This window comes from Miscanthus floridulus, chromosome 11 (assembly GCF_019320115.1).
Source record: "Miscanthus floridulus cultivar M001 chromosome 11, ASM1932011v1, whole genome shotgun sequence".
Lineage (NCBI taxonomy): Eukaryota > Viridiplantae > Streptophyta > Magnoliopsida > Poales > Poaceae > Miscanthus > Miscanthus floridulus.
Window position 1 is genome coordinate 79282095 of NC_089590.1, and position 70634 is coordinate 79352728.

The 70634-nt window shown below is 49.2% G+C and overlaps 5 protein-coding genes and 2 pseudogenes across 5 annotated transcripts in view; 2 read left to right on the top strand and 5 right to left on the bottom strand.

Annotated features, from left to right (window-relative positions):
- Window positions 1-17495: 17495 nt before the first annotated feature.
- Window positions 17496-19832, bottom strand: LOC136491323 (scarecrow-like protein 8). The gene has a single exon (XM_066487591.1). It carries the CDS (start codon window positions 19581-19583, stop codon window positions 17712-17714), a length of 1872 nt encoding a protein of 623 aa, XP_066343688.1. The 5' UTR covers window positions 19584-19832; the 3' UTR covers window positions 17496-17711.
- Window positions 19833-29482: 9650 nt separating this feature from the next.
- Window positions 29483-31892, top strand: LOC136492263 (probable methyltransferase PMT9; annotated as a pseudogene).
- A 4803-nt stretch (window positions 31893-36695) lies between these two features.
- Window positions 36696-44275, bottom strand: LOC136491324 (SUMO-conjugating enzyme SCE1-like). The gene is made up of 5 exons (XM_066487592.1): window positions 44130-44275; window positions 43947-44030; window positions 37639-37785; window positions 37271-37384; window positions 36696-37166 (listed from the first exon to the last, which is right to left on the bottom strand). The coding sequence occupies exons 1-5, from the start codon at window positions 44199-44201 to the stop codon at window positions 37104-37106; spliced, it is 480 nt and encodes a 159-aa protein (XP_066343689.1). The 5' UTR covers window positions 44202-44275; the 3' UTR covers window positions 36696-37103.
- Window positions 44276-44789: 514 nt separating this feature from the next.
- Window positions 44790-46729, top strand: LOC136493789 (uncharacterized). Its single transcript, XM_066489939.1, has one exon. The coding sequence runs from the start codon at window positions 44855-44857 to the stop codon at window positions 46310-46312; it is 1458 nt and encodes a 485-aa protein (XP_066346036.1). The 5' UTR covers window positions 44790-44854; the 3' UTR covers window positions 46313-46729.
- Window positions 46730-55899: 9170 nt separating this feature from the next.
- LOC136493521 (SUMO-conjugating enzyme SCE1-like) lies at window positions 55900-58599 on the bottom strand (annotated as a pseudogene).
- A 1273-nt stretch (window positions 58600-59872) lies between these two features.
- On the bottom strand, window positions 59873-62250 carry LOC136493520 (SUMO-conjugating enzyme SCE1-like). The gene is made up of 6 exons (XM_066489622.1): window positions 62175-62250; window positions 61965-62078; window positions 61782-61865; window positions 60497-60643; window positions 60272-60385; window positions 59873-60143 (listed from the first exon to the last, which is right to left on the bottom strand). The coding sequence occupies exons 2-6, from the start codon at window positions 62034-62036 to the stop codon at window positions 60081-60083; spliced, it is 480 nt and encodes a 159-aa protein (XP_066345719.1). The 5' UTR covers window positions 62037-62078; window positions 62175-62250; the 3' UTR covers window positions 59873-60080.
- Window positions 62251-70485: 8235 nt separating this feature from the next.
- Window positions 70486-70634, bottom strand: part of LOC136492920 (uncharacterized) — a 1032-nt gene continuing 883 nt past the window's right edge. Inside the window, exon 1 of the mRNA XM_066488954.1 lies at window positions 70486-70634. This exon is cut by the window's right edge and continues 883 nt beyond it. Within this exon, the coding sequence (XP_066345051.1) occupies window positions 70510-70634 (125 nt within the window). The 3' untranslated portion in view covers window positions 70486-70509.

A 70634-nucleotide genomic window follows, 5' to 3' on the forward strand; every position in this document is an offset into this window, starting at 1 on the left:
TGAAGGAGATGGAATGGAATGCGCAAGGCAAAGGTATAACCTAGGGCATTTCATTTCACCGGTCATAGGTGTGTAGAGAAGTTTATGACCGGGTTTAGGATAGATGGCCGTACTATCAAGAGGGGCAAACTTGTTTGCATATCGGTCATCTAGTGCCACTCGAGTGATCTAACTTTACATTGTCGCTAGGATCGAGTGGCGTGGCAAGTTGAGTGGCTAACATCCTTTGGGAAATGATTGTGAAATGCTAACACACATACACATGGTGATGTACACTTGGTGGTGTTGGCACATTTACAAAGGAGGTGGTGTTTGCAGGGTTGAGATGGGTTTAGGTCCCTCTCTCCCTCCCGCCGAGCTTGCGAGGCGGGATTCGGCGCTTTCGGGAAAATGGAATGTCTATTTTCTATTGCGCTGGATGCAAACTCTTGGTGGTTAGCACTGGATCAAGGGTGAAGAAGATAGAGGAGAAAAAGATTTCGGTCTCACTGTTTAACAGTGACCGGACGCTGAGTCCGAGACGACCGGACGCTGAAGTGGTGCGTCCGGTCAGGCTGTCGGTCAGACACAGTGCTTAGGGTTAAGCACCGGACGCTGGGCTGTGTCCGGTCGAGTTGACCGGACGCGTCCGGTCATGCTCGGGAGCTTACTGGAAACGACCGGACGCTGAGGGTCCAGCGTCCGGTCAGTTGAAGTGCTGCGTCCGGTCGGCAGATGACCGTTGGGATCAGAAGATGACCGTTGAACGCAGGGGACACGTGGCGAGTATCGCGTGACCGGACGCTGAGGTCCAGCGTCCGGTCGATCGGACCGGAGCGTCCGGTCGGCCCGACCGTTGCCCAGTGAAGGGGTAACGGCTAGTTTAGCCCTTGGGGCTATAAATAGAAGTGGCCCTCGGCCATGGCTGGTGCTGAGCACCTCAAGGGACTTAGTGTCCATGCTTGTGAGTGCTTGGGAGCCCTCCATCACACATATACTTGATAGTGATCATTCGATTGTGTGAGTGAGCGATTCTAGTGCGATTGCATCGTGAGGTTGCATCGAGTGGCACTAGGTGATCGAGTTGCAAGCCGGTGGTGCTTGTTACTCTTGGAGGTTGCCACCTCCTAGACGGCTTGGTGGTGGTCTCCGTCGAAGCCCGCAAGAAGTTTGTGCGGTGCTCCGGAGAAGAGCTTTGTGAGGGGCATTGTGCTCGCCCCGCGGGAGCCGCGAAGAGCAACTTTAGTAAAGCGAGACGCGAAGGGCGACAAGTGGTCCGGCCGGGTCAAGTGCTAGAGCTTGTGGTAAGCACTCCACGTGGGAGAGTGTGACTTGCGAGTCACCACTAGCAAGAGGACCGGCGGCAACCTTGAAGCTTGTCTCAACGGGGACTAGCGTGTTGGCAAACACGTGAACCTCGGGAGAAAAATCATCGTGTCAACTTTGTTCTCCCCGTTGGTTTGCAACCCCCTTACACAAGCTTGTAATTACTTTCACATACATTGTGCTTGTGTAGTTGCTCTTGTAATTAGTTAGCTTGTGTAGCTCACTAGTTACCTTCTAGCTTGTGTAGCATAGAAGTAGCTCCCTTGAGTGGCTAATTTGGTTTTAGTAACCTTGTTAGTCACATTGCTTAGTTTGTGTAGCTAAGTATTTGTGCTCTCTAATTAGGCATTGGTTGCCTTGTTATTGAGCTTTGCTAGTGAGCTTAGTTGGCTTTGTGCTTTTGCTTACTAGTATGTGTAGGAGCTCCCTTGTTGCTTAAAGTACTAGTGGCATAGGTTTGTGTGACCTTGCTCCTAGAATTGGTTAGGAGAGCTCTAGCTAGCCCGGCACCTTAGTTGCATAATTAGTATCTTTACAAGGTGCTAGTGAACATATATAGAGGGGTGTAGTCTTGGCTAGACCGATTGTTTTTATTCCGCACTTATATCGGATAGCCGACGCGATTAATTTTAGAAAAGACTATTCACCCCCCCTCTAGTCTGCCATCTCGACCCTTCATCGTCCCGAGCCTGACCGAGCGCCGATAGCCCACAGGGTCCCCGTGCTTCTGGACCGCCTCGGCAATCGACACGAGGTGCAGGGAGACCATGAGGTGGTCGGCCGACGACGACGCCACGATGGTGAGGGGCCCGCCCGAGGCTACCATCCACATCGGGGTGGCCGTTATGACAGCGAGGAAGACCGCAGTCCCTCTCCTGAACCACCTGGCCCTCGGGTCTTTAGTAGAGCTATCCGCAACGCTTAGTTCCCAGCCCGGTTTCGCCAGCCAACCAACCTCACAAAATATAGCGGCGAGACCAACCCCGAGCTTTGGCTCGCCGATTACCGCCTGGCTTGTCAGCTAGGTGGCGCGGACGACGATCTGCTCATCATCCGCAACCTCCCCCTGCTCTTGTCAGACTCGGTGCGAGCCTGGCTTGAGCACCTTCCTCCCTCTCAGATCCACGACTGGTGCGACTTGGTTCAGATCTTCGTTGGGAATTTCTAGGGCACATACGTATGTCCCAGAAACTCCTAGGACCTTAAGAGTTGCCGCCAGAAACCAGACGAGTCTCTCCGAGACTTCATCCGGCGCTTCTCCAAACAGTGCACCGAGTTGCCCAGCGTCGGCGACTCGGAGATCGTCCAGGCTTTCCTCTCCGGCACCACCTGCCGAGACCTGGTTCGAGAGTTAGGTCGGAACGTGCCACGCACCGCTGCTGCGCTCCTCGACATCACCACCAACTTCACCTCGGGCGAGGAGGCTGTCGGAGCCATCTTCCCCGACAGCGACACCAAGGGAAAACAGAGGGACGAGGCCCCCGATGCCTCGGCCTCCCACCTCCCTAAGAGAAAGAAAAAGGGGCACCTAGGGAAGTAGGAGGACATGGAGGCTGATCTAGTCGGGGTCGTAGAACGCAAGAATCCCTGAGGCCCCAAAGGCCCTAGGCCTTTCGACGACATGCTCAAGAAACCATGCCCTTATCACCAAGGCCCGGTCAAGCACGCCCTCGAGGATTGCACCATGCTGTGGTGTTACTACGCCAGGCTCGGGCTCCCCGACGACGACGCCAAGCAGAAGGGCACCGGCGACCGGGACGAGGACAAGGACGGCGGGTTCCCCGAGGTACGCAACGCCTTCATGATCTTCGGTGGGCCCTCGGCATGCCTTACGGCGCGGCAGCGCAAGAGGGAACGCCGAGAAGTCTTCTCGGTCAAGGTGGCCACCCCCCAGTACCTAGACTGGTCTCGAGAGGCAATCACCTTCGATCAAGATGACCACCCTGACCATGTTCCGAATCCCGGGCAGTACCCACTGGTTGTCGACCCGATCATCGGCAACACCCGACTCTCCAAGGTGTTGATGGACGGAGGCAGCGGCCTCAACATCCTCTATGCCAACACCCTGGAGCTCTTGGAGATCGACCGGTCGAGGCTCCGAGGCGACGTCGCACCCTTCCATGGCATCGTGCTAGGGAAGCGCACGCGACCCCTTGGGCGCATCGACCTTCCTGTCTGCTTCAGCACCCCCTCCAACTACCGCAAGGAAGTCCTCACCTTCGAGGTAGTCGGGTTCGGGGGAGCCTACCACGCCATCCTAGGGCGGCCGTGCTACGCCAAGTTCATGGTAGTGCCCAACTATACCTACCTCAAGCTCAAGATGCCAGGCCCTAGCGGTGTCATCACGATTGAGTCCACGTACGAACATGCATACGACTGCGACGTTGAATGCATCGAGTACGCCGAGGCTCTTGCGGAGGCCAAGACCCTAATCGCCCACCTCGACCAACTCAGCGGCGAGGTGCCTGACTCCAAGCGTCGCGCGGGGGCGTTCGAGCCCGCGGAAACCATCAAACTCGTCCTGGTCGACCCCGCCTGCCCCGACGACCGAGCGCTGAGGATCAGCGCCACCCTCGACATCAAATAGGAAGCCGTGCTCGTCGACTTTCTCCGTGCGAACGCCGACATATTCGCATGGAGTCCCTCGGACATGCCGGGCATACCAAGGGAGGTCGCCGAGCACGCCCTGGACATCCGGGCTAGATCTAGACCTGTGAGACAACGCCTGCGCCGCTTCGATGAGGAAAAGCGTAGGGCCATTGGTGAGGAGATACGGAAACTCTTGGCGGTCGGGTTCATCAAGGAAGTGTCCCACCTAGAGTGGTTGGCTAACCCCGTGTTAGTCAAGAAGAAGAATGGGAAATGGAGGATGTGTGTAGACTACACCGGTTTGAACAAAGCTTGTCCAAAGGTCCCCTTCCCATTACCTCGAATCGATCAAATCGTTGATTCCACTGCAGGGTGCGAGACCCTGTCTTTCCTTGATACATATTCTGGTTACCATCAAATTAAGATGAAAGAGTCCGACCAGCTCACGACTTCTTTCATCACACCATTCGGCATGTACTGCTACATGACTATGCCTTTCGGTCTCAGAAACGCAGGTTCCACGTACCAGCGGTGCATGACCCAGGTCTTTGGTGACAACATCGGGCAGACCGTCGAGGCCTACATAGATGACATCGTGGTCAAGACCAGAAAGGCCGAGGATCTCGTCAACGACTTGAGGATAACCTTCAAATGCCTTAGAGAGAAGGGCATCAAGCTCAATCCCAAGAAGTGTGTGTTCGGGGTCCCCCGAGGCATGCTCTTGGGATTCATAGTCTCGGAACACGGCATTGAAGCCAACCCAGAGAAGGTCTCGGCCATAACCGGCATGAGACCAATCAGGGACCTCAAGGGAGTACAGAGGGTCATGGGATGCCTTACGGCCCTGAGCCGCTTCATCTCGCGCCTTGACGAAAAAGGTTTGCCTCTGTACCGACTCTTGAGAAAATCCGAGCGTTTTTCTTGGACTCCCGAGGCCAAAGAAGCCCTCGACAGACTCAAAGCACTGCTCACAAATCCTCCCGTCCTGATACCCCCGGCCATGGACGAGGCCCTCTTACTCTACGTCGCCGCAACGACCCAAGTGGTCAGCGCTGCCGTAGTGGTAGAGAGGCAGGAAGAGGGGCATACTCTGCCCACCCAACGACCTATTTATTTCATCAGCGAGGTGCTCTCCGAGACCAAAGCACGCTACCCCCACATCCAGAAGCTGGTCTATGCCGTGGTCCTGGTCCGGCGCAAACTGCGTCACTACTTCGAGTCGCACCCAGTGACTGTGGTATCATCTTTCCCCCTGGGCGAGATAGTTCATAACCGGGAGGCCTCGGGCAGGATAGCCAAATGGGCTGTCGAGCTTATGGGGGAAACATTGACCTTTGCGCCTCGAAAAGCGATCAAATCTCAGGTCTTGGCCGATTTCGTGGCTGAATGGACAGATACCCAACTGCCACCTGCTCAAATTCGGACGGAGTGCTGGACCATGTACTTTGACGGATCCCTGATGAAGACCGGGGCAGGCACGGGTTTGCTCTTCATCTCGCCCCTCGGAGTACACATGCGCTACATGGTGCGGCTCCATTTCGCCGCCTCCAACAACGTGGCAGAGTACGAGGCCCTCATCAACGGCTTGCAAGTCGCCATCAAACTTGGGGCACGGCGCCTCGACGTCCGAGGCGATTCGAGGCTCATCATAGATCAGGTGATGAAGGAGTCAAATTGTCTCGACCCCAAAATGGAGGCTTACTACAAATTGGTACGTCGCCTAGAAGACAAGTTTGACGGCCTCGAACTAAATCACATCGCGCGGAAGTACAACGAGGCCGCCGACGAGCTGGCAAAAATGGCCTCGGCACGGGCCCCGGTCCCCCCGAACGTCTTCGCCAGAGACCTCCACAAACCTTCCATTGGCTACACCTCGGCAACAGAGAAGGGCCCACCTGTGGAACCCACGGCAAAGCTCGACGCCCCCTCTGCTGCCGAGGCCCCCTCGATCGAGCCCGAGGTCATGGAAGTCAACACCGAGCCTCCACAGACTGATCAGGACGCAGATTGGCGAGTCCCGTTCCTCGATTGGCTTGATCGGGGGGAGCTTCCTGACGACAAAACCGAAGCGCGACGGCTTGCGCGCCGAGCCAAGACCTACGCCCTCTACAATGACGAATTGTACAGGCGAAGCCCCTCAGGTGTCCTCCAACGGTGTATCAGTGCCGAGGCGGGCCAAGCCCTGCTTTGGGACTTACACGTAGGCGCCTGCGGGCACCATGCGGCGCCTCGGATGCTCGTAGGGAACACTTTCCGTCAAGGGTTCTACTGGCCGACGGCGGTCGCCGACGCTACCAAGCTAGTACGCTCCTGCGAAGGATGCCAGTACTATGCTCGGCAGACACATCTCCCGGCCCTGGCCCTGCAAACCATCCCCATCACATGGCCATTCGCCGTGTGGGGGCTCGACATGGTCGGGCCTCTGCAAAAGGCCCCTGGGGGCTATACCCATCTACTAGTATCAATCGACAAGTTCTCCAAATGGATCGAGGCTCGTCCAATCAATCGAATCAAATCCGAGCAGGTGGTGCTATTCTTCACTGACATTATCCACAGATTTGGGGTCCCCAACACCATCATCACCGACAACGGGACACAGTTCACCAGCAAAAAGTTCCTGACGTTTTGCGACGACCACCACATCCGTGTGGCCTGGTCGGCCGTAGGACACCCAAGGACCAACGGCCAAGTAGAGCGTGCCAACAGCATGATCCTACAAGGCCTCAAACCAAGAATTCATAACCGGTTGAAAAAGTTTGGCAAGAAATGGCTCGCCGAACTCCCGTCGGTCATCTGGAGCCTGAGGAACACTCCAAGCCAAGCCACGGGGTTCACACCTTTCTTCCTAGTCTATGGGGCCGAGGCCATCCTCCCCACCGACTTGGAATATGGTTCCCCGAGGCTACAAGCCTATAACGAACAAAGTAACCGCACCACCCGAGAGGACGCCCTCGATCAACTGGAGGAAGCTCGAGACGTCACGCTACTACACTCGGCCAAATATCAGTAGAGCCTACAGCGCTATCAGGCTCGGCGCGTCCGAGGCCGGGACTTGAAGGTAGGCGACCTGGTATTGAGGCTAGCACAGAGCAACAAGGGCCGCCACAAGCTGACCCCGCCATGGGAAGGACCGTACATCATCGCCCAAGTACTAAAGCCCGGGACCTACAAGCTGGCCAACGAGAAGGGCGAAGTCTTCACCAATGCTTGGAACATAGAACAGCTACGTCGCTTTTATCCCTAAATTTCCAAGCCTTGTATATGACGTTTCTCGAAATACAATTAAAAAGCGTTCTTTAGTTGGTCTAATTTTTCGAGAAACCCCCCGAGCCCATCGTAGGTCTCGGCAACTCGATAACACGGCAAGGGAGACTTGGCTCTGCCTCGGCAGAACCAAGCCTCCCTCAGGGGCTAAATGGGGGACTCCCCCTAGGTCCCACGCACCATTCTTCAGTTGTTTTCACAAAAATTCCTACGCCAAGACTCTAGCAGGCTCTGACGAATCAGTTGTAAAAACTCCTTGGACCAAGGTCTGTTTCCTAAGCAAGAGGCCGGTAGAGTCGCGAGACGGCCTACGCCTCCGGGCTACGGCACTCCCTCACTACCTCTCGCTCAAGGGATGGCTTAGGCCCCAAGGGGGTGTTTTGCAAACAAGATCCGATCAGGAGCAACAGAGGGCAGAGGCTCGGAAACATAAGAAAAACAACTAAGAAACACAAATACTTCAAAAATAGAGGCCTCGACGGCCACAAGCGTTACGATACAAAAAAATAACCCCTATTCCATTTTTTACATAGCCCCCGGGGCCCAGATCAAGGCTCAGGGCCTTCAGCACTGGCAGATGGCAGGGGAGGAACCACCTCCTCTTCGAAGAGCGTCGCCAGCGCCGTACCAGGGCCTTCCGCCGCCTCCATCAGCTTCGTGACCGCCGCGTCAGCTTCCTCATCATCATCAGGCAGAACATAGCCATCACTGATGGTCGGGAGGTCGACACCAAGGTAGTGAGAGGAGATGATGGCCAACGCCCGCTTAACACCCGTGTGCAACGCCCCTCGGAGCCGCTCACGCATCTGGCTGCTCAGCGCAATCAAGCGGCTCCCAAGGGAGCTGCCCGACTAAACCCCCTCGACCTCCAAGGCCTCGTAGGCGGAAATGGCAGCACGTTTCAGTGCCTCGTGCTCCCTGATCTCGGTCTCGAGCACCGTCTGCACCGCGCTGGAAGCCTCGGCGGCCCGAATGACCTCCGCCTCTGACTCTGCACCGCGGAAAATGGAATGAGGTCGAGCGAGAGAAAGAACCACCTAAGTTAGGGACGGAAGCCCATGGAACTCACCATTGGCCTTCTGCTCCCAGCGTCGGGTCTCGACCTGACAGGCCTCAGTCTTCTCCTTCCAACGCAGGGCCTCAGCACGGGAAGCCTCGGCCTCCTCCTTCAAGCGTTGGGCCTCGACCTGAGAAGCCTCGGCCGCCCTGGAAGCCTAGCTCCCCAGCTCTGCGTCACACAAGGGAGTTAGGGGGTGAACACAAGAAAAGGAAAACAAAATGAGGGACTAGAACTCACCCTCGACCGTCCCCCTCCAAATTACAGCCTCGGTCCACGAGGCCTCAGCTGCAGCAAGGGCCTCATCCAAGGCACCTTTCGTCAGCTGGTGTGCCCTCTGTTCCGCCCCCAGCTGCCCCGCGTGAGCCGCGGCCGAGGCCGTAGCTTCAACGGCTCGGCCCCTGAAGGCATCCCGGTCGCTGACCACGCGGGTGAGCTCCTCCTCCAACTCCTTAACCCGCGCCGCCAGAGGGGCGAGTTGCACCTGGGCCGTGGCCGCCTCGACCTTTGCGTCGGCACAACGAAGGCGGAGGTCCTCTACCTCCGCGCTCCGCGCCGACAGGAGCTCGTTGGCGCCGGCAAGAAGACCCTTCTGCCGCTGAAGCTGGTCCCAGACGCCCCTCTCCCGCCAGAGAAAGACTGACTTCCCAAGGGACCGGGTCTCGAGCTCCTGGGGAAGCAGAACGGGGGTCATTTATTGTAAGAAAGCCAGAAAAGGACAACGTCGCGCGAGAAACGAAAACGCGAACCTGGGTGACTCCGGGCAGGTCGTCGGCCACCACGGACAGGGCCGTCCGTAGCGACCGCTCCGCCAGCTGGCGTTATTGCTCGAAGGTGCCCCAGCGCTCGCCCTTGGCCGTGTCCTTGAGGGCGAATAGGGGCTCCCCCTCAGGGTCGTCCTGGCTCCGCCACAGTACCCGCGGGTGATCCCACCCGCAAGGCTCGGGTCGCACCCGCACGAGGGCCGAGCCCACCTCGCCCAAGACTGGCGCAGGCTATTCCACGGCACCGGCATCCTCGGCGTCGACCACCTCCCGCACCCGGGAAGTATCGTCGGAGGAGATCGGATAGACTTCCGTCTCACGGGCGCTCTCTCGCAACAACGGCGGCCCCTGAACCAAGGGCGCCACCAAGGCCTCTGCCGCCTTCATCTCCGCCTCCTAGACGGACGGCACCGCCGCCATCGCGATGGCCTCAACGGTCTCGGGGGCTTCAGCCTCCGCCATCGTGGCCTCGGCAGACGCAGAGACACCAACCGCGGCCACTGCGGTCTCGGCGGTCGTGGGCGCCGTGGCCTCCGTCGCCTCAGCCTCGGAGACCCTGGGGGCCTCGACAACCAAGGGCACACCGGCCCCATCCGACTCGTGAGCCCCACCTCCACGAGGCGGAAGTGCTCCCTCCCTTGACTGTGTAGGGGCCGCCTCGGCAACCCCTCCTTGGGCGGCCGGCCCCCTTGGGTCGACCCTCGCCGATGCCACGGCGCGTTGGATAGCGGCTTGTGCCTCCGCCACCCAGTGGGCGGAGGAGCCGGGGCTCGCCTTTAGCACCTTAAGGGGCGCCAAGAGGAGCTCGTCCGCAGGCCGCTTTCGACTAAGGAAAATTAACCTACAGGGTCAGCGCGAGACCAAGAAAGTGAACGGAAGGCACTATGACCCTGCCAAAAATGCACTTACTTTGAACGGGGTAGCAACCACTTCGCCACGGCAAACCTCATCCGCAACGGCGGAGGCGACGGCAGAGGCGTCGCCTCCGTATCCATCGGCGTCGGTCGGTCCTCAGCGGACCCCGGCGCCCCTTCGGTCCTCTGCAGGGGTGGTGGCGTCGCCTCCACCGCCACCTGCTCCACCACGGCCACCGAGCCTATCGGGCTGACGGCGCGTTTGCCTAACGCCCGCGCCTCGGGCGTGTCGGCCTCGGCCCCGGAGCGTGCCAACCGCCGGCCCCGGGTCCGCTTCTCCTCCCCCTCTCGGGGGTGCCGGGCTGCTTACCGACACCCCGAGCGCCACCTCCACGACGTCAGGAAGGTGGTCCAGGGGACCTCGCCCTCCCTCGCCCTTGTCGTTCCCGTCCGAGGCCTCCGTCGACAACGACGTCGACGGGGATTCCTCCAACGGGAGACCATCCTTCCGTTGTTGACGGTGGCGCTTATCCAGCTCCTCGCGCGCGAGGATGTGCTTCGTGCGCTTCGCCGCCTTGGCGTCCTTTCGCCTCTTCTGCGCATCGGCGTGAGCACGGTTAATCACCCGCCGCCCCGCGTCCTCGGGAACGGGCGGCGGAGAGGAGCGCACGTCCCTCATCCCCTGAAGGAACGACAAACGCGCAGGAGGGAACAAGGGGTAAGGGGAGACTGAGGAGGTTTAGAGGCTACAGCAGCACACGACTTACCAGCGATAGGAACCCCCGCGACGGCCGCATCGTGATAGGGGTCAAGTTGCCACCCCTCAGCTTCGCCTCTACCGTCTCCCCCACCCGACGAAGAATTTCCTCGTCGGAAAGGGCGGAGGAGGACATCCGGGTGCCCTCAATGGGCTCACCCGGCTTCATCTCGAACAGCCGCCGCCGCCGAGCCATCAGCGGCAGCACCCTCCGACGGTGGAAGGCGGCCACGACCACAGCCACGGTGAGGCCATGGCCCCGCAGCCTCGCCAGCCCCTCCAGGAGCGGCTCCAGCTTGGGCTGGTCGACCTTCAGGACACCCCACTTCCATTTCTTCGGGCAACTCCCCACAATCTGCCCAGTGTAGGGGGAAGCCCTCCGTCATCGTTGCGGAGGTAAAACCAACTCGTGTATCACCGGCGGTTGGAGGACGCGAGTTGGGCCGGGATGTAGAGGTGCAGGCGGTCCTGACGCACTTGGAGAGTGCAGCCTCCGGCCCTCGCCGCCTTCCTCTTCCCTGACGTACCCGTCGGCTTGGTAGTATGTCCCGCCCGGAACAGATGGAGCCACAACTCCCAATGGGGAGCGATCCCTAAATACCCCTCGCAGATGGCAACAAAGATAGCCGCCTGAGCGATGGAGTTGGGATTAAAATTGTGGAGCTCCACGCCGTAGTAGTGCGGGAGCGCCCGCATGAACCGGTCCGCCAGGAGGCCGAGGCCGCGCTCATGGAAGGAGATGAAGCTTACGACGTAGCCGTCGCGAGGCCTCGGCTCCGGCTCGCCATACGGAGCAATCCACTCTGGCCTAGTAGGGTCTGTCACCGGGCGGAGGAGCCCACCGTCGATAAGCGACTGGAGCATCTCCTCGGTGACGTCCGACGGATCCCAGGGGTCCGCCTCGACAACGACGATGTCACCGGCCATGGGTGCGATGGAGGAATCAGGTGCGGCGGTGAGTTTTTTCTCTCCCTCCCACGCTCTCGCTTTTTTTTCGCTTTCTCCCTAGGCTCGCTCTTCTCTCCTTCCCGGCACCCGCTGCTCTAGCGATGGCTCGACGGAGGCGGTGCTAATTCAGGCAAGGTAAGACGAGGAGGAGCGAGACTCCTGGGGTATTTATGCAGGGAGGAGGCGAAACGAATGGGCGACGAAATCGGGGAGGTTTTCCCCCCGTCCGGCGCAGTTAACCACGAGCCAATTTTGCCGGCCCACGCGCCCACGTCTCCCGCATTAAATGCGAGGACAGTTACGTCCCATCCACCACGTCACGCTCAGCCACTACGGCAGCAGGCGTCATTTCGACTCCCCATGAAACCACCTCAAAAGGCGCGCCGCCCGTGCCGAGCCAATAGGGAAGATATTCCCTACGGCCTATTCCTTTCGTATGAAGGAACCGAGCTCCGAACCTATTACGATCCAGGGGTTCAAAGGCTGGGCCCCAAAGGGTTTCGACAGCCGCCCCAGGATAACAGAGTCAGGGACGACCGCGAGCGAGCCCATACGGGGCCGAGGCCCAAGCAAGCGAAACGCTTGGGACGCCCAAAGTTGTGTCCGAGACCGGCAGGAAAGTCTCTGAATGGGATCCCACCGTAGGGAGGCACCGAGCCACCGAGGCCCAGCGAACGGCCTCAGCACCCACTAGAGACATCCTCTGGTACTCTTGGCGTGTGTCTCTGGACCGCTAGCCGTCCCCTAGCGAATGGGGTTCGGGCCTCCACTCGGACTACCCGATAACAGCTCACCGGAAGTGCCACCGCTCGTGCCCACCGAGGGTAGCAAGGCACATTCCACCCCTCCTTCTGAGCGAAAAGGAAGCGTGAGGGTCATACAAAAAGTCAGGGGAACCCCCGACGGCCTTCTCGTTTTATGTATAGGCTAGGGGGCTCTTCCTGCAACCTTGCCGAGACCCAGCGACCCCAGCTCGCACTCAAAGGGGCTCGGCAAAACAAACCCTCCTTTCGAGCGAAAAAGAAGCGTGAGGGTCGTACAAAAAGACTGGGGAGCTCCTGACGGCCCTCTCACCTTGTGCAGAGGCTAAGGGGCTCTTCCTGCAAATACGCCGAGACCCCACAACTCGGGCTCGCGCCCAAAAGGGGGCTCGGCAAACAAACCCTCACGCGTGAGGGGCGTATAAAAAGTCAGGGGAACTCCCGACGGCCCTCTCGCTCCGCACAGAGGCTAGGGGCTCTTCCTGCACCCTTACCGAGACCAGAATGGGCTCAGCAAACGAACCCTCCGTCCGAACGAAAAGGATATGTGAGGGGCGGATGAAAAAGTCAGGGGACCCCCGACCGCCCTCTTGCTCCAGGCAGAGGCTCGGGGGCTCCTCTTGCACCCAAAGACCAAGACAAACGGTCCAAGCCCACGCTAGAGGTTTCATTACAAAACACGACAAAGGGCACCGAGCCCGTTACGGTCCAAGGGTTCGAAGGCTGGGCCTCCAAGAGGTTTCGATAGCCGCCCTAGGGCAACAGAGTCAGGGACGACTTCGGGACGAGCCTACGAATGGCCCAGGCCCGAGCGAATAGTCGCTCGGGGCGTCCTAAGTCGTGTCCGAGACCGGCAGGGAAGTATCCGAATGGGATCCCACCGTAGGGAGGCACCGAGCCACCGAGGCCCAGCGAACGGCCTCGGCACCCACTAGAGAAACCCTCTGGTACTTTTGGAGTGCGTCTCTAGACCGCTAGCCGTCCCCTAGCGAACAGGGCTCGGGCCTCCACTCGGACTACCCGATAACAGCTCACCGGAAGTGTCCACGCTCGCGCCCATCGAGGATAGCCTGACACATTCCACCCCTCCTTCCGAGCGAAAGGAAGCATGAGGGTCATACCCAAAGTCAGGGGGCCCCTGACGAACCTCTCGCTTCGTGCGGAGGCTAGAGGGCTTTTTCCTGCAGCCTCGCCGAGACCCCCGCAACCCGAACTTGCGCTTATGGGCTCGGCAAATGCAATAAGAACTACTAGCTCAAACGCGAAAATAGAGAAAGCCCCTGGAGGAGTAACTTCACTCCTCCAGGGGCTCGGGGGCTACACCCGGCGGGTGCGCTCACGCGCACCCACCGGAACCTCAAAAAAACAAACCCCAATTCCTACGGAGCAGGTATAAACCCAGCCTCGGCAAACCCTCGGGGAAAGTGCACGCACTCCCCCCGAGGCTCGGGGGCTACTGTCGGGTACCTTAGAACGGGGTACCCCAAGCAAAAGTCAAATGGGTCGCTAAAGTCCCATCTAAAAAATAAAGCTAGAAGGTAAGCCGTGGGCCCCTCACCCAACACGACCGAGCCCACTAGGTCCTCCTCCTCCTCGCCCCGAGCCTCGAGCAGGAGGTCTCGGCATCCTGACACAAACTCCGCCTCGCGCGAGGCTCTCTAGGGAAGGCCTCGGCAGGGAACGCCGTCTCCGCCTCGCCCGAGGCTCTCCACGGAAGTCCTCGGCAGGGGGTGCATTCTCCGTATCGTGCGAGGCATCTCGCGCAAGGCCTCGGCAAGGAGCCCGATCCCCGTCTCGCGCGAGGCCTCATTCTCCGTGTCGCTCGAGGCCGGGTCGTCCGCAGCCCGTCACCCCCCGCCTCGACCGACCCTCCAGACAGCGCGTCATGTCTCATTAATGCTTCAACCACTCCCGCAATCTCAGCCGGACGATGGCTCAACGCCACAGAATGGCCGACGGGACTCGAGGTCGCGTCAGCGCCATACCGGCCGGGACAGTGCACGGCGGGGATTACCGGCCACTGTGTCCTAACGCTGTGTCCACGATCAGCGCCATACCGGCTGGGACAGGGTACGGCGGGGATTACCGGCCACTGTGTCCAAACGCTGTGCCCACGATCAGTCGCCCACTCAAGGCCTCGGCACTATACACCAAGGTCTCGGCTATCTTGGGGTTCGCGCCTGCCGAGACCCCTCGGCCTCGCGCACAGTCCGTCCACAGTGGCTTGCACGTTCACCGCCGCACCCACTCCGAGGCAGTCCCGGGGCTCCCACGACGCACAGGAACTGATGGGACGATCACGCCGCCCCTGTGCTCCAAGGACGGACCACTCCGACGACCACGCCGCCACAGGAACAGGCTACAGGGCCCGGACACGCCGCCTCTGTTCACACGACACCGTATAGTGAGCTCATATACCGTCCTTGTCCTCCCTTCAGGCTATAAAAGGAGAGGACTTGGACCGTTTTAAGGGGGAGGAAGGAGAACACCTTGTAACACACACGCGCACATCCCTGCCGCCTGAGAACAACGCCTCAAGCGGCCCGCACGACACCTTGCCGAGACCTGGGACCAGCTCCCTCTCTCCCTTAGCTTGTAACCCCCTACTACGAGCACTTCGGTGCAAGGAATACAAGATCGACCTCTCGGACTGGACGTAAGGCCTCGATTGCCTGAACCAGTATAAATCTTGTGTCTCTTTACATCACCATCCGGAATTAGGAGCACGCAGAACAAATTCACTTGTTGGTTGAGGACCCCCGATCCGAAACACCGACAATATACGATCCTTCCGGCACCAGCCGAACAGGCTGAAAGATACGGCAGAGACGAACGATTCCAGCGTAAAATCTTGCCGCAGCTGTGGCGTTGCTTTTCCCGCCTCTGCCACAGTTTGGCGTGGCGCGTTGTGGCTGGAAAGCAAACAACCCCTTAACCCTGCGGACATGGAAATGAATATTGCCTCCTGCAATCACATACACGTGGTCTACATGATACACATCATGCATGTTGCATTGAGTTAGTTTTTTGGGCTCTTATGTTCTTGCCCTTACTTTGATGTGCAATTATGATTTTACCCTTATTTTTCTAATTTTGTGATTTTGCCCTTAACTGTTCACAAGTCAACGCGATTTTGCCTCTGGTCAACGGAAAAACAGGGGCAAATTCGCGTTGACCAGGGGCAAAATCACGTTGACTTGTGAACAGTTAATGGCAAAATCACAAAGTTAGAAAAACAAGGACAAAATCACAATTGCACGTCTGTATAAGAAGCAAGAACACCATTTTCCCTAGTTTTGTTTGCGAATTGTCTTGAGTTAGTTTTACTTATATTAAAATTGACGAAAAAGGGTAATATGGAAGCATATATATGATTACTTTGGGATATAGTTTTATAATGATATACATAGGTAATTTAGATGCATACTTAGGTTTTTTTTAAGATTATTTTTACCGAGCGACTAATCAAATGTGAGTATCTTTTCTCTTCTTCAATTGTTCTCAACACAATATTCTTGGTTGCTAGCCACACTTCATTTTAGGCAAGTTTGACCAAATTGGCAAGTGTTTGGTTGGTGACTAACCTTAGTCAAGATTTTTTTGGGCTCCACATGTCATATAGTAGAAAAGTGTGACAAGATTCCCTTAGGCATAACAAAATGTGGCTTCCAAATTCATAGCCACACTTTTTATGGCTTGCCACACTTGCCTAAGGTTAGTTGTGGTATATTGTGGCTGGGAATCAAACAACCACTCACATACATACCTTCTTGTCTTCAATTTCTCCCTTTATCATTGACTACCTTTGACATTCTAAGCCAGTTTGAATTAAGCCCATAAGTATGTATGTACAATTGTGGAGGTTTAACACCATCTTGGTTATTGAGGGTTAGACCTGTCATGGCCCACTCGATCTGACCAACCCAACCTGGTCCGCTAGTGCATCGGCTCAGATTAGGGCTCGTTCGGCTGACCTTAAGTTTTGACTTGTTCAGTTTTTTTTTTCTAGCTGGAACAGTGTTTTCTCTCACAACAATTCAGCAGAAACAGTGTTTTCAGCCAAGCGAACGGGGCCTATGATTTTTGGCTTATGATCCTGTATTTTAGGATAGAGGTAGTATCTTTATAGTAGACATTAATGTCCCGTCTTTATTGACTTTCACTACTTCAATTTCAGCAGGTGGCAAGTAATAATGTAGTATTATCACTTGTAACTTTAGTTTACCGAATGATCTTTTCGAAGCCATTATCCTCTCTTATAGATATATAGGGCTGCAACTGTGGATTGCATCGTCTAGGACGCATCTTACTAAAAATACACTTCCAATCATAAATCCTTGCCAAAACTTCACACCTTACTAAAGTTTGATAGCAATCCAAATGCTTCTCTTTCCTAACAGCAGAGTTTTATCTCCTTTCAAAAGAAAAAAAATTCCAAATGCTTGTCAAATTTGATGTAAGCTGTGGAGAGAGTAACTCCAGCCTAACAAATCTTATTGAGAATGGAACGAACTGCTGCCAATTCACATTCCACCAAGAGGAGTTTGATTGGAATTGGGGAATTCTTGAGACGGAAGCCAATTCGAGCACACGCGGATTCCACGTACGCTTTCGCCGTAGCTTGAAGCGCACAACAACACAGACAATTCCTTCTTCCACCACAAGCGCCCTGGGCCCCCGCTTCCGTCCCCACGAACGCAACCCCCGGCATCTTGACAGCAAGCAGTGCAATGCACTGGCATTTCGTTTCGTGCACCTCTGTCTCTCCCCTCACTTGTAGTGATCCTCTAATTCCCCAAGCTTTGATTAGTTTAATCCCAAAAGCAACCAATACTTTATTTAACTGATCAATCCCATGGGTTGGGCTGAGCTGAGCTGGGGAGGCTGCAAAGAAAGAACTCACCAAACCACAAACTACTACTCCTTACAAGTGGCAATTTCCTTACCATGACTGCACTTCACCTTCACCTAGCCTACACTTGTACGCCACAAAGAAATCCTCATCTGCCTACGTGGCAAACAACCATTAATCGACAAGAAAGGGCTGGGGCCCAGCTGCACATTTCGCGCCCACTAGTTAGGCACACTCTTTTGATCTTTTCCATATACTCCTAGTAGCACCAGGATCACCATGAATGAATCAGAGAGAATGTTATCTTCTGCTAGCAACACGCCACACAAAAAATTAGCAGGAGATCGCGATAGAACTTACTCTTTTCCATATACTACTATGAGCAGTTATAAGAATTATGAGTCGCTACAACTAGGAAGGATTTTACCAGATCAATGACAAACTCATCACTCCTTACCCAATTCAAGGTAAAAAAGAGAACGAGGAAAGCAATAGCGCGAATTATGTAACTGACGATTTAGTGACGGCAATAATGGCGCTCCCGCCGTCCCGATGGTGGTCTAGCGCCACGCCGAGGCGACGGTCACCACGCGCCCCATCCAACAGAGCCGGAGCACGCCGTTCTCCGCCTTGACTGTGAACCCGTGCGGCACCGGGCCGACGCGGGCGCCGACCAGCTGTTCCGCAATGCCCGAGCCGAGCGACACCGGGCGGAAGCCCGCCATGCCGAACCTGGCGCGCCACTTGCCGAAGACCTCGCACCGCTCCAGCCGGTCGGGGCCATCCCGGCCGACCGCGTTCGCCGCCTTCTTCCACAGGGCCGCCTCGGCGGCCCTGGCCTTCTCCGCAGTCTCCCGCCCTAGCGTCGCATCCAGCGACTCCAGGATGGCGCCGTAGTGCGCGCACGCGTCCGTGAAGCGCGCCGCCAGCGGGGCCGTGTTGGTGTTCAGTTCCTGCTCGACGAGGGTCACCACCTGTGGGCCCAGCGCGCGCACGCGGCGGAGCAGCTCGTCGCGGGGGTTGGCCGGAGAGACGCTCTCGTCGGGCACGTGGGAGAGTGCGAAGGCGAGGTTGACTGCCACCGCCTCCCCGGGCTCGCAGCACAGCCTGGACGCGTCCAGCTCTGCTGCTCTGCAGCTGACGACGTTAAAGCGGTACTCCACGCCAGCTCGCTCGGCGAGCTTCTTCAGCGCCTCCAGGATGGCGGGTAGCGATGCAGTTTGAGACTGCGAGAACGGTGAGCTCGGGTCGGTGACGGCGGTGACCTTTAGGGACCTGCCCTGCACGCGTCGGTCAGCGAGGTACTGGATGAGAGCCGCGTGCTGGGAGAGGCTGACGTCGAAGTCGACGACGTGGATGGCGCGGTGGTCGCCCACCGCTTCGACGATGGCGACGCTGGCGGCGTGGAGGGCGACGCGGAAGCACGGTGAGATGTCCTGGAGGAGTTGGGACCCGGCGCGCTGGTCGTCGCTGCAGAGCTCGGCGAGGTGTTGAGCTGGGGCGGAGGCGGCCCGGCCAATGCGGGAGGACAGCGCCTCCACCATCATGGCAATCAGCCGCTGTTCCGCGTCGCCGTGCTGGTTGGTCGCGGGCTTCAGGGCGGCCAGATGGGTGGCCGCCGCGTCATGGTGGCCTTCCGCGATAGCGACCGCGGCTTCCGACAATAGCTGCCTCGACGCCGCCCCCGGGGCCGGCGGCGAGCAGGACGCGGATGAAGATACCGTGGAGGAGGAAGAGTTTGAAGGTGACCTCGTCATCCCCACGTTATTGTTGTTGTTTGGGGTCGCCGCTGCAGGGAGCCCGGGCGACGGCGTGGCCGCGATGGAGCTGAGTTGCTGTATCGTCTCCTCCCACTCGGAGTTGGTGACCGCGGAACCGGTGCCGCTCATCGCCACCACCGGCTCGTCGTCGTCGTCGTCGTCCAGCAGCTGCTTCTCGAGCTCCTGCAAAATGAACAGCTCGCTCGAGGCCGCCGGCTTAGGCAGCGGCGGCGCCCTGGACAGCCCGAAGGCCTGCGTCTGCGGTGAGGATGTCATGAGCGGCACCTGCCGCTGCAGCTGCGGCTGCATCAGCGGCACCGCCGCCCTGGACGCGGTGGTGAGCGACGACAGCGTCGACGAAGGCGACGCCAGGGCCCCTCCGAAGCTGGACCCGGGGAGAACCAGAGGCCGAGCCGGGGTCCCTCCCAGCAAGGCGGCGATATCGACCGCCGCAGCCGTGCGCTGCCTCACGGTGCGCAGGTACAGCTCCTGCTGCGCCGCCACCTGCTGCTGCTGGTGGTGCTGCCACCTCTCCAGCTCGCCGAGGCTCCTCTTCAGCACTCCTCCACCAGCGGCCGCGTCTGGCCGCTGCTGCAGCTGCATGTGCATCGCCGATCCGACCCCGTAGGCGTACCCCTGGCGCGGATCGCGCCACGGCGCGCCTGGCTCCATGCAGGGCGGGGCTGGGCAGGGAGGAGGAGGAGGAAGGCGACTAGACGAATCTACCGAGGAGGGAGGAATGGAATCCTATGGCTACCTCCAAATGCTATGGCTACAACAACAGCTATTATCCTCTCCGACTAATAAAACCGCCACCCCTCCCCCATCTCTGCTGCGGTTACGTTTTATAAAAGTGAGCCCGGCGTTTGGGATCCGACACCGATTCGGCGGCACTCCCGCTGACGGCGTGGGCCAGCACCAGCAGCCGGGGCGCGGGGAATTGGTGGTGGGTGCGCTGGTGTTTATCGGGAGGCGTTATGGCGGGGCCCTGGCTCGCTTTGGTGCTGGATTTAATGCGAGGCCGAGGCCCCGGGGGGCAGGGTGAATCCGTGATGGACAGCCAGGGCAGTGTGAAGGAATGGAAACGGGCAGCGCGGGTTACCAGCTGAGACTGAGACCGGGTGCCGTCGCGTGATCGCGTCACGCAACTTTCGCCCGGGATGACGCCGTCGCGCTCCTTCCCGCAGCGAGGAGGCGTCGGGACGACACCGGGGCTCTGGGCTATGGCTCTGGCTCTGGCTCCGGGTGGCGTGGCGCCTCACCACCGACGCGAACGCGAACGCGACGCCTGCCGGTGGCCGCCACGACCGGTTTTGCGGGAACCGCCCCTCAGTTTCGACGCATTTCGAGCCGAGCTGGTCCGCACCTCACGTACCTTGCACGGAATCACAAGCGAAGCCGCGCCGCTCACAGACAGTGGGCCAGGGAATCCGATCTCGACACGCTAGGCCGCCTGCGATTTCGTAAAACCAGGCGTTGGATTCCGCAAAAGTCGCTTTCGGAACTTTGGTAGACCACACTGCCAGCCACCGGGCCACACGATTGAACGACCAATATACCCCTGGGGGATTACGTGATACGTGAGGACGTGGGGGAAGGACGGGGGCAGCTGGGGAGGGCAGTTTCGGCAGATCGGGGATGGTTTTCTTGTGGAGCGGTGCGTATTTGTGAAGGAGGTTGCTTGCTTGGGGTGCGTTGGGAATTAGTTAGGAAACCGAAATATCCACCCAACAACCACGTACCCACCTTTCTGGTCCAGTTCGCTTCGGGAAAAAAAAACTAAAATACTGTTCCAGCTGATTTGCTGCGAGAGAAAAATACTGTTCCAGCTGAAAAGACAAGCCAAAAAGTATGGATTATAGGGTTTGTTCGCTTAAACTTATCAGTCGGCTTATCATATATAATCTACAGTATTTTTCTCTCACAACAAAACAGCTTTAGTTAGCTTTAGTACAAGCCAAACAGACCCTATAAGATAAGCGAACATGGCCTCTATGTCTAAACCCCGATTCTCTCTTTTCTTAGCCCCGAGTATGTTCACACCACTCCGTATCATATTCATATATACTACGTGCATACAAGTATAGAAGTACCACACTAAAAAAATAGCTCATTGACCTATCCTGTTAGAGTGGGAAAGCCAGTGTGTATCCTCAACACTTGTCACTTGTGTATATAATCAACGCTTGTGCAACGGAGACACCGCCCTAATCAAATTCTAAGCACCAGACTACAACTCCTTGTTGTTTTCTTTGTTCATACTCACTGATGACTCGGAAAATTCCAGGTTCCCGGCCTCTCTTCGTAAGAGCTGTACACACGATTAACCCACCAGAGCCGACACAGAAAATCCCTGCACAGACATACGGTGTGCTAAGCGGGAGAGGTCAACATCCACGCTCATGCATGTTCTGTAGCACCGGCGGAGGAGGTCCCGGTGCCCCACCTGGTTCACGTTCCAAAGTCATGACCTGGGCTGCATGGCGGCAAAATGCTACACGCACCTGGTCTAGTAGCTACCACGTACAAAGTGACTCGCGGATCAATTTGGTCATTCATTGGCTCGAGGATGGCAAAAACAGTCCTAAAGAAATAGGAACTGAAGGACTGTTTGGAAGCCATAAATGGCATGGGACAGGAATAGTCTAACCACAAGGTTTAGCATGAATGTGTATGTATATGAAAGAGAAGTTGGAAGAATGATGGCGGGGATATAGCACGGCAAAAGCATACTCGCTCGATCCAAATTGTCACATTTATATGAAAACTTCTCTAACTTTGATCGATGTTATAGGTAAATGCATAAACATTTATAATATCAAATGAACTGCACTAAATTGGCCCCGTTTGCTGGTCTAAATCTTGGCTGAAACTGGCTAAAAAATACTATTTTGACTGAATTATTGTGAGAGAAAAACACTGTTCGGGCTGAAAAAACAAGCCGAACGAGGCCATTCTCTATAAAACATGTCTTGGTAGTGCATTTATTTAGGCCTTCTTTGGAATGGAGGAAAAACATAGGGATTTTGAAGGATTCAATTCTTATGGGGAAATTTCTACAATGCCCTTTGTAACAAATGAATGTTTTGCAACACTTCCTTTGAATTCATATGGATTGAGCCATTCTAAAGTAAATTTGGAGGGAACTAAATATGAGCTGTAACCTCATTATTTTGTTTCCTATGTTTTCCCTACATTTCTTCCAAATGGATTTTCCTAAACACTATAAAGGATTAGCAATTGAAGGCCTATTTTGAGTCTAGAAATGGCATGGTATAGTAATAGTATAACCACAAGACCTAACATGTATTGCCTATGTTGCGCAAATAGTAACATTTAAGTTTTGTCTTAAGTCAAAGTATTTTATGTTTGACCAAGTGTAAAGAGAATATTATCAATAATTATAACAACAAATAGATTTACTATGAAAATATACCTAGTGATGAAACTACTGATATTTATTTGGTATTATTCAAATTTGTGTGTTTTTCTATATAAATTTAGTTAAGTTTACGATTATTTGACTAAAATAGAATGACATTTTTTGCAGGATGGATGTAGTATAAAAAGAGAAGTTCGAAGAATCATTTCAGTGTGCTTGTGAATTGAATAAGAGTGAACTACCATTTGAATCTTTTTTTCATAAGTTGTGGAAGATGACTTATTCAAGCACGTGATTTTGAGCAAAGAAAATAGGTGCCACACCTAGTCACAAATAAGAAGATCGGCCATACTTGGGTTCAATTTCTCACTCGCTGGTTGATTGTGAAATCGAGAGATCACCAATTTTTCACGGATCGATTTCTGAAGCCGTCGGTATGGCATCATCAATAGGTTCACACAGTGGTCCTCAGGGTCAGGGCAGGGGTAGCACCCCAACGCTACACGGTGTCGTGCAGCCTCAAGTAACACGTCTGCATTTATCCTCCACGTCATACCGGTTGGTAGCCTCACTGTCTATCATGTTAGCCTGCAGAAGCGTCGACCTCCTCATCGGACAAAAAGTTCAAGCGACAAGTCGAGCGAGCGTTGCAGCGAACGATAGCCTCTGGCACGCACAGCAACGAGCAGGACGACAAGAGGAAAGCAGCAAGGTGAAAAAGAAGAAAGCTGCAAACTGCTGCATGCTTGCTGGGACCTAAAATAAATACCACACCACAGTTGTACTGTAACAGCAGTAACTAGTGGCGACTAATCAGTCCCATGAAGGCATGAATGAAGCTGAAAGACGAGCACGTCAGCTGCAAAAACAGAGCTGGTTGGACAAGGGCACGGCACTACTAGCGCTAGCGCCTAGCGGCGCCCCCCTTTTGGGCGATTGGTGGCAGGTCTCATCGGCAGAAAGCCGCTATAGGAGCCGGGCCATCGATCACATCCTTCCTTTGTTCTCTCCTGATATTTGTTGTTGGTGACCAAACCTAACGGAGGAGAGGACGGGAGGCGGGATCGCGCGTGCCTGCCGTTGTCCACGGCGTCGGCGTGCGTTCGGCAGTTGGGCTGACGAATTGACTGGGGAATCTCTGCGCGTTTTTTTTCTTTTTGTGTTCGGGGAGATTTTTTTAACACCTTTTTAAACTAATTTTAAATTTAACACTGTTTTTTCTTTCAAAACTAACATTTTTTGCCGCGCCTATTGCCATGGCGCGGCGAAACGCATATGTCGTGTCATGCATAGTGATGCCGTGGGAGGATGACGTGGCGTGGACCGGGGCGCTGATAGATGATGTGACAAGGTCTACCGCGCCACAGACCACGGTGCGGCACTGACGCGTCAAGGCCCACGGCGCGGCAGGACCTGGACGCAGATAGAAGCCGACCAGCCTCAATTGCAATTGAACGGAAGCTGCTGTCGGTGAGGATCGGCAGCGACGCAACCATGGACTCCGGCTTCGCGTCGCAGCTGAACGGCACCTGCAGCTCCGACCCCAACGCCTTCACCTTCCTCGACCCCTCACCGGTGGGCTTCGACAACGCCTTCTACCGGAATCTATAGGTCGGCAAAGGGCCTCCTGGGCTCCGACCAGGTGCTCTACTCCGACATGAGGTCGCGCAGCATGGTCGACTACTACGTGTCCAACCAGGGTGCCTTCTTCGGCGATTCGTGGCGGCGATAACCAAGCTCAGGAGGATCGGGGTCAAGACGCCGGCCACTGGCTGCGAGAAACTATCTTTGTTACTACCTGTGAGGCTCCTTGGGTACTAAGCAGGGCACCACCTAGCTGACACATGCCGATCTCATCCTGCTGCAAATCGTCCCACTGATGGTGCTGTATGCGGAAGCCCGGGGGGTCGTCGTCGTCATCATCATTGTCGTCCTTGTTTGCAGGGTCCTTTCAGCGCTATGATGTGGTGGTGTACGCACTGCGGAAGCGACACCTGTCACCGGCTAAGAAGAGCCGGCTGGTGTTCTCAAAGAGCTAGAAGACGTGCCACCCGACCGCGTCGGGTAATCGGGTTCCACCCAAGGAGTGTCCATGCAGCTCAACTTCTGAGCTAGCTTCCTACAGCTCCGCTTCACCTTCTGCATAAATAGACGTTAAAGTTAGTGTATTTTCCAAACGCATATACACTAAAGAAATATTTTCGGAACGGATAAGTTTATGTTTACCTCCACAAAAGCCTCGAGAATGCCTGGCCCCTGCCCTCTAGACTCGTGAAGCCAAAACGCTGCTTCGTTGGACAGCCTTGACAATTATGTCGCCTAGGTACAGAAACGCGGTTGAACAATTTTAGTACACATACTTAATACTAAATGGATAACAAATTATATCATTCGAGTATCTTACCACGTATCTTTAAAGCGGGGCTCTCTGTAGTTGTGTGTCGTCCTTAGTGACAACGTCGTACACATCTTCGATCACATCTTCCTCGTCAATCGCCTCCTCAATGTACGGGGGATTGATATGTGTCCTCGTAGACATATGAAGCCACCGCAGGTACTCGTCGGAGGTGTGCTGGTCGTGGGGGGTACCTGCATCGACCGGCTGACGGTCCCTGGTCTGCCACAACTGGATGTACGCATTATGTGTCACGCGTCAATCCTTGGTCTTGTACCTCTTCCTGCGGTCATAACTACAACAAAATGATTGTTAGTTGTACCATACACACCTCTGAATTGTAGCTTTGTTATTAATCGATAACGCACCCATATAATTCTTGGTTGGTGGAGTAAAGCGGTGGTGGGTAGCCTATCATTCTTTTGAACTGCCTGCAAACCCTGATGGACAAGTGAATCTCGACCACGTGGAAGAAAATAAGAGGAACGTTGCAGCGATACTCGTCTGACTCATCCCTAGTGACAGGACTCAGATAGTATTGGAGCTCCGGAGCATCCCAAGGACACTAATGCACTTGAGCATTTCATAATTGAGTTAGGTTGTGATATAGTGTACATCGAACAAGACACATGTATGATAGTAAAGAGAGTGTAACCTGGTGCTGTGTCAGGACATCGAGACAATCCGTGTACTCTCTGTAGTTGCGTCTCACATTCCCTCTAACTAACTCTGCTTACGTCCAGATATACAAAGCTGTAGGGAGTGTATCCTGCCTGTTCCAATATTGTATTGAACACGATAATAAATTAGCCATTAATAATTTCATCATATGTAACTGCCTCGAAGAATATAGTGAACCGAAGTACTTACCGGTAAACCAGTAACAAGGAGCCTCCCAACGGGCCATCGTTCCCAACACAAAACCTGGAGTAGGTAGGAGCAACCCCTAAGGTTCGAATACCCTGAGGTGTGACGGTAGGCAACACATAGCTGTCGATACGTTCATGCCAGGACTGCGCTGCCCCAACTATACGCCGCTATGTTATCCTACGGCTGGCGTAGTATGTCAAGAAAGATCCAGCTGATGGTGTTGCCCGAGGCGTCTAAGAATAGGAAAGCACCAAGAAAGTGCCAGAGCCACACTCTAGCAAACATGTCGATCTGAGCCTCATTAGCCTATAGGTCCAAGTAATTAAAGCGCTCTGTGATCCACGACGATGAAACACCAGAATTTTTCCTGAAATTCACCAAAGAAAATGAGACCAGATGGCTGTAGGAAAGCAATGCAAGTATTAAATAGGCTTGAATTGCTCACTTATTTTTCTTGAAAACCTCGTCGTCCGGTGGAAGAAAGCCAGTGAACTGAGCCACCAGCTTCCTCCCAGTGATCGTTGTCAACTATACCTGTTACTGGAAGTCCCCCCAACCAAAGTCCAAAGATAGCATTCACGTCTTGCATGGTCAAGGTCATCTCGCCGCAAGGTAGGTGGAACGTGTGGGTCTTAGGGCTCCACCTGTTATAAGAATAGAACAACTCTTAGTTACCTCAAATTTATTATAAGAATGTTTACGTACAATGAAGGCACACGCACCTGTCTACAGCTGTAGTAAGTAGTGCTGGGTTAAGGGCAGAAGACCGTAGTTGACTACACGGACAATCTCGAGAAAACCGGCACGCCGTATGTACTGCACGTAACGCTTATCCTATTGGTGCACCCTGGTGTGCGTGCGGGGCCTCAAAGGAGGCAAGGGCACCTTAGCGTCGGTGTTAGTCAAGAAGTGTGCTCGGTGTGGGTCGTCGTACTCCACCTCAAGAAGGGGTACAACTGGTGTTGCGTGGGAGGAGCCATCCTTTTACAAATTGATAAACAAAGGGTTAGAGTATTTAAATTAACAATATTTAAATTAACATTATATAGCATTGCAAAATTTGAACTAATTGTTATGCAATAGGAACACAATATGAAAGCACATGTATATTTTCAAAGTAACATTAACATACATATTAAACAAATTCACTAGAAAAATAAACAACTTCTATGTATGGACATGTTGCTCTCGTCTTCTATGCCTGCTAGCCTTGTGGTCGGGTTCTTTGTAAACGGAGCAAAGATTCCTACCACAGATCTCGTTGAAGTCTTCCCCTCCGTACATGTCTTCGCTGTATCCTCTCATAGCGTAACCTAAACCCAAAGACCTAACTAACAGTAACCTAAACCCTAACTACCTAACCAAACCTTAACTATACTACAACACACAACCTAAACCCTAAAAACTACCTACCTAAATAAACAAATTCACTAACCTAACTGTACTAAATCACTAACCCTAACTATCCTAAATCACTAACCCTAGCTAAAATAACATTCATAATAACAAGAAATCGAGAGAGGGAGCTACCTTGACAAGCGGGGACCTTTTGGGGTCACCTAAGCTGAAGGAGATGGCTGCTGGCAGCCTTGCCGGCCGGCGGCGCACGTGAGGCGACGGCGGCGACGCCTGGTGCAGGCGACACGGCGGCGGCCACGTAGGCGGTGCGTACGGCGGCGGCCCCTTGGCGGTGGCGACACTGGGCGGAGACGGCGGCGTGCGCTGGGGTCGAGGGCGAGGGTGGGCGCAGTGGGGGCGTCGCGGGCTTTTACTGGGCCTTAATGTGCCACCGGCGCTGGCGCGTCACAGCCGCGTCAAGATGGGTGGCGCGACAGACCCTGCCACGACGAGCCCACGTCATCCTCCCGCCGCGCCACGATGTAGGCGCGGCACAAGTATTTCGCCGCGCCATGACAATAGACGCGGCAAAAAGTGTTAGTTTTAGAAAAAAATTATGTTAGATTTAAAATTAGTTTACGAAAAGTGTTAAAAATAAAAAAAAAACTTTGGGGACACGCTGCACCGCACCCCACACTGTTGCTGTCAGTGGCTGCGACCGCGAGCCTCGTCTGGTGGGACCGCGCTACTACGGCGTAGGAGTACTCGTACCGCAGGGCAGCAGGAGGGCCTTCCCCCACTGCGGCCCTGTTCATGCGCTAATGATTCTTTTTCGTTACGCTGGGGCGCTGCGACAGAGAATGTAGAATACGGACAGCGTACTGGTGTTGTCGCTGCTGTACCTGTACGTGTACAGTGTACCGGCACGCCCCTGTGGTGTATAGTATCTTTGGATGGAGATCTCATTCATTTCGCTGTCGCAACGATGTCACCGGCGGCATCGACCGACCATAGCATTCATCTACACAGCACAGCACAGCAATAGATAGAAGAGTTTAACCATCATGGCGCCTAACACCCGTGTAAAAACGGGCTCATAATTCCCAGCCGGGATCCGAGGTAAATGAAAACGCATCTGCTTGAGAACGACGGGGAGGAGGAGGGGGCGATTTTTGACGCAGCACTGTCATGCTTTGCGCTGCGCTGCGCTGCGCGACCAGGTCGGGTCGGGGTCTCACGCGTCAGACGTGACCCGTTCCAACATGTCGGGGATGATTTGTGTGATGCCGTCCTACTGACGCCGTTTCGCTCGCGGCCGTCTCTTTCCCTCCGTCCCCGCCGGCATCACCCTGCTGTCCTGCATGAAGGGCTGAAGGCGTTCACTGTGACGACTGATGAGAGGACTGGCGAAACATTCAAACCCGTGTCGGGTCGATGCGTTCGATCGCTGCTGCTGCTGCTGCTACTGGCCCCTACTAGGCCCTAGTGGTAGTAGTAGTACTACAGGCGAGGTGAGAGTGCCCTGAAGGTTCTCCCCGTCGGACAGGCACAGGGCAGGCTCACTGAGACACTGACGACCTCGCACTCGCAGTCACGTGAACACCTCTCGTCCTACGTAGAGCTCCCCGGATTTGAGCAGGTCTCACGCTCGGCGTACGTCTACGGCAAACGAAAGCAATACACCAACGACTATCGGCAGGGTCAGGGATTCGCTCGCACGCATCAACAAAAGCGACACCGGACGCTGCCCTGAGATCACATTAATTAGACGACGACCTCCAGCCGTCTGATGGGCCGACCCCACACCGCATCGCCACCGCAGCTTCAAGTGGTCGGCACCCGGGCCACGGAGCCACCCATGACCCATCACGAACTGTGCGCTTGGCAAGGGGGTGCAGCCGCAGAACAGCTGATGGCGGGAAGCTTTATTGAACGAGCCGGACGACGGAGCACGGACGGAGCATGTACGATGCCCCGCTTGCAATGGCCACCCAATCAACTTGGCCGGGCGCGCGCGGGGGGCCGGGGCCGGGGCGAGCGACCGAGCGCGAGGGCAGCTGTGCAGGCTGTAGGCAGGTGGTTTGCCAACACTGTTTTTTTTCTCGTAACAAATCAGCACCAGCCGAGCTTATCAATCCAGAAACCAACCAGCGAACAGACCGGTGGCCTGCGGGCGATCGACTCATGCAGGTGTAGTCGACCGACGCGACGCCGTCGAGTTGGCCGATTTTTTTTTTTTGTTTTTCAGCCCTTTTTTCAAAAGATGTTCATAAATACGTCCCTAACAGTATCTTTTAAAAAAAATATATCCTGACATCGGCGCCGTGATAATTGGCGCCGAGATTACACGTGTCGACGCCAAAGCAATTGACGTCGAGGTCTAGAACCATTTTCTGCGTGTCGTTGACGTGGCTGTTTGCGTGGCGTAGACGTGACATGAGCTGGGCGCCAGTACGACGCCAGTACGCATTTTCCCCTTGCGCCGTTCCGCGTCCGCGGGCGTCAGGCCACCGCTACCACTCATGCCGATGCCGTCCCACCAGTGAAGTAAAGACGCCACGCCGCGCGGCGTGAGCGGGAACGGCAATGAGGGCGCCGCTGCCGTAGGGCAGGGGAGCAGGCGGGGGTGGCGCGCTCGGCCGTCGCGCTGGCGCTTCTCTGCCTCTTCTACATCGCCGCCTTCGCCCCCTCCATCCGCCGCACGCACCCTCGCCTTCCCCTCCGGCTGCGGTTCCGGGTCCAGGGGAAGGAAGCGCTCCCGGCGGACCTCGCCGTCTCCTCCATCCCGGTGCGCACCGCGGTCGCCCAACACCCGCGCCCTCTGCTTGTTTCGTTAACGGAGTCGTGATGAGCGGTCTGTGACTGCGCGCATTGCCAAGTGCTGACCCCGCGTGCGTGTGTCGTGGGGTTCGAAAATCGAACAGGTGTGTGACGCGCGGCACTCGGAGCTGATCCCGTGCTTGGACCGGCGCCTCCACTACCAGCTCCGGCTTTGGCTCAACCTCTCCCTCATGGAGCACTACGAGCGCCACTGCCCACCGGCGCCGCGTCGCCTCAACTGCCTCATCCCACTGCCCGTCGGATACCAGGTGAGGGAGAAGCCACCGTGTGTTACATTGCAGAGTGTCGTGTTGCACTTGCACCTTGTTTGTGTTGCTCTAATGCTCACGCTGATGTGATGTGCGCGCGTCCGCGCGATGCTTGATTAAGTGCCCATCAGGTGGCCGAGGAGCAGGGACGAGGTTCGGAAGGCCAACATACCCCACCCGCACCTTGCTGCTGAGAAGTCAGACCAGCGGTGGATGGTCGTCAATGGCGATAAGATCAACTTCCCTGGTGGGGGCACCCACTTCCACACTGGCACTGACAAGTATATTGTGCACCTCGTGCAGGTTTGAAAATATTCTTGATGTTAATCTACTGCACATGGTTGATATCGTAGGCTAATGCGACCAATGTTTTTTTTATCTGTCGTGATAGATGCTCAATTTTCCAAATGGCAAGCTCAACAATGGAGGGAACGTCAGGAATGTGCTTGATGTCGGCTATGGGGTTGCCAGCTTTGGCGCTTACCTTCTTTCGCATGATATACTTACGATGTCTCTCGCTCCCAATGACGTGCATGAAAATCAAATTCAGTTTGCCCTAGAGAGAGGGATCCCGGCAACCCTTGGTGTGCTGGGCACTAGGAGGCTGCCATACCCAAGCCGCTCGTTCGAAATGGCACACTGCTCTCGTTGTCGGATTAGCTGGCTGCAGTATGAAACATCAGCGTTTTGCAACATGGGCACACAACCACTGAACCACACATACCCTCTCTGATGGTGATCTATTTAACCTTGAAATATTATTTGCAGGACATTTGGCATTCTAGAGTAATTCAATATTGGAAGCACATGAAGTCTGAGATACGAAAGGATTCCTTTAGAAATGTTATGGATATGAGTGCTAACCTTGGAGGATTTGCATCATCTATGAAGAAAAATGATGTCTGGATAATGAATGTAGTTCCTTTCACGGAATCTGGAAAGCTGAAGGTTATATACGATCGTGGTTTAATGGGGACTACCCACGATTGGTAAGATTTTTTGACGTACTTCCCATCTATTTATTTAATTGTTTCAAGGTGGAATTTGCATACCTAGAAATTAGAACTGTTACATTTATGTTCTCTTGTGGCATGCAGATAACAGTTTGATTGCATGACTATAGTCTGCAATTAATTAGCCATAAATATAAATTATCAACTTGTTTTCTCATGGTTGTCCATATAAATTCGTTTTCATGTGTGGAAAGGGGAGGGGTGATATTATCTTGTTTGATTTCTAAGATGCAACCGTGTGTAATTCTTAATCTGTGCAACTAGCATAGTGGCTGCAGTTATAAACATGATTTTCAGAAATTAGGTAGTTTGGCTGTCATATTTTGGAACATGTGGCTGTAGTGTTTGAGCCTTGAGGCCATAGTTCTATCCATTAGAAAATTACCTGCATTGTTATTATGATTACACAAAACCTAAAAACATCAGGCTCGTTGGGGAAAAAATGAAAAAAAAAAAGTTAGGCCTATCAACGCATCTGCCCTGTTGCTTTTTTTTTTTTTTGAAAGACCCTTCTTTCCATTTGCATCGTCTTCCGTAGTTGACTTATGCCTGACATGGTGATAACCACTGAAAGAAATTTCTTGTGCATTGTCCCGTTTATTCCTTACTTGCTGTTACATATGGCTGATGCTAATTTTCTTTATCTACGATTTGTTTAACTGAAGGTGTGAATCATTCTCCACATACCCGCGCACCTACGACCTCCTTCACGCCTGGCTCCTATTTTCTGAGATAGAGAATCAGGGATGTAGCCTGGAGGATCTTCTGATTGAGATGGACCGCATCCTGAGGCCTTATGGGTACGCCATCATCAGAGACAAAGCTGCTGTCGTTAACTACATCAAGAAGCTTTTACCAGCGCTAAAATGGAGGCCCCGTACTGCATGTAATTAGAATTGCCACTTGTACTGCATGTGTCCTTGAACCTGTAACCTAATTTATTATTTATGAATGTGATGTTTTGCAAATAACATACCAAATACTTGTTCGTTAAGTACTATAGTATAGTATATGATGAAAGATTTAATACAATTTTTTTTTAAATAAATTACCTACCTTGAGGTGTCCTGGACAGGCAAATGCGGCCAGCGCATGCCGGGAGAGTCCAGACGCCTTGAGGTGTTGTATTGTATCCGATGCTGGCAGCCGCGTCCGATACGCGTATATATCAGAGATCATACGTTCTCAGATACACATCCACGACGTATCAAACGCGTACCGGATACAATCCACATACTCGATATATGCTACCCTCTAGAAGTGTAGCTTTGTTCTACTTCCTTCTCTAAACCACGTACGTAAGGGTGTCGCACTCCCTTAGCATGTCACCGAGTTAAACCCGCTAAATCACGTATACGGTGGTAGACGACATCTTATACTCCAGTATTTCTCCCACCAAGCCTGGCATCGCCCCTAGCTGACAGGAAACGTGGCATGCAGATCTGTGATGCCTAGGCATAATTTCTCTCTCTGTGATTAGGAACATCCGTCGATGGGATCCAGGTATAGTTGAGAAACTTACTGAAGCTGGCTGAAAAATACTGTTCCGTTCCGGTTGAATTGTTGTGAGAGAAAAATACTGTTACGGTTGAAAAAAGAAGTCGAACAAGCCGAATATGAGATAAGCTGAACATGACCTAATCCTTACTGCAGTAATCGATTTGTTTATTCCAATCTAAACGTGTGGCCGCAACTTTTGCCGTAGTTTCTCATTTATATTCTTTATGAACCAGGTAGCAGATTGCACCTCGAGGAAGCTACGTCTGCATTCACCTATATCGTCCGCCGGTCCGCGTGTCCATGGTTCATCCCTGCGACGACCACGAAGCATTCGGTGCACCGGCGATCAAAAGCAAACCGAGAGATAAATACTAGTAGTAAAATAATATACTCGTAAATAATGTATGAACTGATACTCATGTCCAAAAAAAAGGTATCTACATATACATATACTCATTCGTAAAAAAAGTATGTACATATACTAAGCATACTTCCGTGTATCTACATATATATACATATACTCATTTCTCAAAAAAGTATCTACATGTACATTCTAGATAGAGTATGTACTAATACTAGCTCCTGTCAAAAGTATGTAGGCATACTAGCATCGATCGTGTCAATGTTTGTGTACTGATACTCGTGTCAAAAAAGTATGTCCATGTACTAGCATACTATTTTTTCTCCTAAAAACGGTTGGTATACTCTATAATAAAATTCCATGAGTATATGGATGTACTCCCAAATATACGCCCAAGTATATGGATATACTCCCAAGTACAAGTATACAAATATACTCATTTTCTTATTAAGTATGTGTCCATACTTTATTTACACAAAAGTATATAAGTCAGTAATAAATTTAGTATCCACTTTATTTAAAAGAAGCTAACAAACTCACGCCACAAAATATGGACGCGTAACGTCTAGTGGCCTCTTCGTGCGCATGCAAGCGGACACTGCAATTAGCCAAAAAGAATAGTGCTTAGCGGGTTTTGATGATGGACATATACCCAATAAATAACTACTTATATATATATATATATATATACTCTCTCCAACCTCTGTCTGTATACGACTACCAGTACCAGGGATGCACCACAACGCAGGTTCCCTCCTGATACAGTATATATATCAATTTCCATAGCTCGGTGCTGTAGTAACTGACGTCGAGCTTGACCTCAAGATCTACGGCGTGGAGCTCGGCGTCAATATCCACGGCGCCGAGCTCATGCCACGTCCGTGCCACGCAAGCAGCCACGTCAACGACACGTAAAAAATGACTCTGGACCTCGACGCCAAAGCAATTGGCGCCGAAACGTGTAAGCTCGGCGCCAATAGTCACGGCGCCGAGGTCAGGATCTATTTTTTGAGAGGATACTGACAGGGACGTATTTGTAAAAATCTTAAAAAAAGGCTGAAAAAACAAAAAAAAATCGGTCGAGTTGGGACGCACACGGCCATACGCTGCCGCCGAGCAGTCCCCATCGCGTACGGGCCGGAGCATTCAAGCAGGCGAGACGAAAAGGAAACAAACCAACTGCAGCCGCGCGCGCCCGCTTGCTACAGCCTACAGGCCTTACCGCTGGGTCAGTGGGCCCCGCCGCGCGGGTAAACATACGAGCACGTGGAGTATGCCGTCGTGTGCGTAACCGCCCCGTCTCGTACGTTTTCCAGCGCGTGCGGCGTGCCTGGACGATTCGTGCTGCGGCCTCTGCCTGCTGCCGTCTCCGGTAACGAGTGCGTGCAGTGCAGCAGCTGTTTTTCCAACGACCAAACCCCGTCTTGGCTGCCGTAGCAACTATACTACACTGTACTTCTCCGGCTGTGGTTCCCGTCGTGATTCGTGAAAGAGAAGCCGGCCGGCGGCGACCGGAGGGAGAGGAAGATTCAGGGTTGGCGCGAGGGGTTTGGACGAGCCCAGGACTCCAGGTCGTCTAGCGGCGATTGATTCGTCCCTCGCCCTTCGCCTAGAAGCAGGAATCAGTCCACCGATAGTGAGGTAGAGATTCTTCCGACGCCTCAAATATTCCCTAGCTTCGTCGACGACGGCGTCTACCCACCGCCATCCACCAAATCGTAGGAGCAGGAGCGGATCGAATTCTTATATTTCTATAGGGGCGGCCGGTGCTTTGGAAAGAAATAGTCTCATCGCAAGCAAGTTGCGCGCGTGCTCCCCACACAGCATCACAATCACAAACCATCCTCCCGTTCTAGGCTATGTTCGGCATGAGTTATCGCTGCTGCGGCGGATCTGTAAAGCTGATTTTTTTTTGAGAAAAACACTCTTCCATAATTAAAAAGTAGATCTAATCTCGGCTTATAAGCTGTAGCGAAAAGAGCCCTGCGACTTCTCTGGCAGCTTTTCTCCGCGCATTCTCTCGCCCTCACAACACTGAACTCTGAATCTGAATGCCTTGTTTTTCCCCTGGGAAATTTGTACGCTCTGATGAAGATTATCCAGTACGAAGCAGGATCTACGGTGGTTGGAACAATTAAAAATTTAACCACGCTGGTACTGGAGTACGGCAGTAGCCAGAAAAATTGCACGGACGACGGGCGTAACTGAGGGTAGATCGGCATTCAGGTTAAGTACCATCAGTGATGGTAGCAGTAACAGCACAAAAAGTCGCTGAAGAATTTGCGTGGCCTTTATTTAACAGCCATGTCATTGCGGCATTGCCAACCGCACCTCCGCAGATGAACGCGATAAAAAAAGATCTTCCCCGGTAGGACAGGAGCAGGACTAAAATTGCTCTCGCTTTCCGCGCTAGTAATCTCGCCGAATTGTACCCTTTATCCCGTGTCCTTTCGGCCCCCAACTATTGCGAGAAGATAGAGTGCAGGTGCAGCGCAGGAGCCTGTCAAGATCCTATTCTGTGCGTTTTAGGACATGTTTGGAGCCGCGTTTTGGCTTCCAGAAAGTCACCTGCCAGGCACACAGCTCCGGCCTAACTCAGATTTAGTATTTGACAGCCGGAGTAGTAGTAGTATCTCCGCGACGAGCTGTGCAAGTGTTCGGCAATAAATAAATAAATAAAAACGCACGAGTGAGTCTCAATCTCAAGAGATCCGAAGCCCATTTGGAAAAGTCACCATCGAGTTACATGTGTTGTGCCTTATTCCAGCTCCAGCACGCTACCTGACATTGTGCGGCGGATGTTCGGCTGGTATTAAAGCCGGTTAATAAGTCGGCTGAAGCTGTTTTGCTGTGAGAGAAAAATACCGTAGATTCTAGCTGATAAGTCGGCTGATAAGTTCAAGCGAACATGCCTATTCGCTGGTTAGTTTCTAGGCTGATAAGCCCGGCTGGTGCTGGTTTATTGTGAGAGAAAAACAGTGTTGCCTAGCTAATAAGCCTTGGCTGAAAGCAACAAGCGAACAAATGGGCAGAATCGGCCGCCTAAAATATATAACAATATCCTCAGGAAATTTGCTCGGTTGTCCAGAGAATGAAGCATCCCTTTCCCACTCGCATTTCCTCTTCAGAAGACAGAAATTAACATGGACAATTCCTGATCGGCCGTATCGTGTTTGATTTGATAATGATTCCTAGGCTGGCTACTGTTCATTTTCTAACACGTCCGATAAAATGTTGGGCTCGTTGTTTTGTTCGCTAGTTGTTCAGGAATGTAATAGCCTCCATAAAACCATGACTGAACCATGTACAATACTAGATGAAAATCATGAAAAGATCTGCAGAAGAGCTAAGCTAATGAACATTGTACTGCGATCCGACCGCCAGATGGCTTCAGTGTTTCTTTTAAACATTGAACCTGGTTTTATTTTGTCAACGATCTCTCCGAGTCCTTAAAAACACATTGTCCTGATCCGGACCATCGATTCAGCGATCGAGTGGCTACCACGACCGCCCCGTCATCATACCCTCATGCGCGCACAGCTTGGTCCTGCACTCCTGCACAGCATCCACCCACATACACCGAACCGGATCCTCACCTGCAATAACATAACACGCGCGATCCAAATTCAGAGCACCGAATTCAGAGCACCAATGGGGGCAAGGCATATATGTACGTGTGTTTAATCGCTTTCAGTTGTTTCCTTCCTCACGAAATGGCACCCGTTTGTCACTGTCCTCTTGGACTGGCCCAGGCTCTTGTTAATTGATAGGAGTATGATTAGCAGCCTGGATCCAGCAGGGAGGGATAGCCAAACTGAAACAGCGCATTTTCAAGAGCCGGTGCAAGTACAGAAGCAGAATTAACAATGGTGGAAGCTTTGTTGACTTGGAACCAAGAATGGTGGGTCTCCAAGATTGTGAGTTCGATAATTGGAAGCACCACCAGGCCCGCCCACTCAGGCCTCTCTTTCACCAATTTGGGCTGGATCTATTCTGACTGAAATATGGTGATCCCTTTCACTTTTCATGAAACAGTTCAGGCACAGCAGAACAAAAGCCTTTCTAATGTTTAACATAACTACTACATAAGTCATAATAACAGGTGCATAGGATGTGCTCAAAGTGCGTCTTATCAGGATCACCGGACTTTACCCCCTATGGTGAATAGTACGCACAATTGCGACAGTTTCCAACAAAATCAGCAATGGTTAGCTGCTTGAATCTTTCACGCGGTAAGCCCCTGGCTACACAACTGAAGGATAGCGCTTCGCCTGCTGACGAACATGATCCTTGTACTTCGGCATATCCTGTAAATGCCAGCACAAAAGAGCGAAGTGGTAAGGGCATGATCAAAACTAGAATTAAGAAAGTCCAAGCCTATCTCAGTTCAAACAAGAAGTTACATAAACACCTTCTTGTAGAGCCGAAAACATATATCTTGTGCAGCAGAGGCTGGGTTAGGGTTATCAAGTAGGTCTTGAATGCCTATGAGAATTTGCCTCACCGTGACAGAAGCCTTCCACGCCTGAAAGAACATGACTCATGAAGGCCATGCGATCATAACTGCATGGGGTACAATCAACAGATAAAAAAAAGGGCGTACCCAGTGCAGAGACCTTCCGCTCTGTGCGGGGTCTGGGGAAGGGTGTCAGTGGCAAGCCTTACCCTCGCCTGTGCAATGCGAGGAGACTGCGACTCGAACCCGGGACCTTCCGGTCACAGGCGGTAAGACTCTACCACTTGCACCAGGCCCAGATATGTGGATAAAAAAAATCTTACACTGCTAAGTATTGATAGGCACACTGCTCCGGTAGGGTAGACATTGACGTGAAAGAATCCTGCTGGAAACTTGCAGACGGGAGGGCTGCTTGGGTAATCTTCAGGAAAATGCAGAGTCAAGGGGAAATATCCACCCTCCCAGTCAGTCTGCACAAAGATGGATCAAACACATAATTTAACTTGTGTTCCATGATTGGGATGGAGGGCTATCGAGAACGAGTGGAGTGTGACAATTTGCTGTAGGAGGATAAAACAATTAGACAAGACAAAATTATGCAACCAGTCAATAACATAAAATTGGTTGGTCAGCATGTGCACCGCAGAACTATTGAAATGTGAATATAAAATATGAATCGGCACCACGAAAAATGGACCATAACAAACTAAACTACAGTTAAGAAACATTCCCGTTGACTGCTGTCTAACCTTTCATGGAAAGGCCATAGCTTACAAAATTACTGTTTTCCAGAGTTGTCAACGAAGTAGTAAACAGTTTCAAAAGGCAAAGCATATTTTCCTAACCAGTCTTGAATAGGACTGCCAAAGCATCTCATTTGGTTCTAGGGAGCGAAACCAGGCCGCAATACTATGGTATGTCAGAATATCGGTTGATTCACTCATGCTTCTCTCCCATAAGGGATCCTCATTAGTCATTACTGCCAGATCAACTCATTTCAAATGTCATGCTAAAAATTCAATTAAAAATACTATATGCCAACCAAATAGTGCTCAGATTAACTAAGCAATTCCACGTGGGCACATGGGAGCCTAGTACATATACGATAAAGTGCTTCGTACCTAATAAGCATGTCTTCACACGTACCTCTTCATCATAAGAATAGTTCAATTACTTTCTTACTTCAGTGATATCCTGAATATTCACTACTCAGACTATTTTTTTAAAAAAAATGATTCAACCTGCAATATGTTTTGTTTCTTAAAAAATAACTGCAATATCTGACTTTCTAAACTCGAGTAACTGAAAATCTAGTAAATCATCTATCCTATAGTGTGGGAGGCAGAGAAGGAGATAATGCTGGGGAGAGCAACACACTGGTATTGAGAGCGGGGCTTGTCTCAAATAACTACGAGGCTCTGACTTTTTTTTTCTCACATGCAGGAGAATTGTGCATGATTCCATTAATAGATAGAAAACAGACCAAGCACAAGCGGAATCCACGGCCAGGAACAGCCAAATCTACTCTGTCTACTGCAGAAGTTCCCTCAGTCCCTTGGTCATCCAAACATCAGAGGTGTGCCTGATCTGCAGCCTCCTGAAGCACCTGCCTGACTGATGGTCCATGGCCAATTGGCCATCGAAGGCGCAGCGGTTCCTGTGTTTCTAGACCATCCTTGCCAAGAGGGCACCATGGAATTAAATCCTTTCATGGACGTCTTGGGCACCCGTCATGCAGCTCTTTGCCAACATGCTCGCAAAGGGGCCGCGTCCATCGCTGAACCAGGGCCTGCATTGCATCAGCCCTTCAAACCCGGCCTGCTGTGTGAATACATAGGAAACCAATAGATGCTAGATTGTCTCATTGGCCTGATCACAAGTGCGCACTACGAGGCTCTGATAGAACTCATGTTTGGCGGCCAGGCCCTTTTCTGTATTACTTGTTTGCTGGTAACCCTGAACAATACTCCCTCCGTCCACAAAAGGATGCAACTATCACTTTTCGAGGAGTCAAATAATTTAAAGTTTGACCAAAGTTATATAAAAAAGTACTAACCATTATGATACACAATAAGTACAACAACAACAACAACAACAACAACAAAGCCTTTAAGTCCCAAACAAGTTGGGGTAGGCTAGAGTTGAAACCCATCAGAAGCAATCAAGGTTCAGGCACATGAATAGCTGTCTTCCAAGCACTCCTATCTAAGGCTAAGTCTTTGGGTATATTCCATCCTTTCAAGTCTCTTTTTATTGCCTCTACCCAAGTCAACTTTGGTCTTCCTCTGCCTCTCTTCACGTTACTATCCTGACTTAGGATTCCGCTACGCACCGGTGCATCTGGAGGTCTCCGTTGCACATGTCCAAACCATCTCAACCGGTGTTGGACAAGCTTTTCTTCAATTGGCGCTACCCCTAATCTCTCACGTATATCATCGTTTCGAACTCGATCCCTTCTTGTATGACCGCAAATCCAACGCAACATACGCATTTCCGCGACACTTAGCTGTTGAACATGTCGTCTTTTCGTAGGCCAACATTCTGCACCATACAACATAGCAGGTCTAATCGCCGTCCTATAAAACTTGCCTTTTAGCTTCTGTGGTACCCTTTTGTCACATAGGACACCAGACGCTTGCCGCCACTTCATCCACCCTGCTTTGATTCTATGGCTAACATCTTCATCAATATCCCCGTCCCTCTGTAGCATTGATCCTAAATATCGAAAGGTATCCTTCCTAGGCACTACTTGACCTTCCAAACTAACATCTTCCTCCTCCCGAGTAGTAGTGCCGAAGTCACATCTCATATACTCAGTTTTAGTTCTACTGAGTCTAAAACCTTTGGACTCCAAAGTCTCCCGCCATAACTCCAGTTTCTGGTTCACTCCTGTCCGGCTTTCATCAACTAGTACTACATCGTCCGCGAAAAGCATACACCAAGGGATGTCCCCTTGTATGTCCCTTGTGACCTCATCCATCACTAAAGCAAACAAATAAGGGCTCAAAGCTGACCCTTGATGTAGTCCTATCCTAATCGGGAAGTCATCCGTGTCTCCATCACTTGTTCGAACTCTAGTCACAACATTGTTATACATGTCCTTAATGAGCCCGACGTACTTCGTTGGGACTTTATATTTGTCCAAAGCCCACCACATAACATTCCTTGGTATTTTATCATAAGCCTTCTCCAAGTCAATAAAAACCATGTGTAGATCCTTCTTCTTCTCCCTATATCGCTCCATAACTTGTCTTAGTAAGAAAATGGCTTCCATGGTTGACCTTCCGGGCATGAAACCAAATTGGTTCATAGAGACCCGCGTTATTGCTCTCAAGCGATGCTCGATAACTCTCTCCCATAGCTTCATAGTATGGCTCATCAACTTAATTCCCCGGTAATTCGTACAACTTTGAATATCCCCTTTATTCTTGTAGATCGGTACCAATATACTTCTCCTCCACTCATCAGGCATCTTGTTCGATCGAAAAATATGGTTGAACAGCTTGGTTAGCCATACTATAGCTATGTCCCCGAGGCATCTCCACACCTCGATTGGGATACCATCCGGTCCTATCGCCTTACCTCCTTTCATTCTTTTCAACGTCTCTCTGACCTCAAATTCTTGGATTCTCCGCACAAAGCGCCTATTGGTGTCATCAAAAGAGTCATCCAACTGAAAGGTTGTGTCCATATTCTCACTATTGAACAATTTGTCAAAATACTCTTGCCATCGATGTCGGATCTCATCCTCCTTCACCAAGAGATGCTCCCTTTCATCCTTAATGCACTTAACTTGGTTGAAGTCCCGTGTCTTTCTCTCACAAACCCTAGCCATCCTATAAATGTCCTTCTCTCCTTCCTTCGTACTCAAATGTTGGTAAAGATCCTCGTACGCTCTACCCTTTGCCACACTTACAGCTTGCTTTGCAGTCTTCTTTGCCACCTTGTACTTCTCTATGTTGTCCACACTCCTGTCATGGTACAAGCGTCTATAGCATTCTTTCTTCTCCTTAATAGCCCTTTGGACTTCCTCGTTCCACCACCAAGTATCTTTAGCCTCGCGTCCCCTTCCTTTGGTTACTCCACACACCTCTGAGGCTACCTTCCGAATGTTGGTTGCCATCTTGTCCCACATGTTGTTTATGTCGTCTTCTTCCTTCCAAGAGCCCTCTTTGATAACCCTTTCCCTAAATACCTCTGACGTCTCCCCTTTCAGTTTCCACCACTTTGTTCTTTCAATCTTAGCTTGTTTATCCCTACGGGCACGCACCTGAAAACGAAAATCTGCCACCAAAAGCTTATGTTGAGAAACAACACACTCTCCTGGTATCACCTTACAATCCAAGCATGCTCGTTTGTCCTTTCTTCTTGCAAGGACAAAGTCAATCTGGCTACAGTGTTGTCCGCTACTGAAGGTCACTAGATGAGATTCTCTCTTTCTAAAGAAAGTGTTGGCTATCATCAGGTCAAAAGCTACCGCGAAGTCTAGAACTTCCTCCCCCTCCTGATTCCTACTACCATACCCAAAACCTCCATGAACTGCCTCGAAACCTGCGCTTGTAGTACCTACATGCCCATTAAGATCTCCTCCTATAAAAAGCTTCTCACTACTAGGTATAGCTCTAACCAGGCCATCTAAGTCTTCCCAGAACTGTCTCTTAGCACTCTCATCGAGGCCTACTTGGGGGGCATACGCACTAATTACGTTCAAGACCATATCACCAACGACAAGCTTGACTAAGATAATCCTATCTCCTTGCCTTCTCACTCCCACCACACCATTCTTGAGGCTCTTATCAATCAAAACTCCTACTCCATTTCTATTCGCGACTGTCCCTGTGTACCAAAGCTTGAAACCTGTATTGTCCACCTCCTTCGCCTTCTGACCCTTCCATTTAGTCTCTTGAACGCATAATATATTTACACGCCTCCTAGTCGCGGTATCAACTAACTCTCTTAACTTACCTGTAAGTGACCCTACATTCCAACTACCTAAACGGATCCTAGTTGGTTCGACTAGCTTCCTTACCCTTCGCACCCGTCGACTCAGATGCAAAGACCCTTGCTCATTTTTCACTACACCCGGGCGCCGATGTAGCGCGCCACTAAGGAAGCGACGACCCGATCTTTGGTCACTTGACACCATGCCCAGATCACGACACGGCGCGTCACGGGGGTGACGACCCGGCCCTTGCCCATTTAACACCATACCCGGGTTCCGATATGGCGCGTCGCTAAGAGGGTTACGCCCCAACGATTTTCTTTCGGGTTTCATCTCCATTAAAGTGGCTAAGTTTTTACATTGGCTCGCCACGCCTAACACAACCCTCCTCCTTTACCAGGGCTTGGGACCTGCTATGCTGAGACACCGTAGGCGCCCCACCATAGGCGGAGTTATACACAATAAGTACCACTAAATTAATTATGAAATATATTTTTGTAGTAAACCTAGTTGAAGATATAAATGTTAATACTGTTCACTATAAATTTGGTCAAAATTAAGCTAGTTTGACTTGCACAAATCCCATAGTTGCACCTTTTGCGGATGGAGGGAGTACTATCACTATCTTTATATAAAAGGATGACTAGATAATCTGGAAAAGAAGACAAAATTGGAAATAGAGATACCAACCCAAACATACTAAGAATAGCACTATGCCTATATTAGTGAGTCATTGTTCTAGCCGAATCTGATTTGGCTGCTGAACTAGGAAAATCCAACTCCTTTCTATTCCAGCGCCAATGATACTTACTTCTGAATTTCCTGTCCATAACACAATCGACCTCCTTAAAAATAAAACATGATCAATGAATGACTTGATATCCTACGGTTCCAGACAAAGAGTTTCTTTGAATCAAAGATACAGAGATACATTATCATATGGAAGCCAGAATCTAATGAGATTCGAGATTCTAACTTGTGTAAGTCTAGGAATTCGAAAAACGGAAATCTTGTCATGTTATACCCTTTGCATGTTTCTGTTTTGGAAGAACACGTTGAAATAGTTCTTTTTTCTATGAAGACATAGTAAATCAATTAGGAAGCAGACCCAAAAGACCTGACTTCTCTGGTAAAGGTACTGCTACAGCACACACAGTAGCCCAACAATGTTGAAGCTGAACCTTAGGACGAGTCCTCCAAAGAGGGCCTCCATTGTACAATCAGAATACAGTGGCACTTGTAACCAACTGGAAAGAAGACATTTGGTCCCAAATAATGAAACACAAATATATACTCCATCGAGTTACTCCAGAACACTAATAAGACTGCAGCATGAACATGCTTGCACGATTATGCTCCTCATATTCATCTGCCAACAATTAACAGTACAAATGCTCCACATGCAGTGGTTGCAAGGGTGCGGCGCAGTCCAGAAGCTAGGGTTCTGGATCAATCTATGAAAAAAACAACTAGAAAAAAAAGGCAGACCAGCTCAGGAATACTCAAAAGCATTCTACCTTTACTAGACAGATCGTTGTCCTCTTTTCAGGTAGGAGAAAAATGGAACCATATGCAACGCAACAATCCGAAAAAATCAAACAAACCTCGTGTCGTGTGTATCCTGATATTGCCAAACACAAGGAGCAGAGAAGATCTAGGATGGGGACTAGGGAGTGAGTTTTGGCTTACGCCCTCTTTGCCGGGGATGACGCACTTCCAGGCCATGAGGTTCACGGACCCATCCGGCAGCGTCTCCGGCTTCGCCACGAACCCCTGAAGGAATCAAACAAAGAACAAACGCCCCAAAGATTAATAACGGCAAGGAACTAGTACAGGCGCGGCGAAGCAGAAGCTCAGATCGGTGGCGCGCACATAGGGGTGGCTCTTGCGCCACGATTTGCGCTCCTCGGCCAGTCGGCCGCGGGCGATGCCACCAGATGCCATCCCACCCGACCTAGCGTTGCGCTCTAAAATTTTGGGGCTTATCGCGCGAGCGGGGATGTCAGTGGATGGGTTCGGCTTCCGGGCTCTGGGTTTGGCTTCAGCTTGAAGCAACAGCGGCTACAATGTCAGGCTGACATCATCACTTATTTTCCGAAGTCTCTAGCAAGGTTTCAGGATTTTGTTCAAACTTGGACTACCCGTTTAAACGGACCAAAAATTTCATAACTTTCCGAGCAAAAACAAAATTTATATGAATTTTGAGTATAAAATAGATTTTAGAATTTTTAATTGCATTATTTTTTCCAAGTAAAAATATATTTGGATAAAATTTAAAAAAATAAATGATTTTTTGGATACGTTTATCTGATTTTCCTCCTTGCATTTTTCAACTTAGTGTGATTTATCTCATCTGATGTTTTGCCACATCAGCAAAATCACCGTCAAAATCGTTCAGGGTGCAAAAACACTGGTTTCGTATATCAGGGAGGAAAACATATTTCTTTGTTTTAAAAGCTCCTAGGCCCATGTTAACAGGCAGGAGGTAAGAAACTCACTGTTTTGATCAAGGCCCAAAACCCCAAGCACCGAAAAGCCCATTCGTCTCACAGAACAACCCACCCACCAAACCCCCCGGCCGGCGCCCGTCCCCACCGATGGCCGCCGGCGAACCTCCCGCCCCGCGCGCCGCCGCGGCGCCGGGGCCCGAATCCGCGGCCGAGGCCGAGCACCTCCTTTCGCTGGCCGAGTCGGAGCTCTCCGCGGGCCGGCTCCGGGCCGCGCGCAGGCACGCCCTCCGCGCCTCCCGCCTGTACCCGTCCTGCCCGCGCGCCTCGGCGGTGGCCACCGCTGCCAACGTGCTCCTCGCCGACGCCTCCTCCCACCACGCCGCGCTCCTGCTGCCCGAGCCCGACGACCCCGACGCCTCGCCGCTCTCCGCCTCCGAGCTCCGCCGCCACTTCAAGTCGCTCGTCAAGTCCCTCCGCGTCGGCCCCGACTACGCCGCCGCCTACCCCTCCTCCTCCGCCGCCGCCGAGGAGGCTCTCGGCCGCGCCACCGAGGCCTACGAGGCGCTCACCGCCCCGCCCCCCGGGACTTTCTGGACCGCCTGCGCCGGATGCCGCCTCCTCCACGAGTTCGAGCGCAAGTATGTGGGATACCGCCTCATCTGCCCCTCCTGCCGCCGTACCTTCCTCGCCGTCGAGGTTCCGCCTCCGCCGGAGGCCGAACCCCCTGCCCTTGCGCCTGCGCCTCGGCGGCCGGCGGCGGCCAAGAAGCCCAATACGGAGAAGCTGGAAATGACGCTCGCCGAGATGCAGCTCCAGCTCGCCAAGAAGAGGAGGGGCGCAAAGGCTTCGGAGAACTCTTCCCGAGACTTGGTGGTGGTGGATGATGATGATGATGAAGAGGAACAGGAGGACGGCGAGGAGGCTGAGGCGGAGAACAAGCATTCGGACCTGATGGCCGTGGAGGACTCTGACTTCTACAACTTCGACGCCGACCGCGGCGAGAGGTGCTTCAAGAGAGGCCAACTCTGGGCTTTGTACGCCGACGCCGACGGCATGCCACGCCAGTATGCGCTGGTGGATGGGGTGCAGCGAGGTACCCAATTCAGAGTGCAGATACGGTGGCTGGATGGCGAGGAGGGGAAGCCATGCGGGCAGTTCAAGGTTGGGAGAGCAGAGACCGTGGATTCAGTGAACGTCTTCTCCCACCTTCTGGCCTGCGAGAGGGCGGCGAGGGAGGTGTACCAGGTTTATCCCAGGAAGGCCTCGGTTTGGGCGCTCCATGGTGGCGAGGAGGGCGATGCGGTGAGGACAAAGTATGACATTGTGGTGATGCTCAGTGGTTACGATGAGCGGTATGGTGCCAGCTTCGGGTACCTGGAGAAGGTGGAAGGCTTCAGGAGCATCTTCACACGCCGGGACATCGGAAGCCATGCTGTACACTTCCTTCAGAAGGATGATCTTGGGGTGCTTTCGCATCAGATACCGGCCAGGAAGGTGCCCAAGGGCGAGGGATCGGCTCTGCCTCCTGGGGATTGCTGGGAACTTGATCCTGCATCATTGCCTCCCGAGTTGCTGCACATCGAAGCTGTCAAACCACGGGAATGATCTGGTTGTGGTGTAAACGGTTGTTGCAGGTGTTTTAGTTGATAGGATCGGCTGTGCATATAGCACATAAATCGCAGAGGAAGGCTCTTTGTTTGTTCTGCCATGTCAAATGGTGTGAGGATGAGTCTGATTTGCCAACTTTAGCTGGGCATTGATCATGTTTATGATCCTTCTTCATGTAGTTTCCTAGGTAGCATGATGAAACTTGTAGGCATTTGAGTTTCAAGTTCTGCCACCCATGATGTATCACATGAATGATTTTTCGGTATTGAATTGTTGGCTGACTATACACTACTCTGGTATATGAATGATTCTTATGATCTTGTTCCGCCATATTAGTACTACTAATGTATTTTTTAAACAAGCATATATTTGTTTCTTTTGTATCCAGATTTTCTTCAGGTGTATGAATAGGGCGGCAGGGGCTGATTTTCTTGGCATGTTGGTGTGTAGTTAACAAGGAAGTTGTGATGGTAAGCGAGCAATGCTATTATAGTGTTATGTAAATGTAACTAGACTTGTGACTGCATCTCATGGGCAATACAAACCCCTTCATTTGCTCCAGTTTCAAATCACAAATGTCAATCAAAGGTCAGTGCATGAAATGCTTTGCCGAAGTGGATTTCAGATGCTTCCAGCCAGAACTTTCAAGCCAGCGAAATCAAGTGAATTTAGAGTTTTTTTTTTAAATTCAAATAGAACTAGTGCTGCTACAGAGTTGACTGAATCTTGGCGGATATAGGAAATGGGAAAACAATTTGATCGACAGAGGGCATCCCTGCATTTGAGATTAGGCTAGCAACTTTCTACTGTTTTTCTTCTAAAATGATCTTGGAGCCATTTGGATCCCTTCATTTTGGAGGAATTGGAATCTACTTAATAGATTAGGCTATTTGGCTTGGAATTTGAGATTCCACAATTTTTCAAAGTTCACGTATAAGTCTATCTCAAATTCATAGGGTAGGAGATGAAAATCGTTTCTATAGATCACCATGCCATGTTTCTACTCCGCAACTTATACCACTCTCTTCAACTTGCTTCCTATAGTAGAAATGCAACATATAAGCATCTTCCTTGCATAGCTAATAACAGTATACGAATATATCCCATATATAACCATATTAGCTTAATTAATATGTGCCTAAATTATAATTTATTAGAACGAATTCAATTCCAAGGATCCGAACGGGGCTATTGTTATTTAGAAGCAACCTTATGGCTACATTTTTTCCGTAAAAACAGACCTTTTTCTAATGGTGTTTAGAAACAACTTTAACCGCACCTTTTATTATTAGGATATGGTTACAAACCTGGAGTGTGCAATGAACGTACGAATCATGAAAGTAAACCTCTTCTATTGAGCCTATATTTTGAAATTGATGATCAAAGCTTTAAAAGTTCGACTGGATCTTGGTTTGAGCATATGTTATTTTAGTATTTGGCTAAGGGAAAAATGTTCTACTTGCTCTTAATAAGGCCTATAAATTATCATGCTAATTAAAGGAAAAAATAAAGTCATGCATCAATGGCACTACGAAAAAATAACACAAAATATCTCTATACCTATTTATAAATTGCTACTGCCATCATGGTAAAAATAACTCAAAATACCCTTGTACTTATTTATAAATTACATACACTGCCAATCATGGTTTTCTACATCTTGCATCTACCATTTTTATAGAAAAAATGAAGCTAAATATCAACAAAAGAAGACAAAACATATTTAGTCAATGTATAAGTCCATTACACACATGCATTTAATGGAAGATGACCGAAGAAGATCATGAAAACATAGAATAGCAGTGAAGCATTATGACCGAGACAGACGCAATATCAACGAACAAGACAAGCTCAATGACAAGTATATATGACCACTGATATCGATGGCATTGCAATTGCAACACTAGGCTCAAATGGCCATGGCTCCAAGTCTGACTAATTTAGTGATGATTGTAGTGCAAAAAAAAAAAAAAAAACTAAGGGCACCTCCGATAGTAAAAGCTAGCTACCTGACTTTTAGATATCATCTCATCTTTTATACATGTATAAACTGTTCTTTATATTCTCTCTCCTTTCAAGAAAAAGATATATGAGATATATATATCCCTAGTGTATTGGGACACACATTCTTCTATTCCCACTAGTTCAATTTTTTTTTACCTCTCTCTCCTCCACGTGGCATCTAATATCAGCTTAGAGGTGGCTATTGGAAGTGCCCTAATATGGAAGCCCTAGATTTGAATTATGTCTATCAAGAGAAAGCGTACCATGCTATATAATAATAGTAACAAGAAGACGAATAGTGAGGATGACTTCAAACTGGAAAAATAACCCCACGCATCCCAGCCCCTGCGTCGCTCCACCTCTGGGGCGACTCGGGCGGCCGGCTATCTACCGCGCCGCCGCTCCCTACCTTCTGCCCCTGTGTAGGGTCGAGATGGCGACTAGAGGGGGGCTGAATAGTCGTTTCTAAATTTAATCGCGCCGGCTAACCGAAACAAATGCGGAATTACAACAATCGGTATAGCCAAGACTACACCCCTCTATCGAAGTTCACAAGCACATTATAAAGATCCTAATTAGGCAACAAAGATACCGGGCTAGTTAGAACTCACCTATCCAATTCTAGGTGTAAGGTCACACAAACCTATGTCACTAGTATTTTACACACTGGGGAGCTCCTACACAATTCTAGTAAGCAAAAGCACAAGCCTCTTAAGCTCACTAGCAATGCTTAATAACAAGGCAACCAATGCTAAATTAAAGAGCGCAAATACTTAGCTACACAAACTAAGCAATGTGACTAACAAGTTACACAAACCGAATTAGCCACGCAAGGGAGCTACTTCTATACTACACAAGCAAGAAGGTAACTAGTGAGCTACACAAACTAACTAATTACAAAAGCAACTACACAAGCACAATGTATATGAAAGTAATTATAAGCTTGTGTAAGGGGATTGTAAATCAACGGGAAGAACAATGTTGACATGGTGATTTTCTCCTGAGGTTCACGTGCTTGCCAATATGCTACGTCTCCGTTGTGTCGACCGCTCACTTGGTGGTTCGACGGCTAATTGGCACCACCCGCCAAGCCCGCACGTCGGGCACCGCAAGAACCTACCCTGAAAGTGAGGGTAACTCAATGACACACTCAACTAGAGTTGCTCTTCGCGGCTCCCGCGGGGCGAGAACAATGCCCCTCACAAAGCTCTTCTCCAGAGCACCGCACAAGCTTCTTGCGGGCTTCGATGGAGACCACCACCAAGCCTTCTAGGAGGTGGCAACCTCCAAGAGTAACAAGCACCACCGGCTTGCAAGACGACCATCTAGTGCCAAGCACTCTCAAGCTAGAATCGCTCACTCACTCAATCGGATGAACACTATCAATCTAGAGCGAGTTAGAGGGCTCCCAAGCACTCTCAAGCATGGACACAAAGTCCCCCAAAGTGCTCTACCTACGCCATGGCCGAGACCACCTTCTATTTATAGCCCCATGGGATAAAATAGCCATTACCCCTTCACTGGGCATTTTTCGGGATGACCGAACGCGCCGGTCAGATCGACCGGACGTACCCTGCCAGCGCCCGGTCGCGCTACGCCGTTTCATCGCCGAGTTGATCCACATCAACTCCAACTTCATCTCCTTTGTAAATATGCCAACACCACCAAGTGTACACCACCATATGTATATGTGTTAGCATTTTTACAATCATTTTTCAAAGGATTAGCCACTCAACTTGCCACGCCACTCGATCCTAGCGACGATGCAAAGTTAGATCACTCGAGTGGCACTAGATGACCGATATGCAAACAAGTTTGCCCCTCTTGATAGTACGACTATCTATCCTAAACCCGGTCATCAACTTCTCTACACATCTATGACCGGTGAAATGAAATGCCCTAGGTTATATCTTTGCCTTGCGTATTCCATTTCATCTCCTCAATTGTTGATGCAACACATGCACCAACCAATCACCAAATGATATGACCCATTTCATATCATCACGTGACCGTATTGGTTCATCGATCTTGACTTTACTTGCTTTTCACCGTTGCCTTCGTCCATTGGTGCCAAGTCTTGCTCAAGCTTCACCGTCACGCGGTCCATCGCTCCAAAGCCTCCGACTTGCCCTTCACTCTTGCAACCGGTCCATCAAGCCAAGTCTTGTCTTGATCTTCTCCACCTTGATCACATGACTCAATGTTGTATCTCATGTGCAATGAGCTCTTTCATCATCACATGTGTGAGCTTTGCAACATCTCCGAGCTATTTCCACCTTCATGGCATATGTTGCTCACACACATGTACCTGTGGACTAATCACCCATGTATCTCACATAAACACAATTAGTCCACCTAGATTGTCACTCAATTACCAAAATCACATAAGGACCTTTCACTCTGGCTTCGCCGCCGCCCAAGCAGGTCGCTAGGAGGCCTGCGCGACTGCGAGGAAGGCGACGATGGGCCTTTCCCTGCTGCTCTTAGCGGCATCTTGAGCAACTTCAAGCAACGACGGTGATATCTCGTCTGGCGGTAGCAGAGCTCCACAGGAGTCCAAATCTGGGGGCCTTCATGAATAGATCCGGTGCCCCCGTGTGTGGATCTAGCGTCCCTCGACAAGGGCTTCCTTTGCTACTCCATCAGCGGCGCGGCGCGAGGTGGCGACTGGACGAGGGGCAGGGCGTCGCACGACGGTTGGGCGACACTATGGCTTGGGCGGCATGTGCCCGGGCGCCTAGATCTGCGACTCGATGGCCAGCTCCATGCTGGGGTCGGTGACTGCAGCGGCGCGGTGGCGATGGCTCTGGCCAGGGGCATCGGGGACGATGTCCTGGCTGAGCCCACAGGGGCTAGGGCACGCGCCTCGAGACAGCCGGTGGAGGCTAACCCTGCAACGGTATTGCGTGCCCTACCGGCTGGTTGTTGGGGCCGGATCTGGTGGTCCTACCGGCCGGCAACACCGCCGGGGGCCTGGTAGCCGGCAAGGGGGGCAGCTAGCGCAATAAGTGTGGGCCATGGTCACTGCCACGCACGGAGTTGATGTGGCATGGCGAAAGCTGTGTCCCTTGGACCGATGACGGCGACGTCTTCGGGCGTCGTATTCTTCCTTGGAAGCGTCCATCGATCGGCTCTCTACCCCTTTGTGCGGCGTGCTCTTCCTAGGTGTAATGCCTTGACCTTCTAGTTGGGCGCCAGTGGCGCCAGTGGTGTCACGTCCCTCCTTGGAGGCGTCGCTTTGGAAGCCCGTGACTGTCAGTCTGTGATGGCCGCCACCTCTGTGGCAAGGAAGGTGGAGGCCTAGCTGAGGATTCAAGTTTCCGGTGTCTACTACGGTGGAAGGTGGTCAGGAGGAGGGTGTTGTTGCGGCGATTGGAGAGCTTTGCATTTGTTTGGCAGTTTGGTGAGTTGCGACCACGAAGTTGGCGAGAAGGCCGGCGTGGGAGGCTCCCATGGAGTTGGCGAGGAGGCCGACGTGGGAGGAGGTGGCCAGCATATTGCATTGTTGAGGTGACCTGCGTGGTATGGCGGCCGGCGGTCCCGCTCAACGGCGGCTGTTTTAGCGTAAGGAGACTCTCTGCCCGGCAGCGGGAGGTTGTGTGTGGCACTTATGCTTCTATGAGACAGCTAGGTTACTAGAAGCTGTACGCGCCGAGTTCGTGGTGGACGGGAACAGCTTGGTGAGCGCCAGAGGCAGCTACTCACGCGTTGGTTTGGCAACTTGCAGCGGACTACGGCGGCTAGCCCTACTTGGCGGTGGCTAGTCCGATGTGGTACATCGTCTTGACAGGCGGCGCAAGTGGATCTGATTGCTGAAGGGCTACACGGCTCGCAGCGACCTACGGTGGCTAGTCCGGCCTGGCAGCAGGCTAGCTCGTTGTGGATCATCGTTGGTAACGACGGCGTGAGCGGTGATGACGGCGTGTTCGCCCTGACGTCCTTGACGTCCGGGAGGTGGCGGTGCAGTGTGGTGATTCAGTGCTAGTGGTGGTTCTTTTTTTTAGTTGAGTTTCGGCTGTGTGCGGTTTAAGTCGATGTCCCAATACGATCGACTGTAGTTTTTTTTCCCTTTGGTTGAGTTTATTTTTTTTGACTTGTTGGTCATTGTTGTATCGGTGTATGCCCACTTTGAGCTTATCTCCTGCCCGATTCATTTAAAAAAAGACAGATCGACGCTTGGATTCTACATGTTCGCTCTCCTGGTTGACAGTTAATTCTGTTGTTATATCCTTGAATGGTGGGCTCTTGAATCCAACTGAAGATAACCTACGTCATCAGATTAAACCATCATCAATCCGTCATATTAACCCGGGCTCTTGAATGGTTGGCTGTTGTTATATCCAGCTACAACTTTTATTTGAGCAAAATATCCAGCTTACAACTGCTGTTTTTTTTTAGGGGATCCAGCTTACAACTGCTGCTGCTGGTGGTTTATTTTTTTATTTTTTTTTAAGGAGGTGCTGCTGCTGCTGCTGGTCCAAATCGGCGGCTAAGGATGCCGGCCTGGCCCAAATCTTGACTTACAGTAAAGCCCAGGAGAAGCCAGAAAGAAAGAGAAGGAACGATGTGCTTGGGGGCTGGGTTGGGCTGGGCCGCTTCGCAACCCCCTGCTCCACTGGATTTAATTTCAAATCGGCGGCGGCGGCGGCGGCGGACCGAGGATCAGGAGGACGACGAGATGCCAAGGCTGCAGCGGAACGGGAGAAGCTCTGGATAAGATCGATCGAGGGAGGCGCATGCGTGTGTCAGATTCTGTTTTTGTGAAATACTAATATGCTACATAAACTTTAAAATGTGATAACTTTCTTATCAAACATTTATTTTTAATTCCGTTTACACCGTTACGTTCATTATGACGAGATCTATAAAAGTATATCCATGTTGGATATGTTTCAAAATAATTTTCGTGATGATAAAGTTGTGCACCTAGGAGTATAAAGTCTCAAATGCTGTAGTACAAAGTTTCAAACCTTGGAGTGTAAAGTTTCGAATTACAAAGTTCCATTTTAGGTATATAAAGTTCATAGCATGTCAGTACAAAGTTTGAAATGATTCCTAAATTTAGGTGTGTAGAATTTTGAAATCCCAAAGTTTTGAATGTGCTAGTTCCTGAATTTAAAATGTAAAGTTTGAAACTACAAAGTTTTAAAGATTGAAATACAAAGTTTTAAATGTGCTAGTATAACGTTTCTTAATTTTAAAAATAAATTTAAAATTACAAAGTTTTACACCTGAAAATAGATGTTTTAAATGTGCTAGTATAAGTTCCTGAATTTAAAATGTAAAGTTTGAAATTACAAAGTTCTAAAGCTTAAAATACAAAGTTTTAAATGTGCTAGTATCAAGTTCCTGAATTTTAAAAATAGTTTGAAAATACAAATTTTTAAATCTTAAAGTATAAAGTTTTAAATACGCTAGTATAAAGTTTCTGTATTTAAAATGTAAGTTTGAAATTACAAAGTTTTTAAAGATTGAAAAACAAATTTTCAAATGTGCCGGTATAAAGTTCCTGAATTTTAAAAATAAAATTTAAATTACAAAGTTTTAAATCTTAAGTAAAAAGATAAAAATGTGCTATTATAAAGTTCCTAAATTTAAAGTGTAAAGTTTGAAATTACAAGTTTCAGAGTTTGAAATACAAAGTTTTAAATGTGCTAGTATCAAGTCTTAAATATGCTAGTATAAAGTTCCTGAAATTTAAAAATAAAATTTGAAATTACAAAAGTTTTAAATCTTAAAGTAAAAAGTTTTAAATGTGCTAGTATAAAGTTTTTGAATTCAAAATTTAAGTTTGAAATTATAAAATTTCAAAGCTTGAAATACAAAGTTTTAAATGTGCTAATATAAAGTTCCTAAATTTTAAAAATAAAATTTGAAATTATAAAGTTTTAAATCTTAAAGTAAAATTTTTAAAATTTGCTAGTATAGAGTTTCTAAATTTAAAGTGTAAAGTTTGAAGTTACAAGTTTCAAAGTTTGAAATATAAAGTTTTAAATGTGCTAGAATAAAGTTTTAAATGTACTAGTGTAAAGTTTTAAATATGCTAGTATAAAGTTCCTAAATCTTAAAAATAAAATTTAAAATTATAAAGTTTTAAATATTAAAGTATAAAGTTTTAATGTGCTAGTATAAAGTTCCTAAATTGAAAATCGAGTAAGCTCATAGAAAATTTTATCGAGTAAGCTACTTCTTGGTGCGTCCGGCCATCCTGCCGTCGCGTCCGGTCATGTTGAAAACATTGCCGTGACGAAGAACAGTGTCATTTGTGCGTTCGGTCACTGCTTCGCTCAGCGTCCGATCACAGCTACCGACGTCTGTTGTTGCCGAGCAACTGATCTGATGCGTCTGGTCCTCCTAGGGCCGCGTCCGGTCACCTCCGCTGATCTCGTTTCTTCGCGATCTTGCGTCCAGCTTGGTTCACATCTTCGTGCTTGGACTATGCTTGATATCTTGGATCTTCTCTTATGGTGTTGATCGTGGGATCATCACGTCGCCTTCGTCCAAGTCATGTCTTACACCCTATTGAACTACAAAACAATTACTTGTAAATTCATTAGTCCAATTTGGTTATGTTGATCATCAAACACCAAAATCCAAAATAAATAGACCTAGGGTCCATTTTCCTTACACTATGCACATAGATATACAATTGTCTAGATACATAGCAAAAGTTATGTGCCTAGAAATACTAAAACGGCCTATAAATTGGAACAAGTTAGGTTCCAAACAAAAAGCAAATACCCATATATATTTCTAATAAAGCTATTTCTAGGTGTCGACTGTCGAGCTAACTCCTTTGTGAGTTGTAACACTTGGAGTTTGGGGTTGCCACTTTACAGGGGCAAAACAATTTTTTAATGAGCAATGCTACGGTACCCTTCTTACTTCTTAGGAAGTAATATTTTAAATAAATCTGAGCCATAGATATTTTTTAGATTTTTAAATTAATCAATTAATTAAAAAAGGAAAACTATTCTCAAATCCCTCTAATCATGCTGAGACATGGGTGGGCATGCAGCCCCTTCCTTGTTCTTGCGCATGGCTGCACCCTTTCTTTTGTGCGATTGTAGTCACGTCCTCTTTTTTCTGGTTCCCATGGCTAAACTAAACCTATCACAATATAAGGTTAAAATTGTACACCAATAACAACAGGCAGAAATAATTTTTTAGCGGCTTCATCGTGTATAAAGCTTGATGATATTTTTATGTTAAAATTAAAAACCAGTCATATTTTAGCTATCTTAATGTTTCATATATACCTACATAGTGTTTCATATACGTGCATGTAAGTTGGACATATATATACGCACGTTATGTTGCGTTCCTAAGTAACAAGTGCATCAAAAAATAATTAGTTTATTCTAATTAAATTATGTTATATCCAAAGTTACTAAAATAGAAAGATTCATCATATCTAATAGATCATGCATGCATCAATTAGATCTAAAAAAGATCTTTATATCTAAAATTTTACTTATTTTATCTATTACCTTCTAGAAAGTAATACATGATTCTAGCCCTTCGATCTAATCAAATGAACGGCTCACAGTCATTTAAGGGTACCACAGCAAAGCCCTTTTTTAATATCGATCGCACACCAACACTATATATGCTGATAGGGCATAATAATAAGACGTAGTCGGAGTGCACTTTAGCAGTTCCAATAAGCGTACGGCTAAGCACAATCATGACAAGTTCCACTACACCAAAATAACTACCAAAATAACTATTACTTGGTTAGCAGCAAGTGCGTTGTAGAGGTCCACGGCTACACGAGCGAGGGATACCTCTTGGCTTGCTCACGGACACGTCTCTTGTATTCTGGCATATTCTGCGAATGAATGGCACAGAAGAACACAATGATAAGCACATAATCATATAAAAAATAGAGAATTTTCAGGCTAAATTATTTTAAGACCTTTGCAAAGAAATCATAAGCAAAATCCTGTGCTAGAGAGGCTGGATTTGGGTTATCCAGCAGCTCCTGGATGCCTATAAGAATTTGCCGCACTGTGATAGAAGGCGCCCATGCCTAAGAAATTAGCCATGAAGGCCAAGTGATGTTATTTGCATGATATAGAATTGTAGTGATACTGAAAAAGAAGAAAGTGTCCACTCAGTTGAAGCTTACATCACCAAGTATTGACAGGCATACATCCCCGGAATCATAGACATTGACATGGAAAAACCTTCGTGGAAACTTGCAGGTTGGAGGGTTACTTGGGTAATTTTCAGTAAAATGGAGAGTAACTGGGAAATATCCACCTCCCAATCAGTCTGCATAAAGATGAATCAAACATGATCCTAGTTATATGCTAAGACAGTTTGGGATGGGGAGTATGAGTAGAGCGACAATTTATGGTAACACGATGAGATGAAAACTATCCACCAATAGAAAAAAGTGGTATTATGAAAACAGATTTGAGAGTGTGTATGGCAAAAACTATTGAATTGAGAACCCGTAAAAAATGGAAAACATTTACAAATAAAGCAGAACAACAAATGGGGCCAAAATCACAGGTTTCGTTTAAGCCTTCATGACCTTAGCACCATATAAACTCTTGTATGCCAGAGGGAACACCAAAAATTTGTTGTAGTAGAATAGGACCATAAACTCTTCTATGCAAGGGAAAACCCTGAATATATTATAGTAGAATGGAACTGTGTTTTTTCTATGCAAGCAGAAAATCCTGATTTCTTAGTGGAACAGCTCATCTACGCAAGAGTAGATACATGGGTTCTTTCCAAACTTTACCTTTTAGTCATATTATATGCTAGTTTCTAGGTGGGACAGGATCAGACCATATGTGCACACGACAAAACTGAACAAGGATCCCACAGTCACTAAGATTGTCAAGTGTCAACCACAGTACCAGCATACACAGAAAGGGTTGATAAGCTCTTATGGTTTTTGATTCTTACACCTTACTTGATAGAGCATCAGATTGTCCAACACATCCAGCAGCATTGTTGGCTTGGCCACAATGCCAGGAAACTATGGAGTTCTATGTCACTTAAGCTGAAAGGCTATGCATTTTTAAAACCAGAATTCTGGGGGGAAAAAACTTGAAAAGATGGCAAGAATTTTACCGTAATATGTTATTATAAAGGAGTAAGAAAATATCCCTCTACCACTAGCACTCCTGGATTCTGAAAATCTTGTCAGATCATAATGCTTGCATGTTTCTGTTTTGGGACAATAGACTAAAATGGTTATTTTTTCAACCAATACATAACCGGCCAGTTAGGAAGTGGAGCGTGAGAGATTGCTAAGTCTTATATAGAACGTTTAACATGTCATCAGAATAAAGTGGCACTTGCAACCAATTGGAAAAGCTTCATTTGGTTTCCAAACAAAACAATATGCCTGCAGATTCCGCTGAATCCTTCATGAACAACAGAACAAGCACAGTAAACCCAAATATAGTTAACTAGAATAATGACAGGGCTGCCATCTATGAACAATGTTGCAGGATTAGGCTCATTGTATTCATTTCCCAACCTTTAGCAGTACAAAAATGTTCCAGATGCAGTAGTTGGAAGGGTTTCGCAGCCCAGAATGAAGCAAGTGCTCAGGATCAAGTACTGCAAACCCCTAGTGAAACCTAGTCCCCTTATTTGGCCCTTTGGCTTCACACAATGATGATCAGATCTAGCATCTTAGCTAGTACAAAAGATGGATATATTCTTCTCCAGTTTCCCTTTCGTAGAATAAATCGGTTTATATTTTTTTCAGGTTGAACAAAAGCCAGACACATTCGACAGAACCGAAGAAAAGGACGCGTGCCAACTGTTGAACAAAAGTCAGATACATTCGACTGAACGCGTGCCAACTGCCAAACACACTGCAGCACATGGGCCATGGCAGAAGATTTGCGGGGAGGACTGGGGAGTGAGATGTGGCTTACGCCTTCTTTGCCGGGGACGATGCAGTTCCAGAGCATGAGGTTGACAGAGCCATCCGGCAGCGTCGCCGGCTTGGCCACGAAGCCCTGAAAAGAAGGAAGCAAGCATCGCATCAACTCCCCAATCTTAAAACAGCAACGGAGCGTGGATCTACTAGACTAGCAGTAAGAAGACGCGGCGAGGATGATGGCGTGCACGCACGTGGGGGTGGCTCTTGCGCCACGCCTTGCGCTCCTCAGCGAGGCGACCGCGGGCGGCGCCTCCGGACGGCATCCGACGAGCCCGGCTCTGGCTCGCTGTGCCTGTCCTTTTGCGGGAAATCGCGCGAGAGCAGTGGTTGGAATTGGGAATTTGGGATCGAGTGGAATAGTGGATGTTTGCCCGCCGCTCCGGTTCAGCTCCCGGTGGGTTTAGGACATGTTAATGGAATGCAGTTGGCGGCCCGAAGCCCGAGGTACTAGCTTTTCCCCCTCTTGACGTGGGCTTGGGCCTTCGCTTACCAGCCCATGTTTTCTCTCTCTCTCTTGACGTTTTTTTGGGAGCAATAAACAAAAGAAAATGTCATTTTTATCTTCTGAATTATTATTATCATAGTGTAGGTTATTTTCTCTAACTTCAAAAGCAAGTAAACTACCTCTCTTAACTTTAAAACCCATTTAAATTGACCCCATGCCCTGGGTAGAGGATGGTTTGTCATTTGTAATTAAAATTTTCTAATAAACACTTGAGTAAGGTTTTAAAACTACAGAAAATTATCTCTAAGGTTATTAAGATTTTCAGAAAAATCTAGATTGGGACATCCAAATAAAATATTTAGAGATTGTGGAAAATAAATCTAGAAGCCTCCATAAACATGATTTGGCTCTAGGGAAATGGAAAGAATATCTAGAAAATTTTCAAAACATGTTAATCAATGTCTAAACACATTTAAAAATTCTCCATAATAAAAACATGATATGTAACTAGCATGAATAATGCATTCATGTTGGTTGAATCTCGTGTTTTTGTCGTGAAAAGTTTATAAAAAGACAGTTAGAGTGATTGAAATGTTTTGTTAATTTTTAAGAAAAATCTAGATATTTTTTCCCATTTCCCTAGAGCTAAATATATTTTTGAGATATAATTTCATGGTTTATATATACTTTTATTTGAGTTTCTTGTATCCCAGTCTCTCTATGTTTTTTTCTCTCAAAAGTTTACAAGCTTGGAGACCATTTTTGTGATTTAATAACCTTTGCGTGTTTGCTAATTTTTTTTTTAATGAAAATGGTAAAATCAGCCTAAAAGCCGCTCCTAACAAGAGGAAGGAGGTAAAAAAAATGGTTTTGACCTACCAATCAAGTTACTTGGACAACTATGGCAACGGTCCTGGCCTGACTCGATGAACTGAATTTCCCCTAACAGAGGTAGTTCTGGACTGTATCACATCGATCCCACCGCACTCTGTTCGGTTGAGGATTCTTTTTTATTTCTTTGAAAATGATGAAGCAACTAAGTGCTCTCTATTAACTCGGACATGCTGCAGCTTTTGTCTTCTCTACTCGGACCATTTTTTTTTAACCTTCTTGTTCAGCTTCAATTACAAACAAAATTACTTTCAGCAATTCCGTGTTACGCTGGTAACGGAATCCGGGACAGCCAGTTACGAGAAAGGAAAATGTGAATCACTCATATTTGCAGAATGCAGACACTAAAAGGCACAATATAGAACAGAAGCTTGCTTCATGTACGACAAGCCACTGAAATGCATTTAAAAAGTTCCAACAAGCCTACTGAAATGATGAATAATATAAGCACAATCTTGACAATGCCCAACGAAGTGAGGAACTGGTTTGGTGCCAGAGATGGTCCAACGTTACACAAGTGAAGGGTAACGCTTGGCCTGTTGACGAACACGACTCTTATACTCTGGCATATCCTGCAAACGACAATGAATGGCACACAAGAAAACGCAATGGTAAGCGCCTGAGTGAATTGTAAGGATGAAAATTCCTTATTATATTTTAACTTCCTACTGTAAGTTTTTATAAATTATGTAAAAAAAACCTCTATAAAGAGCTTGCAGCATAAGTTCTGCGCTGAGGAGTCTGGATTTGGATTATCAAGAAGGTCCTGAATGCCGATTAGAATTTGCCGCACTGTGATAGAAGGTTTCCATGCCTGAAAGAAATATATATAGAAAAAAAAATGATGTCCAAGTGATCAGTGATGCTTTCTGTATGGCATGCAACTGATATCATCCTGTAAATATAGTACACAGTTGAAACTTACGCTGCCAAGGATCGACAAGCATACTGAACCAGTTTGGTAGACATTAACATGGAAGAAACCTGCCGGAAACTTGCAGTCGGGAGGTCTACTTGGGTAGTCTTCAGTAAAATGCAAAGTCAATGGGAAATGCCCACCCTCCCAATCAGTCTGCATATATATAGACATAAGACATGTTGCTCAACAAGATAAGGAAAAGGACAACAATTCTATGGTGCCTCAATTGTAAAAAGTGTTTTTAAACGTTAAAATGGTAGAGAACTGCTGTTTTATATTAATTTTATGACGGGGAGGAGTCAATACCTAGGCCAGAAAAAGTGCTAAATTGTGAAAGTAGCTTCCAAGCATTTCATGTGTCAATATATTTCAACACTTAAGATATGAATATGAATGTGTAACTCACTTTCGTTCCAAATAAAGGATTGACTACTCCGAATGAGGTAGTACTAAGAACATTAATTAGGTGTCATGTAGGACATTTACTGACATATATCAAGTAATTAAGGTTTAAGGAACAGAGAGATAGGAGCAATATGATATAACCTGTGCACAAAAAACAACTTTTGAAACCTGCATGTATTTTGGAATAATTGTTATGGACACAATTCATACAACTGACTTGTGATTTATAAGAAACAACACCATGGCATTCATGGTCCCTCCAATGCGTATTGCCTTGCTTCAGTTAGATGTTCAACTAGGATAAAAGATGGCAATGACAGGATATTTGAGGAGCTAGTATCTCCACTAAAAAAACAAGCTGGACTCAATAAACAAACTACTTCGTTGGATATGCAGATACTATTTCGGATAAGGTTTTGAGTCAAACTAATAAAACTTTGATGATTACAAAAATATCACGTTTGGAGAGGCAGGACTAAACAATAGATTGGAAATAGCCTTAACAAACTTTTCTACGGAAGTGCAAAAGTCTTGTTTGTTGTCTTTTCACCTTTTTCTAATATAAAAAAGGAACCATATCTAATTGTCCATGCGGCCCTGATGTGCATAGGGCACGTCATTTCTCTTTCGATGCAATATCTTAAAATAGTTATGCTTCCATTAACACGATTCAAAAAAAAAGATAACAAGCGGGATTTGGAGTTGTAGCATAATATTCCCGAAAGTTCTTGTAGCATAAGAACAAGTGACAGATATATAAAATTCAGAGCAACACATTGGGGGTCGTCACGCAAGAAGACGGCCGACTTGAATACTTTTGCCACCATGCACAGCGCTGCAGAACAGATCGAAAAGGTTAGGACGTGCTGGGGTGAGTTTTGCTTACGCCTTGCTTGCCGGGGACGACGCAGTTCCAGAGCATGAGGTTGACGGAGCCATCCGGCAGCGCCGCTGGCTTGGCCACGAAGCCCTGAAAAAGAAGATAAGCCAGCATCGTCATCAAACGCTCCAACCTTAAAACTGCGAGGGAGCGTAGATCGACTAGCAATAAGAGGATGATGGCGCGCACGTGGGGATGGCTCCTGCGCCACGACTTGCGCTCCTCGGCGAGGCGGGCGCGGACGACGCCTCCGGAAGCCATACCAGCCGAATGGAGCCTGTCCGCCACCAACGAGAGCAGCAGCTGCAGCGCGACGCAAGACGACGCCTCAGCCCTCAGTCCGGTGGTGTGGTGGCAACTGGGAAGTGGGATAAATAGGAGGGATCGAGGGGGAGTTACCGCGTCCGCGGCCCGCGGGTGGAGTGCCAACCCGACTCGTCGGCTACCCGAGGTTTTATCCCCCGGCGGCGGTGGCCCTGCCGCTTCTTCTCCTCTTTCCTTCTGTGTTATTACTATTATTATTTAATTAATATAAAGTTTTATTAGGCAATGTTTGGTTTTTAAGAATTGCGAGAATTTAGAAAGTAATCTAATAATGAGATGGGGAGTATTTTCTAGATATTTCTTTCAAATCATAGATCTAAGCATGGCTTGAAAAACACTCTTCGGAGAAGATAGCGCTGTACTTTCTGTCGAAGAGGAAGAGAGGAGCATGACTCAGCGTCAGCTTCTTGGCTGTCAGTCTTGTTAGGGCGTGTTTAGTTCCGAAAATTTTTGGCTTTTGGCTACTGTAGCACTTTCGTTTTTATTTGACAAAAATTGTCCAATTATGGATTATTTAGGCTTAAAAGATTCGTCTCACGATTTCTCGGCTAACTGTGTAATTAGTTTTTTTTTTCGTCTACATTTAGTACTCCATGCATGTGCCGCAAGATTCGATGTGACAGTTACTATGCAAAAATTTTTGGTTTTTGGGTGGAACTAAACGGGGCCTTATTTTTGTTACCACTGCTTACCGGTCCATGCCATACGAAATTATCGGCCCAGTGGGTGTGGGTCTGACCAAATGGGCAGCCCAGTATTATATTTTTGGGTCATATTTGATTCCATAATGCTGTGTGCGGGGCGTCAACGGCTTGCTCCACTCACGCCTTCTCTATCTAAAAAAAATTGGACGCATTTCTCTTCCTCCTCGCCCGTTGCAGCCTCCATTGTGCACGCTACCAGCCACTGGCACGCCGTCGAGCTCCTAGCATGCACGATAGAGCCGGTGAGCGCTCCACGACGGATGCTCCAGCAAGCAGACGAGGGGAGGAGCTTCGTGTGACGCTGCCCCGCCGGCAAATTGCTCGTGCCACTACCGCATCGGCAAGCTCCGCGCTACTGCGAGCTCCCCGCGCCACCGACCTCCGCGTCGGCGTCAAGCTCCGCAACGATGAGTATCTACCCGTCCAAGCAACAAGGTAACACTGCGTTGCAAGTGTATGTTTTAGGTGTTTCAACTGTTTTAGATGAATGTTTCAAGTTGTTTTATCTGGATATTGCAAAAATACATCTAGATGTTGCATATGTTGCAATACGTATATAAAAATATTTCATCTATTTCAGACGTATGTTGCGAGTGTTTTTATCTGAATGTTGCATATGCTTTATACATATGTTGCAAGTGTTTTTATCTGAATGTTGCATATGCTTTATACATATGTTGCAAGTGTATGTTTCAAATGTTTCATCTGTTTCAGACGTACGTTGCATTCAAGTGTTTCATGTTGCAAGTGTTTCATAGGTATGTTCAGAGAGTCACGGGGGCACAGTGAGTGATGGGGGCATGACCGGGCGTGGGGGGATGGGGTGTGGAGTGCCAGGGGCCTGAGGACAGGGCGAGCCAGAGGGGCTACAGACGGGGCGTTCTGGGGGCCACGCGGACGCGCCGCGCTTGTGGACCGACATTGGAAGGCAGGGCGAGCCACGCTGTAACATCCGGTGTTACGAGCTCGTTTAGCACAGCGATTTAGGCCTAAAAAAAATTAATTAACCAAGCTCTCATGTTTTAAAATTTTAAACTCACATGAGATGATAAACCAATTTTATGCTATTCATTTGTGGTTGAAGGAATCAAATAAATATCATAAGTTAGTTACTTAGTGCGTGAACATGTTAAGCGAAATCCAAATGAGGAAAATAGAATAGGTAGTTTTAATCGTTTAACACGAAGAACAATTTATATGAACAGAAATAAAATACAATGGGTATATAGTACTTAAATAAAATTCGAAGTGTAAGTCGAGTAGATGGAAATGCAACTTTTGTTTCGGTAAACAAATGTTCTTAGTATATTTGATAGCTCAAGATTTGAATTTGGCATTTAATTTCAGCTTCTAGAACTAAAAGGACCAAGTCATATTGCCTAATGACCACGCCGTTCTGGCATTTAAATTTTGATTAAAAGTCTTAAACACTAGATCTATGTTCTTGCACCGTTAGTTGCATCATAGTGAGTACCTTAGTATGGGGTAGTTCATGGGCTGATTTGAATTTGGGTTGGTATTGTAAAAATTGCTCAAACTTCCATAGAACGTGCTGTTGGGCTGGTTCTGGTCACAGTTCATGACCAGGCGCACTGCTTGACGAACCTATTTTGGCGTGTCTCTATCTTTCTTGATAAATTGTCTAAGTTTGCGTTTGATGCTCCTCGTGATAGCCCTTAGTACCCACTTGAGCCCTGTGGAATTGGGTTGGCCTCAATCGAGCTAGGTTTGCGTATCCGCTCACTTCAAAAGTCGTGCAAGTACTACGTTTGGCCGTTTGGCTCCGTGTTCACGGTCACCATGCGTGCTGGCGCTGCTGGCGCCAGCCGCAGGCCGTGGCCGCGCTGTGCTGTGGGCCATCTCACGCGTCGGTCGGGGCCGCGCAGCGCCTTAGCCTCGCATCGTCCTGGCCTCCGCGTTGTCCTGACCTCTGCTGTTGCGTGCGCGCCACTGACCGCTGGCGTCGGGCTCGGCCATGGCCGGTCGTGGCCCCTCCTTGCGGGCCAGCGCGCACACGTCTCGCCGGTCGGGCCGACGTCGTCGTGTGCCTCTCATCTCGCCTTGTCCTCTTGTGAACCTAGCCGCGTCGTGCCGTTGTGCTGCATGCAGGGCCAAGGCGAGTTTGCAGTTGTCGCTGCGTGGCCATCGTGGCGCTCCCTCCACCACTCGATTCACTACCGCGTAGCGGCTTTGGATGCTTGACACTGCTGACATGCTTGGTCATTGACCTAATCACAGGGGTGATGGGACACCGCCCTGCCTCACCCTGTCCCCGTAAGCAGATGCCGATGAGCCCCGCTCGGGCCTGGCCACGCCAAGCCGAGCACTTTCCGCCAAGCGCCCTCTTGTGTCCGGTCAACCGTGAGCATGTGCTCGGGTTGCCACGAACGATCGGTACCGCCCTGCCTTTATCCGTGTGGCTCGCTCGTGTGAACTTCCCCGTCTACGCCGTGCGCAGCGCCGCCACCCCTTTCCTCTCTCGTACTCGCCAGGCCAAGCTTCGCAACACAATTCCCTACTCTAGGTGATAGTTTAGGAAGTCGCCTTGCTAGGTAGGCTCTAGCGAGGCCATGTGATGCCTTGGCATGGACAAATTTGGTGTGATACTTGCCGCCGGCCATTTACGCTGCCACATCGGTGAATCGGGGAGGTAAGGCCGTAGAATGGGTGGCGGTTCAATTACTCATGCTCCTGAGCTCGCCTCGACCTTATTCAGCTGGTGCTCACATCATTCTGGTCAGGGACCTCATTGGTGATGCGGTGGCACACTGATGCCACGCTCGGAGCACTGCCGTATCGCGCGAGCGCACGTGGCCGGGATCCTTCGGACCTTCCCCATCTCAACCGGCTACGTGGCTTGTTTTGGGGTAAGCTCTTGTTGCTCCCTCACCTCCCCGTTGCTCTCGTCACCGCGCTAGCTCGTCGGAACAGCCGTTCCATCACCGCAAAACCACCGCTTGCTGCTGTAGAGGACCCTAGGGCGCCTCCCCATGCTCCACCGCTTCCAATCGTCATCGGCAGGGTCGTAGACGGTGGTCGACCTCGTAGTTGGGCCAGCGCGGGTCCCTGGTGTCCGGCGCCGCAACCATGTGCCGATTGGAGCCGCGCCGTCGCGCGCAGGGCGGTAGGGACTGCTCCGTTGCGAAGGTGATTTGCTTCAGGGACCTTTGTGCAAAGCCTAGGTCTATGGGAATAGGGCGGGTTGCGGTCGTGCGTTTATCTGAGTAACCGAGTCCTTTTCTGCAAAAATCATCGCCGCGCGCGGGCCTCCCAGCCTTAGGCCATTGCTAGGGCGGCCTGCTGCGCGCAGCCACGCCCTGCACGGACGGTCTTGGGTCGCTGCCTGCGCTGGGCCGGTCACCGCAGTCCGCGCGCTGGGCCGCTTACCGCTGACCACGCTATGGGCCGTGCCCCCGCTGGACTGGCCTGCTTCCGCACGTGGGCTGGCCACTCAGTCGCCTGGGCCGCGCGTGTGTGGATTTCCGAGTTGGGCCGAATAATTAGTTGCTGGCCCCTTTTAGATTTCTAAGGCATTTGTCAATTTAGTTGATGAAATAACTTGTAAAATTCGTAGAAAATCCCAGAAAATCATAAAAATGCCGAACTAGTTTAGTTGAGTTTATAAAATTATGCTCTATCTGTTAGTATATTTTGTTCATAAAGTTTGGCAATATTTTTGGGAGCTATATAAGTATTTTAAAATGCTTAATATTGTTAAAAGATGAACTTGTAGGAATTTCCGGGATAAATCGGTAATAGTGTTGAATTTGAAATTTGCACAGTAGGCTCCTAGCAATATTAGGTATTCACTATAAGTTTTGTAGCTCTGAAATAATTAGTTTGATAAATAGATAATGATGTCCTATTGCGAATAATGATTAAATCAATAGAATGGGATAAAGAAACGACTTGGATTTATGTAACGAAAACAATTGTTGAGAAATAGTGTCTTATTCGATAACATGGATATGTAGCCTAAGTACGGCCGTCATTAGAACTAGCCCGTTAACTCGAGTGGCGTAAGTCGTATTTTACGAGTCACGATTGAAGTTGATTAACTACACCTTTGCCTTGCATCGCATGCATATCATATAGGTACGATGATGGATCAACGGATCGATCGAAGGATGATTGGGAATCAGAAGAGGATGTAATAGTATTCTCTCTAGGAGATGATGCAATGGGCCTTTATTCCAGATGATTGTGGATGATCTAAAGATGCAAAGACTAACTTTTGGTTATATCTTACCCATGCAAGCCCTGATGCATAACACCTACCTTTCTGCAGTTTAAATTATATTTGTGCATTAAGTTTTAAGGAGTTGAATGAAACCCACTTGCATATATATCTTTATCCTATGAGTCTTATTAGTATGACAGGATCGTGTAGATTGCTATGCTACAGGACCCCCAGTAGAAGTTGAGTGATTGCCTGTCACTCGCGAGATATAGGAAATATATTACTATATGATTATCACTTGGAATATATAAAATGGTGGAAAGGAAGAATGGTGACCGGGCATGGATATAGTTTGGGTATTGGTGGGTGTAACAAGTTGTGTCGCCGCGAATGCGAGTCATAGCTTGGTTACACCGTTGTTCCCTATCTGGTCGGTTAAGGACCGTTCGTTGCATAAGATTCTAGGCAAGTCATAGACTTATTATCCCGAGCACATACTTGTGTATGGACGCTTGAAAGACTTGTTGCTCTCTTATCGCGGATCCGGCTCTTTCCGGACCGACTGTCAGGGTTTTATTTTGATGAAGGAGATCCTTGCACCGCACTGAGTTCGGGACTCAGGGGTGGGGGCTTGGAGTCCCAGTTTGGACGGGGACCTGGACACCCGGGACAGGAGAGCGATGGGTTGGTCCTGCTTGTGCCTGGGTACAAGCGGGGGGCGTGTGTTTTCGGGATACCCAGCTGAGGGCATTGATTCACGAATCGCCGGGTGATCCGGTACGGCTTGTCTATGGTTTAGCATCATAGTAAGAACTGAAAGATGCAAGATGGAAGAAGGAAATCTGATTGCTTACCACCTGCTTGAAAGTAGCACAGGTGTTTACATAGAATAGTTTTAATGAATCAATGTGGCTATTAATAAAAATAGAATATAAGGACGCACGCTTAGTAATACTTCCTGCAAATGCAACCCACAAGACAGATAGCCTTGCATATCCTTGGAGTCTTTTTTTTTCTCCTGTCGTGTACGTCTTGCTGAGTACAATTAAGTACTTAGGGTTTTATTCCCCCTGTTGCAGGTGACAGGTGGATGCCAAAGCTGACCTTTGTGTGTGGATTCCTCCTGGTGGGCTCAGAGAGGATTCCCTTTACGCTACGATCGTAGTTTTTACTTACAACTCTCACCAAATATTTTTATAAATGAAAGCTTTATAATCTGTTGTCATAGTTTATATATCAATGCTTCATCATGCCATGGATAGATATTCATTTCCACTGTTACGTTAAGTTATTCATAACTTTGATAATATAATTATATTCCGTCGTTATAGTAATAAATATTATACTCTGATGTTGTACTAAAAGTGATGTAAGAAATGGTTAAGAATGATGTAAGCTTTATTCCCTCATTTGTGATCTTGATGGCAAAAATGTGGATTTTCGGGTTCTCCCCTGGGGTGTGCCTGACGGAACCGAGTAATTTAGTTTTTAGTGTTCTCCCTCGAGTGCTTAGTGTCTAATGGAAGACAAGCACTCCTGTGAGGCATTAGATTAGGCGGTTCTGCCGCACATGTGCCGTGAGAAGTGGGGTGAGTCGCTCGTACCAGATGGTTACCGTGCGTATCACACGCCTAGGAGCTACGTCCGCGCGCGTGCTGAGTTCGGATCTCCGGGTGCTACCCTAGGTGCAGTACAAAAGTTCCATATCACCGCAATGAACCAGAATGGATCAAGCGATCTGATACAAATACAAATTGAAAAAGGTCCATTTGCCTCCTTCGACTATTGCGCTAGTATAATTTGCCTTTCTATAATGGGAAAATCGGATCTTTAGACTAGCCAACTTTTTAAACCATCTGATTTACCTCTTTAAGCGGTATTACCTAACGTGATGCCACGTCGGCTGTCCTACATAGCGCATCAGCTCCAAGGGAGATAAATCATACTTTTACAATAGTTTAGGAGTTAATTAAACTTTACCCAAAAAAACTATAGAGCTCATTTTTCAAAAAAATATCCAAATATTTTTCTAGAAAAAATATTCATTTAAAAATACCAAAATCTGATTTAACCTTAGAATGTTCATAGAAATTTTGTTTTAACTTAGGACAAATATGAAACTAGCCATATATATTTTTTCTAAAATCGTGCTGTACCCCGTTTTTGTTCACTGCTTATAATTATTTGAATCTTATATGAACTCCTAAAATATGAAATCGGACCAAATATGAAATGGGGGATGTAGGTCAAGATAAATCCTTGTAAACCCCCTATGCAAACTGCAAACAACATTTATCAACATCAACATCTTGTTTAGCCATTGAGAGATGCACGGAAAATCAAAATAAAAATTATAATTCATGTTCTAATTGCACATTAACAATATGTATCACGCGGTTTAACTTTGTAGCAGCACTATCTTGACATGACAACGATGGCATGTGAAGACTCACTAGACCATCTGCTGTAGCTGCCGTGCGACTTCTCACACTCGACATTTGCGAATTTGTTGGCAACATGTGGATAGATGCAACCACTTCCTCATTTGTCGTTGCTATTGTAGGTTCGCGCGCGCATCGGGAGCACGTGATCGAGCAGGAAGGCAATTTAGATGGATCTAGGCTTCAATTCATACATTTCCTAACGTTGTACTATATATTATAGTTTCTAGCTCTAAAAAATAGAGCATGATTTTAGAATAAATAAATAAATTTATTTTCATTTTTCTAAGTTAAAACATTTTTTTAAAATGTAATATTAAATCAGATTTTCGTATTTTAAAATGCATATTTATACAAACATTTGGATATCTTCTGATTTTTTTTGGAAAAGTTTAATTGATCCGCTGAACTATCACGAAATTCCGATTAAAAATCTAAAGGAGTGTAAAATCTGATTTTTGGATTGAGAAAGATAAATCTGATTTTTGGAGTGTAAAATCTAGTTGAGGGAGATCAGATCGATATTTTCTAAACAAATTCATTTGCAACTGTTGAAGCAGGTACATCTGCTTAAATGGATCAAGGATCAAGCGAAACATCTCAAGCGTAGCGGGCTGGGCCAAGGCGAAGTCGGTAGGCAGTACATAGAAATCGAGCCCTGCAAATGTTGTGGTTATCATGGAACTGTATATCCGAAATACTCTGAATCATTCGCGAATTCTTCCTGAATCCCTTGTTCTCGAGTTCTTGCTGTTCTACCTGGAATCCCTTGGTCACTTGCGTGGAGAACGTAACACCTTTTTGTTCCACACAAGAAATTGAACGAGACTGCGTGATCCATGAAAGAATGGACAGCATGTTAAAGACGTTTCAGCGAGTTACAGTGTTTACAGTTTAACTACAAAGAACTTACGATAATAAGTACAACTAATACCCCCCGTGTTTACGTCCTCCATTATTTTAACCAAAGTATTACCGCAGAAAAAAATTACATAAAGAATGTTAATCGAAGTTCCTAATAAAGGAAGAGAAATTTGAAATTACAAGCAATTGTTTTCCTTCCAAGGTTTCCAGTGTGCACTGTGTCACAACGTGGCACAGTACTCGCTCTCGAGCTCGTCCGGCGTGGTGCGCGAACCGGCCGCTGACGGCGCGCGCACGTGCCCGACCATGGACACGCGCAGCGCCTCCTCCTCGTAGGCCCGCCGCT

Coding starts and splice junctions, on each gene's coding strand:
- LOC136491323 (XM_066487591.1), bottom strand. CDS start 19,583: ATGGAGCCAGGCGCGCCGTGGCGCGATCCGCGCCAGGGGTACGCCTAC.
- LOC136491324 (XM_066487592.1), bottom strand. CDS start 44,201: ATGGCATCTGGTGGCATCGCCCGCGGCCGACTGGCCGAGGAGCGCAAA. Junction 37,786..43,946: donor TCATCCCCGGCAAAGAGGGC/GTAAGCCAAAAC, acceptor ATCTTTGTGCAG/ACTGACTGGGAGGGTGGATA. Junction 37,167..37,270: donor GTTTTCGGCTCTACAAGAAG/GTGTTTATGTAA, acceptor TGGCATTTACAG/GATATGCCGAAGTACAAGGA.
- LOC136493789 (XM_066489939.1), top strand. CDS start 44,855: ATGGCCGCCGGCGAACCTCCCGCCCCGCGCGCCGCCGCGGCGCCGGGG.
- LOC136493520 (XM_066489622.1), bottom strand. CDS start 62,036: ATGGCTTCCGGAGGCGTCGTCCGCGCCCGCCTCGCCGAGGAGCGCAAG. Junction 60,644..61,781: donor TCGTCCCCGGCAAGCAAGGC/GTAAGCAAAACT, acceptor ATATATATGCAG/ACTGATTGGGAGGGTGGGCA. Junction 60,144..60,271: donor GCTGCAAGCTCTTTATAGAG/GTTTTTTTTACA, acceptor TGTCGTTTGCAG/GATATGCCAGAGTATAAGAG.